At 39.0% G+C, this 69,650-nt stretch overlaps 7 protein-coding genes across 9 annotated transcripts; 2 read left to right on the forward strand and 5 right to left on the reverse strand.

Annotated features, from left to right (window-relative positions):
* Nucleotides 1-8,626: 8,626 nt before the first annotated feature.
* LOC145462305 (putative skeletal organic matrix protein 5) lies at nucleotides 8,627-10,522 on the reverse strand. The gene is made up of 3 exons (XM_081445804.1): nucleotides 10,515-10,522; nucleotides 10,050-10,179; nucleotides 8,627-9,139 (listed from the first exon to the last, which is right to left on the reverse strand). Exons 1-3 carry the CDS (start codon nucleotides 10,520-10,522, stop codon nucleotides 8,627-8,629), a joined length of 651 nt encoding a protein of 216 aa, XP_081301930.1.
* A 350-nt stretch (nucleotides 10,523-10,872) lies between these two features.
* LOC145463994 (uncharacterized) lies at nucleotides 10,873-13,521 on the reverse strand. The gene is made up of 3 exons (XM_081447790.1): nucleotides 12,908-13,521; nucleotides 11,406-11,490; nucleotides 10,873-11,113 (listed from the first exon to the last, which is right to left on the reverse strand). The coding sequence occupies exons 1-3, from the start codon at nucleotides 13,220-13,222 to the stop codon at nucleotides 11,037-11,039; spliced, it is 477 nt and encodes a 158-aa protein (XP_081303916.1). The 5' UTR covers nucleotides 13,223-13,521; the 3' UTR covers nucleotides 10,873-11,036.
* A 4,700-nt stretch (nucleotides 13,522-18,221) lies between these two features.
* Nucleotides 18,222-22,518, reverse strand: LOC145463473 (uncharacterized). The gene is made up of 4 exons (XM_081447226.1): nucleotides 22,183-22,518; nucleotides 20,460-20,662; nucleotides 20,070-20,199; nucleotides 18,222-19,379 (listed from the first exon to the last, which is right to left on the reverse strand). Exons 1-4 carry the CDS (start codon nucleotides 22,504-22,506, stop codon nucleotides 18,846-18,848), a joined length of 1,191 nt encoding a protein of 396 aa, XP_081303352.1. The 5' UTR covers nucleotides 22,507-22,518; the 3' UTR covers nucleotides 18,222-18,845.
* A 781-nt stretch (nucleotides 22,519-23,299) lies between these two features.
* Nucleotides 23,300-28,876, reverse strand: LOC145463472 (uncharacterized). The gene is made up of 5 exons (XM_081447225.1): nucleotides 28,230-28,876; nucleotides 26,427-26,496; nucleotides 25,871-25,940; nucleotides 25,291-25,420; nucleotides 23,300-23,837 (listed from the first exon to the last, which is right to left on the reverse strand). Exons 1-5 carry the CDS (start codon nucleotides 28,686-28,688, stop codon nucleotides 23,331-23,333), a joined length of 1,236 nt encoding a protein of 411 aa, XP_081303351.1. The 5' UTR covers nucleotides 28,689-28,876; the 3' UTR covers nucleotides 23,300-23,330.
* A 10,743-nt stretch (nucleotides 28,877-39,619) lies between these two features.
* On the reverse strand, nucleotides 39,620-42,940 carry LOC145463341 (protein spire homolog 1-like). Its single transcript, XM_081447094.1, has one exon. The coding sequence runs from the start codon at nucleotides 42,776-42,778 to the stop codon at nucleotides 40,901-40,903; it is 1,878 nt and encodes a 625-aa protein (XP_081303220.1). The 5' UTR covers nucleotides 42,779-42,940; the 3' UTR covers nucleotides 39,620-40,900.
* A 3,165-nt stretch (nucleotides 42,941-46,105) lies between these two features.
* Nucleotides 46,106-54,234, forward strand: LOC145462929 (ras-related protein Rab-23-like). Of its 3 annotated transcripts, none has more exons than XM_081446603.1 (8): nucleotides 46,106-46,440; nucleotides 46,548-46,711; nucleotides 46,947-47,032; nucleotides 48,480-48,556; nucleotides 49,228-49,307; nucleotides 50,175-50,257; nucleotides 50,792-50,875; nucleotides 51,533-54,234. In XM_081446603.1, exons 2-8 carry the CDS (start codon nucleotides 46,557-46,559, stop codon nucleotides 51,694-51,696), a joined length of 729 nt encoding a protein of 242 aa, XP_081302729.1. In that variant the 5' UTR covers nucleotides 46,106-46,440; nucleotides 46,548-46,556; the 3' UTR covers nucleotides 51,697-54,234. The 3 variants fall into 3 exon arrangements, with proteins under 3 accessions (XP_081302729.1, XP_081302730.1, XP_081302728.1); XM_081446604.1 differs by having other exon boundaries at nucleotides 46,107-46,316; XM_081446602.1 differs by having other exon boundaries at nucleotides 46,108-46,711.
* A 1,170-nt stretch (nucleotides 54,235-55,404) lies between these two features.
* Nucleotides 55,405-61,458, forward strand: LOC145463012 (small ribosomal subunit protein eS7-like). Its single transcript, XM_081446705.1, has 9 exons — nucleotides 55,405-55,450; nucleotides 55,643-55,718; nucleotides 55,871-55,945; nucleotides 56,071-56,148; nucleotides 57,235-57,297; nucleotides 57,879-57,940; nucleotides 58,200-58,310; nucleotides 60,309-60,348; nucleotides 61,339-61,458. The coding sequence occupies exons 2-9, from the start codon at nucleotides 55,650-55,652 to the stop codon at nucleotides 61,411-61,413; spliced, it is 573 nt and encodes a 190-aa protein (XP_081302831.1). The 5' UTR covers nucleotides 55,405-55,450; nucleotides 55,643-55,649; the 3' UTR covers nucleotides 61,414-61,458.
* The last annotated feature ends 8,192 nt before the right edge of the window (nucleotides 61,459-69,650 follow it).

The raw sequence follows: 69,650 nt of genomic DNA on the forward strand, positions 1-69,650 counted from the left end.
ATGATCAGCTGCAAACCTTGACCACAAATGTAAACAGAACCTTAATTTTCAGTATTCTTTTGTAAATTAGAATACGATGAATTAGGTTCAAACTGACAACTGAGTCAAAATGGCTTTGATAAATGAAGGTACCATGGTAGGTGGATTTTTACAAAAAATCGAAAAATCGTTTTATGGCTGTTAAAATTGAGAAGACGGAGACAACTATTTTGCAAAAAGAATGGGGTAAAAAGCTTTTTTATTTTTTAAGATGAATAAAAAACTAGACGCTTGCTGCGTGTACCCAGGCAGTCGTTATACTGAGAAGCACTAGCTATATTGCAATTGAGCTAAATGTTCTGCATTTGAAGTCGTACAAAATTCAATCGAATCGATGTGCTCCAGCTATTCTGCCTTTGATTGCATTTCTTGGAATCGATTAATAGCTTATTACTAGTTTGCAGGTCTTTAGGCAGTGAAATGAGTCAAGGTCTTTATATCAGCCTATGAACGTTTCAGTCTCTTTTCCTTAGCCTTTGTCGCTGTCGTTGTTGTTTTTGCGTTTCTCAAGGAAGCGAGACATTTTGAATTTCAGAGTTATGGCGGTGCGTGACATTGAGCTACGAACGCATTTGTCGAAAATCATATACTTATCTCGTGATTTTCACCCCATTCAGAAGTTAAAGTATTAGGAAAAGTGCTTATGTAAATGCTTGTTTGCTCAATACAGATAATCAGTCGCCTAGATAGCCAAAGTAAGTTCCAGATGTCTACACTATTTTCCGGCCGCAATGTTGGTTTACCGCGGAGGTACATGGCGGCTCCATACTGGGCTCTCTAAATTTGTGCAAAATATTTAGACGAATATCTGAGGTTTGGGAAAACGCACAGACTTGAAAATTAGATAAGTGTCATCTTTATTAATCTCCTATAACATCACAATTTCTTGACTTTATTCACTAAATGGTTTTCGAGTAATTTTTTTTATTCCATCAAGATGTTTTGCTGGGGTCAACATACATTAGTTTCTTTCAGCTTAAGAGCTTCTGCCTGAGAGACCGGGGCAGACTTGGAAATGAAGGTCGGCCGATTTCGCTTAAAATTGGTACACAAAGTCGTTATGTGGACTTATGTAATATGCCAAAGTTTCAGGTTCAACGACCTTCTTTTAGCCGAGTTCTGGATATCAACCCCTCAGGGGTCCGCAGAGGCAGATTTTTAGGGTAATTTTGGCTACTTTTCAATCTCTCTTTTAGCAACGTACAATTAATTTCAGACAAAACCAAAACCATAATTGTAATGCCCTATCCTTAGGCTTCTATGAGTAAAAATATTAGCTCACGGGAATCTTTTGTTAGCCTGTGGCTGTGATCACAACTTTGTCCTATTTGAGGTATATGGGAAGCAACCGGAAATGGCCTGTTTTTCAAACCGCATATTTTCCATGCCCATGTTTTATATCGTGAAGTCTTAGTATCCCTGCAAAGTTCAGCCCTTAGTTTAGTAATACCAAGAAAAAAATACTGAGGTTGAGGCTTTTTTACGAAGAAAAAACTTACGAGATGATGACTAACCAGGCCATTTCCGGTTGAAGTTTCAACAAAGCGTGTCTGTAAAAATGATTTCGATTTGATTTTGATTAATACCTTTCTTTTCTTCTAATTCGTGAATTAGAGACTCTGATCATGAAGTTAATTTTAACCGAAAAGACTTACCGTTAATCAGATATTTTCATGTGATTTTTTTTGGGCCGATCAGATTTTGGTCTGGCAGCGGTTATAAATTTTGTGGAAGAAGTCTTGAAAATTACGGATAATGGAGTCACTGGACTTCTTTTCTGAAGAAAAACAACTTATCAGTCATTCTAAATGCAATCACAACGTCTCTCATGACACTTCTTGAAAATCGCTTTGAACCTTAAGGAAATTTCGAATATATTGATAGCTAATTGTAAAATTAAATGCAGTCTCACTATTCCAGTCTATATGCAAGGTGTCTGGCTAAATTCACTAACTATGAATGCTTCCCTGGCTACAGATTTAGAGGCATGCCCCTTTCTTATAATCCCTTAAAAGTGAAGCAACATTAAAAACCTTAGCCCCGGCGATAAATTGACCGTGAGTGCGTCGTTACGAGTAATGAAAATTCAGGTTGATTCATACCGTACGTGACGAGTTCATGACGCACCAACTTATCTGAACTTTGTTTGCTGGCTATGATTGTCTTGAAGTTCAGTTTTTTTTTCGTCTAGATTTGTCTCTGATACTACAGAGAATGATTAAGTATAGAACTTGCATGAGAACCTGAAGAACGAATGGATATGTTACATAATATTTATTCATACCCAGTCCCCCGGTGCAAACGGCCTAGGTGTAATAAATTGAGGAAGTCCAAGATGATCCGTTTTCCCCGCCAAGTCACTGAATGTCTGACTAAATTACCGGAAAATTACTCATTGGCACACTTTCCCTTTCTTTATCGGGATTTTCCTTTTGTTGCTTTCTCAGTGCGCACAGATCCAGACTAAGTCGGTGTACTGCATATATCCAAAGATAAGGCAGGGGAGAAGTGGATTTTCCCTCAAAGACTACAGCTTATAGCACCCTAGTTGTACGATTGCTGGCCCTTAACTTCGATTTCCATAATAAGAAGCGATAATCCCAAGGACGACCAGTACGCTTGGTGTAGGTGGTATGGTAAGTCGTCACAAAGTCCAGTGCATCATGCCTGTTGGAGCTTAAATTGGTTATTGCTCTTCTTCCCTGGACAGGATGATAATCACCGGCTTTCATTTATACATCTGGGTGGAGAAAGACACTGAAAGAAAATTGCCTTTTCCAAGACGACATGACAACGCCCTAGTAACCAGGAGCGCTCGATCCGGAGTCCAGCCCGCTAACCATTAGGCCGCTACCGTGCTATGTGCTAGGCAGTTGCCAGTTTTGTATAGATTCTGAACGCGTTACTACGTTACACGTTTACTTCAGTCTGTCGTAAATTGATAAAATGCAACCGTGAAATGAATATATGGCCAGTACGTGGACATCTTGCCGGCTGGATTGTCTATTTACAAGAAAAGAAACTATCTGCAATCAATTAATTAAACTTATTAAATCAATTCAGTCTTTAAGTGAATTTGTTTCATTTGAGTGTGCTTGAAAGGCAGAGGAGCGAAAAAGTCTGGCTATTACAATTTAGTCTCCTGAAAAACTGAAAACATGATTATACAGTGTCCCGTTTGGAAAGATGACATATGCGGGGCATGAGATAACAAGCCGCCAGAGCCTGCTGTGACTCTCCCATTAGAGACGTTAGATCGTGATGTTACCCACCTGCTGGTCAAATTAAAGTGGGCACTGGTACTAATAAACTGGCCACGTCCTATAGAGTTGACAATTTCCCTGAATGGAAGTTAAAGTGTGAATTAAAGAAGATTGCCCACGTCACCGCCGAAAATTCACCCGTTTGCGTGACCAAAGTGGGCCATGTCAGCACCCTTTCCATCAAGGAGAATAAAGAAATTGAAGAAATCAAAGAAGGTTACTGCTGACGTTTCAGATAGCATATTTCAGGCGTTCGGCAGTGTAATACCTATTTCATCCATAAGTATCCAAGGGTAGAGTGACTGCATGCATGTTCATTAGACATAAATTTATTTTGCACGCTCAAAGATTTTTTTACACGCTTTTAAAGCGTGTAAAAAAATCTTAATGTCTTTAATTCGTTTCATTGGTTCAAGGATCGTTGTTCCATCATCATCTGCATACACATTTGAACAAAATATCTCTAACTTAAATTGTCTACCCACCCACAAATCAATTTCTAACATTTTCGACGCCATATTGGATGTTGTTTCACCTGAAAAGTCGAAAGGGCTTGGAGATGAATTAAGTAGTTTCACATGCCCAATATTAAATCACAGAGGAGACGCTTCGTGTATCATGCTCAAACAATGTAATCTCCTGGCAAAAATAGGAAGTAATTTGGCCCTCTATTGTATCACGAGGCTTACTTCCTTGCAATCTCTATCGTAACGCTGGTATTCTTATTTAGAATCGATACCTAAGAGGAGCTAGGACGGAAGCTTGAAGGAAAGCATCCCTGGGTGCGTCACAATTAAGTCGGAAATTTGGGTACCACTAGTCACACAGGGTATTTGTGATCTTCTGGCAGGGGGAAGGAGAAAAAGACTCACGGCTTAAAATTCTAACCATGGTGAATAGTCAGCTATGAAGGCATGTGACGTTAGAATGTCATAAATTTCAAAACATCCGTAATATTGAATCCACCGGTGTGGATTTCATGACTATTCCATGAAATCAAAATATCGTTTTTGCCAGGTATAACAAAAATTAAAAGAGAAGAGAAAGGGTATTAAGGGAATTAAAAGGTGCAAAAAAACTATGTTTTTCCCAAGAAACCTTGAAAATGTCAATAAAAAACAGAGAATTAGATGAGAAAAGTCAAACTTAGGGTAAATAAGCCTGACAAAACAAGGTTGCCATGGAAACAAGGCAGAGACCCATCAATAAGGCTTTTTTTTCTGAGCTTTTCCCACCTAACTTATGCACTCAGTAAACAACTTGTTTCATTGTATTTTGATTACTTTTCTTTTTATCAACGTATAAAGATTCCCCTCACCTTCCAGTCCCCTGGGTACAGGGTACAAATGGTACCTAAAATTTAGTTTCAAATCCGTCAGTAAGAAAATTAATTTCTAGTCTATGGTTTGAAAATATATATTTCCTTTAAATAATTTACTTTGAGATCATTGATTGTTTGTTAATTGTGCAGCTTGTGTCTAAAAATCTCTCCTAAAAAGTAATTAAGAGTTTGACAGGAAGTGCGTAGTAGGTATTTTCTTCAAAAGTGTTTCGTAGTAAAAAAGTCTCAACCTTAGTATTTTTTTCTTGGCATTACTAAACTAAGGGCTGAACTTTGCAGGGATACTAAGACTTCACGATATAAAACATGGGCATGGAAAATATGCGGTCTGAAAAACAGGCCATTTCCGGTTGCTTCCCATATGCCTCAAATAGGACAAAGTTGTAATCACAGCCACAGGCTAACAAAAGATTCCCGTGAGCTAATGTTTTTACCCATAGAAGCCTAAGGATAGGGCATCATAATTATGGTTTTGGTTTTGTCTGAAATTAATTGTACGTTGCTAAAAGAGAGATTGAAAAGTAGCCAAAATTACACTAAAAACCTGCCTCTGCGGACCCCTGAGGGGTTGATATCCAGAACTCGGCTAAAAGAAGGTCGTTGAACCTGAAACTTTGGCATATTACATAAGTCCACATAACGACTTTGTGTACCAATTTTAAGCGAAATCGGCCGACCTTCATTTCCAAGTCTGCCCCGGTCTCTCAGGCAGAAGCTCTTAAATGATAATTCGCTACATGGGTTTCATTCTTGTAAAGACACATAACTCTGTTACAAGAATATAACGAGAGAATATCGTTTAGTTCGAGATTTTAACTTTATTATACTTTACGAAGTTTCTCAGAACGTTTTACCTAGGTGTAATCGAACAGATACATTCGTAAACAAATTCTCTAACCTTTCTGCTCTTGTTGCTCAGACGTTCAGGGGCACCCAACGGAATATTTCGGTAAAATGTCTGTTCGGATGGAAGGTTGCCTAAAAATTTCGAAATTTTTTTTCCCAGCGACGCTCTAGACTTTTCAATCTTTTTCGGAAAACCATAAAGTTTCCCTAGAATTTTCGGAATTGATGTGCTCACTTTTATCATGTCCCATAATTTTCGGACGGTTTTCTTTGTTCTCTAAAATTTTCGTGTGGCGTAATTATTCCGCTGGACGTTGTTGAGTTCGTGCTGGGATTCTACTTGGTTCACGACCACGTCTAAAAATACGATGACGCTTCTAAGATGCTTTAGATCAAGTGGAAGAGTTGATAGCCCCGGTTTATAGCTCCTTTGGTATAACATGATTCTTGATAAATTCACTCAAAATGTTCGCTCGTAAATTGATCTCTCATAAGGCTTGCAGACCGACCCGTTCCGAACACGCTTAACGTCCTTTAGTGTTGGTCTACCTCGAACGGTATGTTCGTTTGTATGTGATTTCATCGCCCTAGAAATCATGAAATCCGTGCTAACTTTTCACGTCGTCAACAATTCCATGTGCTGTACGCATGCACAGGTGACGCATGCGCCTTAGAGACCAGACGGCGATTTGTGACTGAACGTGGAAAAAAAAGAAAACGGAGTCGAAATTTAAACCCAGGCCTCACTGCCTGGGTAAAAACTATTTTTGAACCTCATTAACCCCTTACGGGGCGTTGACACCTCTGGTTAAAATTCACCGCCAGTTGTCACATGGATTATGCGAATTGCGGTGTGATATTTTATTTGTGCACGCGAACTGTTCTTGTTCAGATGGGATCTGGTTTTTTCATCGCAAGTTAGCCTTAGTTCTTGTCAAATTTTCTTCAAGTCAGGACGAAAACGCAAGAAAACGTCTTGCCCATTTTCGTCCTTGAAGAAGCCGAAGAGGCAAAAGTCTGGTGGAACCCATAGGTTCAGCGTCGAACAAGATCTTTGGTTCTGAGCGACCGTGGGTCGCACTGTAACCAAGAAGAATGGTTGAAGGAACTCGAGGACGCTAGTCCCGCCAATGAAGTTGAAGGACAAACTACAACAAGTGCTAGTCGCACGTAATTGCTGGAGAACGGACGCGATTCCAAAACTTCCACAACTAGAGAGTCAAGCGCAGATGTAGGTGTAGACGATGTAGACGTCGAGATTTCCTGTTTTTGGCTTCACGGGGCATGGTTTCAAAAAATGTCTGGAAAACGAAGAAGCCTAAACTTAAGCAACATAATACCAATGCCGCCGACGAAATCTTCTAAGTAAAAGAAATCACGGCAGTTTAACTTAGCAGTTTGTCGCCTCTCGGACGATTTCCCTGCGACGGGTTTCCGTGCCAGAATTGTAGACGTCTGTTTATTTCAAGTTATCATAACCCATTGTTGTGCTATACTGTATCATGCCGACATCTGTCAGGGCGGAGGGGATTTTTAACACCTAATCATACCAATCTTATAAAATGTTTTTCGTCTTTTTCTCGATAAAATAAAACTGCATATAAGGATGAACATTTTTAGTTCGTTTACGCGCGTCTTCCGACGGAATTGGCTGAGATCAAAATCGGCAGGTATGTTCCAAGATACCCCCTTCGAAAAAGGGTGTCGGGCTTTGTTTAATTTCGCTTCCGTCTCAAATTTATGGCCTCCTTAGTAGAAGGAAACGTCCGCATTGAAAATATCAAACTTCAGGAGGCTGTAAAAAAAAAACCAAACAACATCTGGAAAATCGCCGATACCCTTTTTGAGGGTGATGTGTGAGAAAACATTTCCGATGTTAACCGTGCTGCTCCGATAATTCACGCGCGGAAGCCAACCAGTGTAAGCGAAGCAGCGTTTCTGGGTATCTCTTTTAATATCACTGCGACAATGACTTTTTAGACAATTTCAAAGGTATGATTGTATGCAATAACTATTAAGCTTGCAGAAAATGGATAGGTTGATGGGGTTTTCTTTCAAAGCGCCAGCGTAAGAGCGCGATTTCCAAACACTGTCAATCCACCTACCATGATACCTGAATTGTAGAGTTCACAGGTGTTTGTAGGCGGCGATGAAGGCTCAGTGCGCATGCGCTCTAGATTTCTAAGAAATAATACTGAAAGAGCAAGAAGAAGTGTATATTGCGAGTTAATTCCTGTTGCATCTTCATTCAGATCTTGATCACAGTACGGAAGCCGCGTTTCAACGTATAAATATTGTTAAATTTCTAAATTTGGGTTTAATAAATACGTAAGGACCGTCAGCCATTCTCGGAAACATGAACGGCAACGTTTAACAACATCTGAGTTCATACCTTTTTCAAGCCAGTTTCGTAAAAGATTGTTCCCTTGTCAAAACGAAAAGGAGACACACTCGGCAGAAAACATTTTTCTTATAATATCAAATTTTAGACGGAACCAATTATTGGAATAATTCTCTTCCTCGTAGCCAAGTTTGACATATATAACACATAAGTAAACTGTATTGCAGCAAGCGACTTTTTCTTCATAGATTCAGAGGCATTTACTAAAAGAAAGAGCTAGAATAAAACTTTAAAAAAAGTGTTTTCGCAGGTTTAAAATGGGACAAGCAGAGGCTGATCTGATCAATGATAATATATAGGAATCACAATCAAAGTCTCTTTAAGCCAACGCGTGATACAATTCCGAACGGACATGCTCATAATAGACAAAGCTTTTAAGGTAAATAACTACAATCAACTCAATTTGTATCAAATGAGGCAAAATCCACATTACAGTTTTTTTCGTCTTCTCACCTTTATTTAAAACATAGCACAAAAAATAGGCCTAAAGAGAAGAATTTATAAACTAACAACAAATAATCGCCAGATTAGATGACATAAGGTTTCGAATATGTAACGTCTGGCGCGCAGTAGCTCAATCAAAGAAAGTAAATTGTTCCTTTGGACTTATTTTTTTCTTTATTACTCAGGTTCTACCGAATCGGTGAGTGTTGATTGAAAAAGAGTAAAGCGACATGGTTAGAGTAAACTGAATAATAAGAATATCTGTGGATGATAGCTCTCCAATTGGGACTGTTACTGAATGTAGACTCTACAGAAAGCTGGATAGGTTTCCACTGTAACGTTTGACGGCCCAATTATCAACTCTCCACAAAGTATTTTCTGATATCCATGCCAATACCAACCAATACCAACACCGCGCACCAAATATGGTAAGGTACTCAAGTTTCCACGCTGGGTTTCCACTCCAATCCGGGACTTTATAAACCATGGGTCTGATCCAAGCATGTTGAAGCCCTGCACCAAACAACTTCTGTCGATGTTGGGTGGAGTCTTGATGATGGACAGGTCTGCTGGCCATGTCTTAACTCCACTGTGTATAGCTGAGTAAAGCGACGGTGATGCATAATTCATCACTATAGATGTTGCGTTCCTTGACGTGTTTGATGCGAACTTCATGGTGACACATATCTTGGTAAAATTTCTCAGCCAGTATCCAGGAAGTTTGATTTCGTTGTCTCGCCCAAAGGCAGTTTCTCGGTAAGGAACTTTGCTGGTCCATTGAGGAGATTCATAAAAGAACGTGTTCTAAGAGGTGAGACATATTTGCTATTAGCGATCTGACAAAATTATCAACTGGAGGGGTGTGTGGGTAAAGCTAAACTGTAATGGACTAGGGTAGTTGCCGCGAAATTTCTGACAATGTTATATTACCCTCCTAATTTAACTTATCCAAATTTTAAAATTAAGTTGCAGGTAACAGTGAAGCACATGATTGTTACTTGTGCGAACGTTAATTATTTCGCCAAAATGGAGGAGGCAAATCAAATGAGACTTAAGAGGCTGTCTCTGTAAGAACCGACCACTGATTTTACTTCGAAAATTCGATTTTTCTCATAAGCTAGGATTTCAAAGCCGTTACCAAGTCAATCACTAAAATGAGTTTTATTTCATTGAAAATTCCAATTGAAGTTTTCTACGATTGATTGAAGTTTGGTCCGCTCGACACAAGTTTCATGCCCGCCGAAGCTGGAAAAATAGCACATATTGCCGGCGCTTTAAAAAAAATAATATTCGCTCCAAAGTCCCAATTCTTTTTTTCAACTATAGATATATCATAGCAGTTTGTTTAGCCATGTTGCAATTATAATTCAATGTTGTTCCTTCAACGGTTAAAAGAAGATTTCCTACCTGTTAAATCGAGTTTTGAACCAAACGCGAAAATAGCTCTACTTTGCAGGCACGTTTTAAAAATGTGGCAGGGAATCGGGGCTACATATTTTAAAGCCACTTTTACAAGATATTGGACAGGACCATAAAACAAAACATAGCTCAATAAAGTGTTCTGCAGCAGGTATTAAACTGTTTTACGTCATTTTTTCGCTATTGCTGTGTTTGCGAGTCTTTGAATAACGGATTTATTTTTTGTGGGAGGAGGGGGGAGGAGTAATCGGGAAAAATAATTCCCAGAAAAAAAAATATTACTGATGCTTCATACCATTGAACCATTAATTCTCATAATTAGTTCCCACACTCCACGTCCACATCCGGAAACTTTATTCATTCTACATCTTGTTTTCCAAGTGACGTTTCCAATTGTTATGTGGTACTGACCATTTGGACTTGAGCTGCAATAAAACAAAAATATCTTTTATTATGTTTGCTTGGTTGACCATTGAGGTTGAACTGATTGAGAAAACACAGGGCTTTATTGCTGGTTTTCGTGTCACGCCATTCAAAATAGATCGAAATAAAAATCAAAACCGTTCAATAGATAAAGTCCAGAATCTGAGAAAAGAAAGAAGGTAAATATGCAAAGATTCTCGCCAAGATTCAGGTTACAGCAATCTCTCTTATGCAAGATATGCGGAGAAACTTTTTACCAAAATTTATAGAGATTTGTATGGAGACGCCATGCTGGTGCCCATCCGGATGGGCACCAACATGGCGGCCGGAAACGAACAGAAACATCTTTCCGTGAGTTTTGCTACAAAAGCGTAAATTTATCTCTCGAGGAACTCAAAAACATTACAATAATACTTTTTCTAATACAAGAACTGTTCAGATAGCCAAATTCCTCGAAATAAGTCCCGAAATAAGTCACCTTTTAACCAACTCGGCCGTCACGTAAATGCCGTGTCACGCAAAAGCTTAGAAATTCAAGCGTTGTCTATCACAAAACCAAGAACCCATTCGGAGCAAACATTTGTATGAATATTAGTTTTCAGCTGTTCTTATACATCATGAAAGTAAAATATAAGGAGAATCAATAGTTTTGTAGTTTGAATTTTGGTGACGTCATGTGAAAACCGGCAATAGGATAAATTAATGGAATCATTAGGTGGCTTCAGGAATAAGTTTTTATCATTTTCCTGTAAATATTCAAATTTTGTAAGTACCGTATGTCAATTAGTGCTGCTATTTACTAGTGTCCCCAGTAAGTCTATCTAGGCTAAACACATAGACACTTAAATAAAGGTTTTACTTACTTCAAAGGGATGGATACAAACCTGTCTTTTTGTAGGATGTCGCTGCAAGATGTTCCCGTGATTTTGTCTTTCCCTTTGAAAATAAATAAAACGGTGAGAAGTTACTGGAAAAGCATCAAACAATATTTTTACACACTAAGTTACAGTCTCGGGGTAGCAAACACAAGTTGATGACGACATCTCAGTCGTCCAACGAGCCTGAGCCTGCAATTCCATCTTCCAGGTTGCTAAGCAACATAACGGATTCTCGTTGCGTCATGTGACAAATTGCGAATGCTCTTTACGTTCCTATGGGATGATAAGAATCGAAACCTTATCGGGTGTTCAACATAGATCGATTTTTCCAATACAGTTTACTGCCTTACCTCGGTCAACGTCAGTATTTCCTTTGTTTTTACCATTTGAAGAAGAACAGTCCTTGTTATTCTTGTTGATTGGCCGGATGGTTACCTAGAAGTAGCATCGCACAGCTTTGTTTATCGGCAGTTTAATATTTTCACTTCACCTTTACTTTTTTTCAATGCAAAAATTCTTCCCTGATTTGAAAGAATTTAGTCACGTGCTCTGCGTTTTCACACGTGTTATAACTGTACAGAACATTATAGATAAATAAATAAATTTACAATATTTAGAGAGGAAGCCACATCAGCCTTATCTGGTTTTTATGCAGGTCCTCTATCCTAGTCGAATTGAAATTTGGAGATTCTCGTTTTTGTGGAGGGAGGAAAACCGGAGAACCCAGAGAAAAACCCTCGAAGCAAGGCGAAAACCAACGGCAGACTCAAGCCACATATAGCAGCGCGGGCCGGGATCAAACTTGAGAGACGATGCTTGCTCAAAAATTATACCTCAGCAATGAACAGAAAAATAGTGAGGGTTAAAACCACGATCAAACTGTAATGAAGTTTGTCTTCTCTTGCGTTTAATTTCCGCTTTGTGATAGTTAGATCCGGAAAGTGTTTGGTTTTATTTCCTTTAACGCCTTCACTTTAAAATGTATATTCAAATTCATTAATATTTCATCAAGTTTAGAGAAAGGTAACGGTGTTTGGATATCTGATCTTAATTAGCATAGGGTCAGTTTATGGTTTTACTTCTCCGTTTTCTCCTCAGTTTTAATTTCGTTTGGAAAGATTATATCAAACATTCAAAACCGTGCTTGGAAATGCGCGTCAAACACGGTCTCTCGTGTTTGATATTTTACTTGAAATTGATTTTCAAGCGACAGCGTTAAATCACTGTTTAATTAAATTTTTGAAGGTGGCGCTTTTGTTATTTAAATAATCATCATTTCATTATCAGTGGTCGTTTTAAAGAAAATTTGTAAGAGTTTTCTTTTCCTCCGTATTTTTCATTAATTACTGCTATAACCTTACAGAAATGTGTCAAATAACGTAAACAAGGAAACTAAAATTGTTCTGAAGTAATGTGTTATCAGATTTTCATTGATATTGTTGTAAGTGAAAACAGTTAACAATAAATTTTGTCAAAGAGATCTTCAGTTAGCTTCATGTTAGGGAAACTATTTCTTTTACACAACACTGTCTAGAAAGGTAACACATTTTCTGAACTTGAAATGAAGGAGATATATATGCTCAAAACAGTCTATCGAAGCGGGCAAGTTACACGAACTCGTCGTAATTCCAAAAGCTTGTCGCAGGGTAATTGTCTTTATTTGTCAAGTTGTGGCTGGAAATTTATTTAAGTTTTGCAGTCTATTATTCTACGTTCATTTCATTGCATTTGCGAGGAGAAACCTTTACACGCATACTGTAAATTACATCAGTACATTACATACAGCTTGACACTTTACACCTACATTGTATACTACACAACTAGAAAATACTGCTAGAAATTTAGTGCTTACCTTCCTCATCTTCAAAATTCTCGATGGCATATTGTCGCCGTCTGCGTAAGGCTCAGTTGAATCTTTCTCCTTTTGATACAATGAGCATTTCTTAGAGTCTCTGTTGAAAGTCGCTTCATCGCAATTGCCTTTTGTGCTGCATCGTAAGGCGCAAGTTAGCTCAGTTTCAGCTTTGGACTCAGAAATAGGCTCGGAGTCTGCATGCAATCGTTTTGGGAAGGAAAATGTGAAGTATGAAGAGCAGAGCTCGCGTAGATGACAACAACAAGTGAAACTGAGTAAAACGATACCGGTGTGGATTGTCAAGGCCGTCATACTTTTCTCCTGCGAAATGAAGCGTTTATTTACTTGCGTAAGCTTTTGCGATGTATGTTTTTCATTTGCATACAGATACTTTTACAGATGTTTTTGGCTAGGCAGCGTGTGTTGTGTTGGAACCAATAACAAGAGAACAATCAACCTTGGCTTTGCCCGCTGATTGGCTAAAGAACACTGCAGCTGTTTTGCTTTTCAGAGTCATTGACAGATGACTTAAGAGACTTGATTTCTAGAAACACACAGCAAGTTTTTTTATTAGCTCACGTTGATCTTAGCTTATTCATCAGATTGATAGTCGTGTGTGCTGTGATAGTCAAAACTATTACTTTGTCAAGAAAGGATTAAGGATAAGATAGATTATTATACATTGAACTTGCTATCTCTTTTCTGATTGGCCGAAAGCGTTCAGTGAATTTTCGAAATCAGCGCCTGTGACGTCATCTAGCTACAGATTATACAATAATCATGGCAAGGACACTCAAGGTCACGGGTAATCATGTCATGTATGACCGCGGTGCATGATTTCTGAGGGTAATCATGTCAAGTTCGCGCGCTTTGTTTTGCTTGCCGTTAGTGAGGAAGCAAAAACATGACTTCCATTTTGTTTTTCGTTCAATGTATAATAAAACAATTATTAGATTCGTTTTTTGTGATATCCAGAATAATCAAGGTAAGATAAGATAAGATAAGAACTTTATTAACGTGTCGAAGTCGCTAGCATACAGTGTATATTAATTGGGGACACCTAATTACGATTACTTATCTAATAATTAATAAAATATGAAACACATGTACGTATGTAAGTGTTTTAAAATATATATATAAAACAAACAATGAGTCATGCAATAAGATCAATTGTTAGTTGTTACATAAAGAACAGTCTCTACAAGTACTGTCCAGCAGGTCTCGGTAAGGGTTATCAGCCGAAGCCTTCGTCTTCGGCTGATAACCCCTACCTCAACCTTGATTATTCTGGATATCACAAAAACCTCATCCAATAATTGTTTATAATCCCCCGTGTACATACATACGTTTATTGCAACTCCGAAGCTGCGCTTTTCAGTCACAATATTATGTAAATACAGTATTATATAAAAATACAGAAAAGCTAATATACACTAGTGCTACAATACACTGGATCTAATATACACCAGAGCTTCATTAAGATATAAAAATGAAAATCAAAAATTTTCCCATGCGTAGTTTTCCATCCAGTAGACGACGACTGAAAGCTAGTTCACATACTCAGCTTCTTTCAAGTCATTGGAAAGATTATTCCACAATTTGCATCCGCCACAAGAAAATGAACGCTTTACTGAGTCCTTATTTACAATATAATCCCTCTCAAGTTATTTTTGCATATCACGGTTATCCGGTTGTCCCACGGTAATGTTACCCCACGAGTTGCTCAGATGTGTTCGTGCAGAATGAAAATGCGTGTAAAGATGCTTGGGTGCGGCTGTCCAAGTGAGCAAAATTCGCGTAAATCTGGTGTAAGTTACTATTGTAAATAGCTGAAAGTTGGAAACAAAGTGAATAACGAGTAGAAATGTAATGACAAAATGTAGAGTAACTTATTTACAAGTGGTGTGTTGTACGAAATAAGTAGATTAATGCAATAAGTACAGTAATGTAATAAGTAGAGTAATGTAATGTAAGCTAGTTTAGTCCTGTACGAGTGTGGTGACTTTAAATAAACGTTTATTTATTTTTTTTTAAAACGAAATTCGCGTCACAGCATTACCTACTTCTACACTCTGAAACCCAGAGTGATCTAAAAATAACTTGAGACGGATTACATTAGGAACAAGGCCTGTATAGAGGATCGACTCGCTTACTCTTCATCCTCTCTTGACTTTATTAAGTAAGATTTCACTAAGCTTCACATGAACCACCTGCTCACTTCTATCACATATTTGGGGCTTTGACATCGCTGCTCTTAGCAGTATAACTAGGCAGCACGTGAATGCAGAACCAAGTAAAATAACCTCGCTCTCTAAGAGTTGGGTTTTCCTTTTTTGGAACCTTTGTGTTAATTCAAAACTTTACACAATAGCTCTAAAACCACTACAGAGTCTCATCTAATCAATAGTTATAAACAATATAGGGAATTGCTCAAAATAAGCATTATCAATAGCAATGGCTGAAAGGTGGATTGTGAAAGGGTTACTCAGCCAATTACGTTGTAAACATTGATTCAGTTTTATTAACCAGTTGGTGGTTGTTGTTCTCAGTATTATTTGTTCCTCGTGCAAGCTGGCGTTAACAACTAATTTTGCAATAATACAATCTCACGTAAAGGTTTTACGCTTGGCCATGCGGTCCCCTTTGATCGTCGGCATTGTTTCAACATTGATTATTTCGTAACAGCTGTATCCTAAGTCATAAAAGACTTACTAAACAAATCCAATAGGTCAAAACACGTTGACGTGAACATCCAATCTAAGAACGTCCAATTCCAGTTTTCCCTTTTGAAGGACGTTTCAGCTCAGTGCAATAGTTCGCGAATTCTCCTCTAGAGGATTGAAAGCTATACAAAAGAGGCTGAAGACGAGTTATTCTCACTTCTACGAAGTCGTCAATACGTGCTTTTAATTTTTTCAGCCTAGCAGTATTTGTTATTTAACCATTCTGTGTTACTTGTTGTACCTGCAATGCTTGAACTTGATTTCTGTGGCGCCATACGGCAAAATAAATTTTGAAATAAAGCATCGCTGAGAATGCGAGGCAAACTATTCCTAAAATGTCGAACAAGAAATGCAAGAAATATTCAGAGAGACCAACATTGAGTAAAATAAAAGAACACAGAACACTGACAGCAAGACTTAGAAGCAATGTTTTAAGAGGTTGTGGCAACGATAAAGTTTTTCTTAGCGCCTGGATTGTGACGCTGTTAAAGATGATGGCGCTAATAGTTATAGGAAAGCGTTCAAGACACAATTAACAATGCAAGACCAATCTAAAACTTCGGGTGCTTTCCATTATGCCAAACCGACCATTCAGAGATCAGTGGAAATACCCGAGGAAAATGGAACGTCATTTTCCGATCAAACCGGGCCAACCGATAGGAATGGCTCTTTCCATTTTTTTATTCCTTTTCCGAATTCCCTAATTAGGACAAAGAACCGGTCTGTCAAAAATGGAACAGGGAATTTCGTCGAAATATTCCGACCGAAATAAGTGGACCACCTCCAGAGGTGATCCCGAATATTCCGGTCGGAAGAAACTGAAACGGACCCAATCATTTGAATTCCGACCGAAATTTCCGGAATCTTTGACATAATGGGAAGCACCCTCCATCTTCCGTACTCGTGGGCTGGTGTAGCATTAATTCCTCAAAATATGGGTTTTCATCTCCTTGAATGATTTCAATCCTTACGGTGCTTTTCCCATACTGTATATTTCTCGTGAGCTCCTGGATTACCTGACGCACGCTTAGAATAAAATTGTGTTCTCGAACACTTCTGTGACTTGACCATAACTCTATTGAATAAGAATTGAAAGAAAACTTTCAAAAAGTTCTGTCCAATTTTGAACTCAGAAGGCGTTTACTTATAAATAACTCAGTGAAGTTCGTCGAAATTTTCATGATAAACCGGTCATTGTAAGTAAGAAAAAAAATATCTCAAATCAAGTTTCAAATTCCCTGGTTTTGTTTAAAGTCATTATAGAACAAATAATCTGACGTTGTGTCGGCATAATACAAAATCTAAGGATATTCACAAGAATATTTTCCGCTTAACATTTTGAGAAAAATAAGAATATTCAGGCTGGACCAGAAAAACAATATTCTTATAAAAGAAGAGTGTATTTGGCCATTTTGTGGCAAGCGTTGCACTTGCAGGGTATGAATTTGATTTCTGTGGCCTTTACATACCGCTGGCACATGCATGAACTTTTGATCATGTTATTGACTTTGACAACTCCACGACAACTCTACTACAAAGGAAAAATCGCACCAAAAAGACACTTGAATCATGGAACACGGCCAAAACTCTTGAGCCTGACAACAATCCATGCGCATTCCTAAGACATTGTAACGTTCTTTTAAAAAAACACTAATTTTAGCACTTTTAGCTAATTTTTTCCTGCTAATCTCTAATACAGCAGGGCCGGGTTGTTCAAAGCCAGATTAAGCTAACCCAGGATTAGCGAGAATTTTGATTTCAGTTTTGTAACTTTTCGATGAGGTTTTCTGTATATATTGTTTGTCCTTCAGTTTTGAGCTTGCGTAATCTCAAACTACACAAAATATAAGCAGTGAAAAACATTTTTACACAACAAAAATGAATTCTTCGGTTAACTTTTAATCCTGGGTTAGCGTTAACGGGCTTTCGAACAACCCGGCCCAGAAGTATAGCTTAATGTTATCAGATTCTCATTACTTTTTTTCTCAGCGTCAGTTGTGGGAAAAATTGATTTTGCTTTGTTTTTCATTGAGATACTGAATCTGCGTGTGAATATGTTAAAACAACATTTTCAAGGAAAGGTGTTTAAATTTTAAAGAAACCGTAGTCAGCTTCCGCCATTTTCGGTGTCATCGAAATTATTGATATTTCTTGGTGAGGCGAGATCTTATTGCTTTGCTGTAAGTTGTGTTCCTGAAAGTATTTTTAATAATTATCTTTAGTACTTTCAAAGTGATTTATTCGTTTCGCAATGCTCTGAATAAAATATAATAGGCAAACTCTCCTATGTAAACAAAAGCAAAGGTTTTACTGACAAGGGCCTTTTAATATATCATTTGGAACATCTCATTGAGGAAAAAAAGATCGCAGTGTTCAAAGCTTTCGAGATATAACCTGATTTTTGTCTATCATGCCGAGACTAAAAATATGTCGCTCACCTTAATGATCGTCGCAATCCTTGATTTCGCGTTATTATCGCTCGCGAAAAAATCAATGGAACCTTCAACCATCTTTTGATACAAAAAGCATTTCTAAGAATATCTGTTAAACGTGACTTTACCACAATTGCCTTTTGTGCTACAATGCAGTAAGAAAGGCTATTTACTGATCGCAACGCGCACCTTAGCTCAGTTTCAGCTTCCGCTTTGAACTTAGTAATAGGTTTGAAGTCTTCATGTGATTGTTTGAGGAGCGAAAATTTGAAGTGTGAGGAGCAAAGTTTAAGAAGATGACAGCAACAATCGAAACTGAGTAAAATGATGCCAAAGTAAATTGCTGCTTTCATCATTTTTCTTGGATATGGGCATGCATTCAGTGCGTGTGTTTGCCATATGTGTTCATAAAATATTTTATCAGTTTTACACGAACGTTCTTGTTGAAGGCTTATAATTTGTGAATTGATAAACGAGGGAACATTCATTCTGCAGCTGTTAACCTTTGTAGAGTTATTTACAGAACGGCAAGTGTCTTTAGTTTGTGTTCCTACATTTAAAATAAAAGTGAGTGCAAATATTTTCCTTCTTCAAAGAGAAAATTGTGAATGTTATTAAAGACTAGCCTCTTTTGCTGTTTAGTTGATATTTAATCGTTCCTATAGACAAACAGTTCTTCGGCTGGTTAGTAACTATGGTAGATAGATTGTACTGAACGATAGTCAGATTTTGAGTACAGTGCTTCATTATTTTTCAGTGACAGCTAATAATTTGTGATCGTTACTGAATGTAGATTCTACAGAATGCTTGATGAGTTTTTATTTTAGGCATTTGACGGCTTATAATTTCTCCACAACTAATTTCACGGATTGGTGGATGGTGCTGCTGATAGCCAATACCAACACCGCGAACCAAATATGGTTGGGCGCACCTTAGAGGCTGGGATTGCACGCCTATTCGCGACTTGATCGTCATCCTTGGGTGCCACAGCGTGCCGGTGATAAGGTTGAAACCCTGTACGAAACAACTTGTGTTGATCTTGGATGGGGTCCATGGGAATTGTTCCATGGTGGAAAAATCTGCTGTCCAGGTATTATTTATTCCTCTTTGGAACGCCGAGTGAAGTGATCTTGCGGTGTAGTTCAGTAGAATAGCGGTCCTTCTGTTGCTAGGTAGAAACTTCATCTTCACGCAAATTCTGCGGAACGAACTCAGCCAGTATCCTGGAAGTTTGTTTTCGGCTTTTCCGTGGGCTGCTGTTTGATAATAAGACGATTTGTTGGTCCAGCGATGAGAATCGTAAGAGAACGTTTTCTAGGAGAAGAGTTTATTTTGTTGTTAGCTCATAGTTAATAGAGGGAAATGGTTATGAAGCCCGCAAACATCAAAGCAGCAAACAAAAATGCCAAAATTATGTTGGAAGGTCGTGACCGTGCACAATCATTTGTTTCGCATTAATACAATATGCATGAATTACGTAACCAAAACGTTTCTATTGGTTAGTTCCTAGGTCAGTAGTAAACAACTATTGTGTTTTGTGCACGGTCGAGGCCAAAAAAGGAGAACAAAAACATACAACAAAGAACTTTGTCGAGTTTCATAACCATTCCCCTCTATTAACTATGGTTAGCTAGAGTTTTTAAACGCTGGCCTAATAGTCAATGTTCTATATTCTGTATTGAGTAGTTTTTGGTTCGAACCCAACTATGCTTGTGTTTTTAAGGCATTCGAGGCCCTGGGATAACCCTGCAATTAACTTGCAGCCTATCCGGAGTAGACTAGAAATATGCCTCTGAGTTGCTTCTTGTTAACGAAGACCCAAATTGCTACAGCGGCATTACCCTGAATACCCGTAATTGGGAGAAAAACAGTAATTGCAGTAACCCTGTCAGGAAAGCAAACAGCAGAATTTATGGGCTTTCTTTTGCCATGCTGACTACATGAACAGACACTTATTTGGATATTTCGCAGAATTCGATTATAGCTGATAATGAAATGTTGTACCCTTGAACCATTTATACTCATCACTAGTGTCCAGGCTCCATCTCCACATCCGGGAATGGCATTCATTTTACACCATGTCTTCCATGTGATGTTACCGACTGTTATGTTGTAGAGACCATTTTGGCTTGAGCTGAGATGAAAGGAAAAGGTTTATGAGTTGTTTTCGAAGTCCCTAACTTTTTTCTTTCTTTTTTTTTTTGGTCTTTGAATTGTAGGGCACAGTAAGGTCGCCTTGATTGTTATGGGTTATTGAATGAATGGGAGTGCAATCAAGGATTGATATTTTAAAATTCTTTCATATAAATGCTCGCGTAAAGGGCTCGTACAATGTTTCTGGTCATCACCTCGCTGTTGTAAAAGATGACTTACTGTGGCTATGAATAAACTCACCTATTTTGTCGTAGAATGCTGCTACAGGAAGATTTCTTAATTATGTTTCTTGTTGCTTTTGGAGGAAAGGAATATCCCTCATTGTTATCGACGTCATCGTCATCGACGTCAGCGTCTTCGTCTTCGTCATCTTCATCTTCGTCTTTACTATTGTCTTCGCCAGAGGTGCAGCCTCCATTAATCAGCCTCGGATTAATGCATACCTTAAGGGAGAACAACTTTATGGCTCAGTAATTGTTGGCCGCTTAAGGTTCATAGCTCACTGATGACTGAAAATACGAAATTCACAGAACTTCACGAAGGTTTTTTTAGAGTAAGTGATCCTAAATCTAGAAAACTGTTTTCCTCCGTTTCTTTAAGAAACAGATGTGCTTTTCAAAATAATCTTAGTAGGGCGTCAAGCATGAGATAAAGTAATTCATTACATCTCCAAACGCCGAGAAAAGGGTTGAAAATACGACGCCCAGAGGATCCTTGATGTACTCCAGAGCTGTTTGGGAAAGTGATGAAACGTGTTTTATGTATCTTCTCGATCGAAACTAAAACGGAGAAAACAGAGAAATTCAAACAAAATTTAAGACTTGGTTTTGATTTTGTTTAACTTGATGAATTACTAACGAGTTTGAGATGGTGCTCGTGTGCATACGTATATCTTCCCAGTGTTAAAGATTATACTAATGTGGTGCTCACCTTTTCAGTCACTGAATGAAAACTCAGTGTGCGACCATTCTTATTAAAGCTATTCGGCAGTATTTTAGAGCGTTGTTTTCAGTTTTCAAGCTTGCAAGATGAATGTGGCAATTTTTCTTCAATTTTGGACTTAGAATCGGTAAACCTTGATTTGGACCTCTGTCGCTCTAGTGGCAATGCCAAGTTTAGTCCCGACCTGGAAGTTGTGAAACAGCCACATATGCTGCTTGAACAACAATTTTTGCTATCTTTTTTGCGCAAGTAATGATATTATATCACTTCTTTTGGACTGGGTGACAAAGGCAGAAATACGGTCATATACAGTATTTGATGCCAAATATCGGCCTCCATATGTAATTTCCGTTTCGCGATGGAAGATTGTGATAGCAATTTTTATATGTATATTCAAGTGACAGCACCAGTGAACTGTGCAAACCTGTGCAGTGAACTGTGCAAACTGTGCAGATTAATGACTATTTATTTAAACAAAGATCATTTTATAGCCTATGATCGTTAAAGGAAATTAGTGGGAATTTGTCTTTGTTTCCTTTTTAAACGGCAATTGAGAAGAAAGATGGCAGACAAGGAAATCGCTCACGGAAATACGTAAAAAGAAACTTAACAGCGACAACCGTTTTTAAAAAATAACATGATTATGAGAATAATAGATGAATATTTCTCGATAAACGTCCATTTGCAACGCTATGTGCTTGAATGGGATTTAAATACAACAAAGAATGTCAGAGGATTTCAGCGCATCTGGTTTTTCTCCATCACTCCATATTTGATTGTTGATTGTCAGTGAGATAGGAGACACGAAAACTGATTGTTGCAGTTGTCAGCCATCATTGTTTTCCTCAAAGAACGATTTGGCTGTGTTTAACATTGATAAAAACGTAAAAAAAAGAATAACATTTTAAACAGGAACTCTACTTTTACCCTTTCCCTGACCCTTTTCTATGTATGAAAAAGATCATCTAAGTTAATAAAACTCATGGGGATAAAGAAAGACTACCTTAACTTTATTTCCTACCTTCTTCATTGTCACAATTTTTGATCTTGTGTTATCGTTGTCATTCGAATAAAGCTCAGTGGAACCTTTCCCCTTGTTTTGATACAAAAAGCATTTCTTAGCATTTCTGTAAAACGTCGCTTCGTCGCAATTTCCTTTTGTGCTGCATCGTAAGGCGCAAGTTAGCTCAGTTTCGGCTTTGAACTCAGCAATTTTGTTAGATTCTTCGTTTTCTTGTTTCTGGTGCGAAAATTTGAAGTACGAAGAATAGAGTTTATGCAGTTGAACGCAAGAAACAAAAGTAAGAAAAGTCACCGTGATGGCAATGCGGACAGTCACGGCCATGTTTCAAGGCGAATGAAGTGTTTATTTACATGACTTGGGCCCAATCTCATCAGCATATAGTTGACATTTCTTCCATCTAATGCGCGCTCTCATTGGTTGATTTTTGGTCACGTGGTAATCACAAGTCTCGTTAAGGCCATAAGTCTCATTATTACATCGCTGATATTTCTTCCATCTAATGCACGCTCTCATTGGTTATTTCTTGGTCACGTGATAGACACCAAATTAGACTGACGTGCAGAAATCAGGATTAAGCGGCTATGTTATAATTTTGATTTGTTCGTAAGTCGAAGGACTAGAAGTAGCCGGAGGTTATTCGGAGACCTTTTCTTTACGTTTTAATTGTGGTTCACACTACTTAGCACTACTCACAACACTGGTACGGCTACTTACGCTATTTACAATTTATTCGGGAAAACCTGGTAAATTATCAGAAATCTTCGAATTACATTGATTCGGAAAAGTTCATTTTGTTGTTAGTAAAGGCGCAAGTGTAAGTGTCTAATTGGAATTTCCTATTTATTCACTCTTACAGGCCAAGTTATTACAACAAACATTTTAAATAACGTCGTCGCAAAACAAAAAAATCGTTATGCGAAGGGTAGAATGTTACAGAGCCATTCTTCGAAAAGGTCTGTTAGAACAAAAGTGTTGTGAATTGTTGTGCATACCTTAGGGAGGAAAAATTCGCAGCATAGATACCAAATTGTATTTCACAAAAATTTTATGACCCCCGAGCAGACTTGCTGGGAAGAAAAAAGATTCCATTGTTCGCCTAAAAAGCGTACTCGTATTAGGCTAAATTAAATCAATGCACTGCGCCATTACTGAATGTATATTTCACAAAAAGCTGGAGTTACCCTTGGCCCATCATTATCATCACCTAAATATATATCGCCACACGTTATGTTATCTGGAAAACCCATCGACAAACCAAATCCCACGCCACGAGCAAAAAACGGAGATGGATAAGGGCATCTTGATTCGTTAGAAGACACACCGATTCGTGCTTTGACTATGGTCATGTTATGTGACGCTATCACGTTGAGGCCTTTCTCCAGACAGGAATCATCGAGAGTGGTTGGAATCCATGGAAACCCTGTTTCTAGGGAGAAATCTTGCGTGATGGCTTGGTTGTTTCCCTGTTGCAAGACTGAATGAAGTGAAGGAGCCGTGTGGTTGAGTACCAGGGTCGTATTTGCTGCATTAAACCTCAAATGGATGCAGATTTTGTTGAATGGGCTCAGCCAGTAGCCCGGGAGAATCGTTCCTCGTCGTTTAGTTACCGTTGCTGTCTTGCTCCATGCAGTGGAATTATACCTGAATGTGCCCTGAAACGAAATTAAAATCAAAATGGATTGCACCACGGGTCAACTTAAGCTTAAACGATAAGTGTAAGGGGAAGTGTTAAGTCTGTTTCTAATGACTCGAACTGAAGGTGATTTCTCCGAATTGCATTGCGCATCCCTATTGCGCACGATCTTCGCGTCATAAGCGTGCAGACAAACGTGTGCTCAAACTCAAATCTTTACTCCGGGGTGCAAATTTATGGCCTCGAAAATAACGACTCCAGGAACGTTTTGAGTCGATACCGCTTAAAATTGTGTGACTGTTCCATAAATTTTATATTGTTTCCTATGCTTACGACTTTCTACCTAATAAGTTTTTTTTTCCAGTATTTCTTTAAAAAAAAAATTGCTTCCAGCTACCTCAAAATGTAATGTGAACTGATGAAATAACGCACGTGATTAAGCATAAATGTGGTAAGATGGGACCATAATATCTTTTTTTCGAACATGGTGACCTACCTTTTTTATTATATTTTTCCAGAAAGTGCTTGGTAGGGAACATTTACGGAAAGTTTCAAAAAAATCGTTGAACAACATTTACTTCTGACCGAGGAATCCCCGTAATAAAGCCGATGTCGAACTCCACTTTCTTTAGCGTATCAAAAGCATCTAGGAGTCAGTTCTACTTTCCTGGGATGGGATGCTAGTCCATTACACCCAGACAGCATTAAGTCAGGGTTCCGTGACAATTACATGTTGAGCAAACCAATCTATCATAATTAGGGTTCGCACGCACCTTAAAGTCCTTGAAAGTCCTTGAATTTCGAAATCAAAATTCAAGGACATTGCAATTGGGTCCTTAAAAATCTTGAAAGAACTCGACGAAACAATTGCCCACTTACTGGAAGAACTAAAAAGGACTTAAACATAAACAAATCTAACAGGTTTCCCTTAACCAAGGCATCTATTGTCACATTAGATTTAATGGTATTTTTTTAGTGGATGGAGTCCTTGAAAAATTGGAATTGTGCTACTGGAATTTCCTTGCATTTTTTGTCCAAAAAAAGGGTCCGAACCCGTTTAAAAAATGAGTAATTGTAGTCAGAAGAGGACATTGTAAGCTAGTGGTTTGTCGCTGACTGTTTTTAAATTAGCTACGTCACGGTCTGAGCGTCTTGAAAAGTTTAGCCTAGATATTTCAAGTTCGTCGTTTGTAATCCGTGTTAATCTTCTCCATCTTTAACCATCCTTGTTCCTTTATGGTTTATTTTTATCCCTTTCATGTTTTTCTCTCTTAGTAAATAACTAGTTTCAAGTTTCCTTCAGTTTCAAGGTAATTTTGAACGTTGCCAAAGTAACTCGAAGTACCATGACTGAGCTCCCTTAGACGTTCTTCAAGACGTTTCGGCTAGTGCCATCTTGAAGTAACATCGACAAACTAGTAACAGACAGAGTTAAAACCCTGTCTGTTAACTTGACGTTAGTATTCTAGTACCTGTGAGCCATTCACTCTCATAACTAGTGTCCAGCCTCCCCCGCCACATCTGTTAATACCTTTCATTTGACAGTTCGTTGTCCACGTTATACTGCCATCTGTCAGGTTATACAAGCCGCTCGGCTTTGAGCTATATAATAAGGAAAAAAATACGTTACTAAATATAAATTTACAATTTAATCAGTATCAAATACGAGATACCGTGTTTGACCACATTTCTAAACACCGAGAAGAGAGTTGAAAATACGACGCGTAGCGGAGTATTTTTGACGAACTTCGACATGTTTGGCAATGTGGTCAAATATTGTCTTGAGTGTTTGATAAGTCTTGTCAATCGAAACTAAAATTAAGGACAAAACGGAGAAATAATAACCGTAAAAACATACTGCTAAGGTCAGATATCCAAACAGCGTCACGTTTACGATTTCCTTTGTTTAAACTTATTGAATTATTAATGAGTTCGAGAAGTACAAAATAAAATTCACTAACGTAAAGTTGGATACCGGAAACTAATAGTTTATTAAGAAAGCTCGTGTGATATATTCAAATGAGTTTAACCAAAAACCCATAATTAACTAACCTGTTTTGCTTAAGAATTTCACTGCAAGATGACCAGCCGTCAGTTTTATTATCTGCCAGGGGAGTGAAATCTACAAAAAAAAAAAAAAACAGTTAAAAACAGGTTGCAGGGAATATTATAACTTTTAAAAAACATATTCAGCCTTCCAAGGTCATTTCCAAAACAGAACTCTTCTCCACTGTAAATTACTCTATTTCTGAGATTACAATTCATGACAAACAAACCGATTAGATGGTAGCTTGCATCCTTAGAATAACTCTTTCCTTCTCCCTCAAAGTAAATCTTACGCCGAAACTCATTGGAACTTTCCCTATTTACTAACTGACATATTGTGCCCTTAAGTCCTCTTCAGCTCTCGGGGAAAACGGAGATTTTAGTCCTGAATTTCCCAAATTGTTACAATGCTGTTTATGTATTCAGAAAAACTTTTATGTTGTCATCTAGTGACATCGTGTCGATTTGATGCAAAATTTACAACCTAGCCTTTTGATTGTTATATATTATGTTTATTTTTGAGGTCTCGTTGGTACAGTTATCCACATTATCACATATATACCTGTATACATCTTTCTTCCAGCTTCAATGGTATACTTTCCTTGGGTTCGTAGAGTTTCTGGTATAATCACCTGGGTAAGGAGCATGGAATACTCTCTGACTTGACGTCTTAACCGTAATATCACTCTACAAAGTTTCTTTTTCATTGATTTTTGATATCTTTATGGCAACGTTTTGATGGATTTCTATCGCTTTGATTAAGGAAAATCTTCGACGTTTAGGATGGAGTTGTCGTTGAATTATTAGACTTCAAGCTGAATCGAGCAGAATCTTCAGAACGTTGTCCTGAAAGATCAACCCTGTTCCCAGGCTCTCTCTCCTTTGCCTCCCTCGACAAGGGAGGCAAATGAGAGAGCCTGGGAATGAGGTTACTGAAAGATGTCAAAATCTAATCAAATCACTTCAGTACAACTCACTGTTTATCAAGAGTAGATCATGGATAAATTTCCAATCCAGTGGATAGTGTGGGGGTTTTTTTCTGGGAATTTGAAACGAGAGCGAAGCGCGAGCAGTGGCCGGATGGGAAGGGGCACTCGTGCAAACCTTATTTATGCGAGCGGGCGGCTGGGAACGAGGCAGGTGAATATTGGTCATGCGCACTTGTGTAATACCAGTCAAGGAAACAGATGGCATTTTCGCCAGCTGAGCCTAAGACTAGTCTCATGCTGTGTTGTTCCAGAAAATAACCATACCTCTCCCAAGGAAGATTTTTTTAGCTTGAACCCCACCCCCCCCCCCACCCCTCCGGAAATTCCATTTTAGTGTCATACTTTCCTTTAAAAAATTGGGCTTTTGAAACCCCCCTCCTCCTTGGAATTTCCGTTAACCTTCCTTGGGTTGGGTATGGATATTTTCTGGAATTACACAATTTATATGGTTATAGGATTAACTTAACTGCGGGAATTGTGAATGCTTCACTTATGAGCTCCATTATGCTATTCTGTGATTGTCAAAGAACTAGATCTTACACTTCAGTCCAGTTCAATCAAAACGTACCCTTGCTATCAAATCGAAATGTATACGGCTTTCCATCAACTTTAAGAAATAGACGTTTTTGCTTAAGTGTAATAAAGATCAGCGCGTGCCACGATTTACATTATGGTTATGGCAATTTTTCAATCTAACGAGGGATTTGGTGAATTAAATTTCCCTGCGATATTCCGCTTCCGAGGTAACTGAAAAAAACTGATTAGAAATCAACACTGCCTTTGCAAAACTAATCTGAACAGCAAACTTTCTGAAGAAAAAGATTAGTGGTTGCAATTTCCTTGCAATAAAGAACAATTGACTTCCCGTGCTAAAGTAGACAAATATTGGGTTCAAAGTATAAGCAGCAACCGTATATGAACTTCGGTGATGTTCATTCAATTAACTTCCCTCTGTTATAAGCTTGGTTTATTATTTAAATAAAATCCTCAAGCTGCCAAATGCTTTGTTTGAGGAATAATTCTCACTCGGTAGAAATTATCGAGTTAAGCTTTAATTTTTTTCCCTTACCTTTCGTATTAAATTTTTCATCAAAATGAAGGTGACTTTTAAGGGAGACCATAAGAGTTTTCCTCTGACAATATTTAAGAGAGTAGAAACCCTTTTCACTGTGTTCGATAACAATTAATTTCCAGATTTGCGAAAGCAATATTTTGCAAAGATAGTTCCAATTGTTCGAAATCAGGAGCTTGTGTTAGTTTGAATATTTGTGAGACAAAAAGCCGTTAGCTGCCGTTGCTGTACCCTTACTGTTCAGGAAAACGTGCATGGCAAATTAAGATAAAAACCTAACGTTTTTTATCGTGGTTTAACTTACCTTTTTTATCCTAATGTATCCGGTTCTAGCCTCTTGAGATTCCGTCTGGAATTCCGTTAAAATCGTTTCCTTTGCGTTATATAAGGAACAACTCCTAGCAGCTTTGAAAAGCACAGCATCTGTACACGCTCTATAATGACAACATCGTGAAGCGCAGGCGAGTTCGCTATCAGCTTTAAACGTGCCAATACCTTCAACAGTGGGAGGGGTTTTTAGGAACGATAATATAAAATACGAAGAGCAGTTATGTCCAAAATAATCGAAAGACGTGATCGCAGGAGTAACCGCAACGAGGAGGATAAGTGAGAGCATATCGAGATCGTTCTGTTTTGCTTTAGATGAACTGTTTGTTAGTTTTTCCTCGGCGGGCTTCAAAGTATGAATGACACGGTGAGTCAAATTAAATTTTCTGCTTGTTGCTATTATGGACCTCTGACAGATTTTGTCAAACTCTGTCATTTATTTCCGCAAATCAAGTCAAGTTACCTCTATTTCACGCTTTTCTCCTATTTTTGTCTCAATCATGATCTCGAAAATCAAAACCAACAAGTCTTCATTGAAGAAAATCTGACTTTTTTAAAATGCACTGCTTACGTTTTTAAGTTTGGCAGATTTTGAACAAGCTGTCTTTCAATACGAAACTCCTTTCCGACAACAACTTTTTTTATTCAATTTAAGTTCAATTTTAATTCTATGCATTTGGGGTCCATTTGCAATTTTGACCAAATACACTTCAGAGAAATAATACTTATCTTTATACAATGCTTACAAACGAGCTGTATCTGCGACAAGTCTGTGTGCTTTCAACCTCGGCTGAACAAGCTTTTGTTGACAAGGTTGATTTAAGCGTATGAACGGCAAACTATCAGCAGCTGGTGTGCTAGATTTTGAATAAGGAAAGTTGTCACACCAGTCACGAAAGCTTCCAAGCAGCGAAAACTGTTCGTGCGTAATCATTGGGCTTTTCCGGCAACAAGGACAGAGCTTGTTATGGAAAACGTACAACCTTTGCCTTGCATACAAATTCGGAATTATAAAACCACATGAAAGAGGGAAATTTGCATGTGGTGTGGACCCACATAGACACCTGGACACATACTGAAAATCAGAAAATCAGAAAATCTGTCGTTCCTAAATTGTGGTCAGGTTGCAAAATTCGCCGAAGGCGTATATTGTTTTTTTTTCTGCATATCTTCAGCTTAGTGAGATGATAGAGGTTTCAACACTGACAAAGCTTATCAGGAAACACAAGTTTTCAAAATAGCCGTGTAGTGTTTCGGTAATACTATATAAATAGATCAGCATCATGCATTAGGCTAGAATCCAGGGGGGGGGGGTGACTCCCATATGAAAATGATGGGGTGTTCGTCGTACCTTTTAGGGGTCACGGTTTAGCCTCAAAAAGTCCACAGTGGGAGCTTTTGCGGTGCCTTTTGTGGTACTGAGCCGAAAACATATTACAGGAGATAATGTGTTATGTAAGAATTGGTACCTCTTAGGGGAGAAAAAAATTTCAGGCCACTCCCACAAAACAGGATCTTGGTATCACTAAGGGTTTCTTTTCAAAATTTCTGGGGAGCAGCCCTGTCTTTTTTATATGGGAGTCCCCCCTCCGGGGCTAGAATGCAATCCCAGGGGAGCTGTAATACTGCTAGCCGCTTCAGGCTGCAATAATCGTTGGTTGGAGCTCATTAGGAAAACAAAGTTAAAACTTTAGAAAGATGGTACTCGTTACGAAAGAGAGAAGCAGTCCCTGGTAGATTGGACTCTTTAACCGAGAAGCAAACGCAAATAAGCATCGTTTTGGATTTTATACTTTTTATTCCTGATTGAACAGTAATTGCATTTGTTTTAAAGAAAAACGTTACTGATGAATAAACTTTCACGAAAGAATAAGAAATTCGAACCAAATTATCCAGCATACAAATTCATCGTGTTAAGGGAAATTATATGAATAAATCTGTTCAAGCAATTCAAAATTCAAACAATGATCCATCAGTTATAATTACCTGAATTGCCTACTACAGGAATCTCGGTTATTTTCCGTATGTTGCTGACAGTTTTCAAAACTAGTTTGCTGGTGGCCTTTATACTGCGTAGCCAACAGAAGATTCTCTATAAGTGCGACTCTATGATTTGGTTAGTACTTCTCAAAGTCGGTAATAAGTTAAAACAAAGAAAATCAACTCTAGGTCTTGGGTAAAGTGTTGAAACACTGTCTCTCATGTTTGACAGGTTAGCACTGAGGCTTCGGAAGTTTCTCACCGATAGGTGGAGCAATTCCTTCCACGATGGCAATGACAGCTTGGTCACCTGGACAGAACTCAAACATATCGTAATAGTAGCTGCCGATAGAACGATCTTGAGAAAAGAGATCATCTGCCAAGCTTGGCTGGGGAACTGGTTTGAATGTAATTTGCTTTCCGGTGCTGTCTTGAACGATGATCTGCACGTTATCGTCGAAGGTTCCACCTCCTAGGAAGATGAACTCGATGCGGTGGTCTCTTGGGCGACGAGACTTCCGTTCAATCTTGTATCCCTGACCGTTACTGCTTCGTCCGATGATGGCATCGTTTAAGGTTGATCCTTGCGGAAGCAGCACTGCCAAAATGTTCTCACCTCCTTTGTCAAAAATGAAATCCTCTCCGGGATCAAGAATCACAGAGTAGCTATCTTTTCCCGCTCCGGACAAGACTCGATTGTCACCAGTACTCATTTGCGCCAACAAGGGCGTTGCGCCATCAAGGTTTATCACAAAGTCATGTTTGGGTCCTCCTGTAACCTCATAATAATCACTTCTTCCTCTCTTGACAAGCAGCATGTTGATGGCGTTTTCGCTCATTTCAAAACGTTCGATGTCCTCGACTTGAATTCGCTGTGCTTTGGTCCTCATGTCGCCGCCATTGTTAGATACCTCAAACTGATGTCCCTTAAAGAAGGTACTCTGTATGTTGCTGATGCCCTGCATGAATTCATCGATGGTCTTTCTAGATTCAATCAGTAAAATCCGTTCCTCGCCTTGGGGCTGCGTGTTGGGGTTATACTTCCTCATGGTCAGAAGGTCGAACTGTGTTGGGCCTCCCCAGATAAGGTCGTTCGTGTTTGCATCCTTGATCCTTCCCTCACCTTTAAACACGATTCTTTTCGGCTTATTCTGTACCGCATTCTCGTTGCTGCCTCTAACACGACGGAGAGCAACACTTCCTCCGGATTTCTCGACAAGTACTAAATCTGCTCCCGTTCCATAGCGGATCTCGTCATTCCCCTTTCCTTCCACGATTAATGTATTGTCACCATTGGTTATTTCGACGTCATCGTTGTCGACCACGATGGTGTCATCCCCTGGGCCCGTCTTGATGACATCCCTTTCTGGACCACCTCCAGTGACAGACGAACGGCTTCCAAAGAAGGTGTTGGTTATATCGATGATGTCACTACCGTTCCCGCCGTTGATTTTGACGCCTTTTCTGACAACAGCTGCCTTTAAAACAAAATGGTCGTCTCCTCCCATACCGTAAGCTTCACAGTTGTCATCCAACAGAACTTTCTCATTGACACTCATGCTTCCCATGAAAATCAACTTGTCGTCACCGTGAGGTGCTGCTTCAGGACAAAAAGTGAATCCTTGCTGAACTTTGTCAGGGCAGACTTCAAATGGCTTCGCAAATTCGTTTTTGTATGTCGCCATGAATAAGCGAACATTAGAAAGCTCAGACGAGATCTTAAACTCCTTTTTTATATCGTCAGCGGACTTCCAGCCCTCAGACAGATAATGATCACGTTTTATTGGGTGTGGGAAGGCGTATAACAGTTCCTTGGGTTTAAGCTCTTGAATAGTATTAGCCACGTTCTTTACCATTTCTTCCCTGAATTCCAACCAGCGTTTTTGATATATGATCAGCTCTAAAAATTTGATACCTTTCACGTATTCTGCAAGGTTGGAAGACCCAGTGAGGCGATCGATTACTGCCATGCCACCAATAGCGAGCGCTGCGGGAAGGCTTTGTGACAGATACAAATGATAGAATTCCAGAACGTTTCCCTTTGCGATTTGATCGATCATTTCCACTGTTGTCCCAAACGTCGGATGAGGTATCAGGGGGCCCAGGAACGCTTTGACATAGTCCTTGGCTTCTAGATTCTCTTGACCTGTCAATCCTGAAGCAACTCCTGTGGCGTATGAAGCAATGTACAGCGTTGCAGCTACTGCATAGCCAATAGGGCCAGCCGCGGCGGATATTTTAGCACTAGTAGACAGCACTTGAGCAACACCCATGGTCACATCGCCAGCCATGGCTGTTACTGAACTGGTTACTGCCAGGATATTAGCGGTGCTGACTTCTTGGTGAAGGGCCAATGAATTCACTACCGTGTTGTAGCCGTTGATTAGAAAATCAAGCCCATTGCCTGCGGCAGCCGAGAAACTCTGAAACTTCACCGAGTTAGGCCCCCATTTGGCTTCTAATGCTTTGAATACCCCCGATTTTTCCAACGCAAATGACATTCCTTGACCAAGATGTCCTCCTGTTTGCGTAGAAAGCCAAGTCTGCGCTTCTCTAAGTTTGTCCATCAGTGACGCATCTGTTGACACGACGCCACTCTTTAGTTTCTCTTTCAAGAGCCACAGGATGTTCCGGGCAGCGTTCAGGCGCTGAACGCCAGTGTGTACTTTGTCATTGGTCGGATTTGGCTTTGCTGAAAACCCCGCGGCGCTGTCAGAACGAATGACGTTGACGTTCTCGATTCCTTCCGCAAACGTGATAGATGCATCGAGGGTGGCCAGAGAGCCGACTACTGTGAAGCTCTGATCGGAGAAATCAGGTTTAAGGTTTGGGTTGGTCTGCCGTATCTCCTCAAGATATTGGGGCAGATTTACTTGATATGTTACTTCTGCTTGTCTTTGTAGTAATTTAAGGGCCTCTTCATTGGTAAGAACGCGTCCTGGCAAAGAAATAGCACTGCGAACCTTAATCGCGTCCAGTGTATTAAACTGGGAACGCGAAGGAATGATCGACACGAATAAAACGAACAATAGGAAGAACATCATCGTCCCAGAGTCCTTGTTCAAAGGAAATGAAACTAAATCAGTTCGTTTGGTGTTTAAGGTTGCACAATAAATTATGCAGTCTCTCAGAAAATGATTAGTTTGTTCATCGTTCCGTTCAGTTCCCGGACCGCCTTTTATACATGTTACTGAGAACGTACAGGTCAAGTGCACAAGGAAAATCTCTCAGCAAAGTCATCTTTAACTAACACACCCCGGCTTAGATTTTTCACGCGTATTAGTCAGTATATATGATATGGAAAAGCATGATTTGGGGACAAATATTCAACCACCAAAGTGAAATTACCTTGATATGTAAACAACATCTCTCAACTGGTATTTCATGGTTGCACTCTTACAGACATGGAAGTATATTTCAGGTTATTACTGTACATGTGGTGTTATGGGTCAACAGCTCTCTTTATTAGCTTTTATTGGCTTGTCCACTTTCAATTGTCAAAATAATATTTTTCACATGAGCTTTCTTCAGTGTTCCTGTATTTGCACTGGAAGTAGTAGTGATTAACGAATTGTTGCAATATTGCAGTTCCATCCCCTTCATTTGTGACTTACAATAAATTATGTAGTCTTTAAGAAAATAATTAGTTTGGTCATCGTTCCGTTCAGTTCGCGGACCAAGTGCAGAAGAAAAAATCTGTCAAAAAGTTTCCTGTGACAAACTTTACCTGGGTTTGATGTTCAGACATTGTACTCATTACTTGCTCAGTAGTAAAAGAAGAACACCAACCACCAAAAGGACACTACCTTGATATGTAAACGAAATCTTTCAACTGGTACTACATGGTTGCCCAAGTTATAATTACTGAATGAATGAACGCTCTTACAGACATTGAAGTATATCTCAGGTTATTACTGTAGTGTTATGGGTCAACAGCTTTCTTTATTGGCTTGTCCACTTTGTCAAAGGTAATATTTTTCATTTATGTTGTCTTCAGAGTTCCTGTATTTGCACTGGTATATTAATAGTGGTTGACGAATTGTTGTTGTTGTTGTTGTTGTTGTGATATATTGCAGTTTCATCCTTAATTTACGGCCTAAACCTGATGGTGTTCACGTAACACGCAAGCTTAAAGTCGAAAGCAAATTTCAATAAGGGAGCGAAAATCAATTTTACAGACTTTCGCGTTTTAGCTGCAGTGACCCTGGTGGTATCATAAGGATTCAAACAAGCGTTGAAGAAATCTTATGTTAAGGTATTAATTTTTATGACGCTTTGTTTCTGGTTTATTTTTGTGTGTTTGTTTTTGCCCCGGCTGTTAAATCCTTCGATATTTCTACAACAATAACTTGTGCACCTACTTGGGCAATTTTGGTTTTCATAGCGACATGGATCCCTGCCTCCATCGTGCCATGAGCGGTATTTTTGCGAGACGAAGTCAATCTAACTACACACGGCCAGGGCAAGCGTTCATGACATTTTTCGACGCGTGACAAAACATACCCAAAGGGGTGTTAACCTGAACCAGTTTCACATATCTCATTTACCCGAGCAGGCTTTTCCTGTTTTTAAAACGTCAGTTTTAGAAGTTTGTTCCTGGTGTCCAATTCAGACATATGTTCACACTCGCTGCTTATTTCCATTGCTCAATGTTATTGGTTTTGGAAAGTCTGTCCACAATCACACTGTTTTTCCATACTATTGTGTTGTACGAATTATGGGACTGTTCGTCGGAGTAGTTTACTTTTGTAGTAAATGATTATTACCTTGAGGTTGTTCAACATGCTCCTCAAGACAAAGAAGACAAGATGTACAATTTAAAAAAAAAACTTGAAGTGTGCGACTCGGAATCTGTCAAATCTCGATAAATCTGTCAATTTTCGGTTCAGCCATCTTTTTATTCCTCGCGTAACGGGGACGGATTTAGGGGCGGGGGTGTGGATTGGGTGGCTAGTTATCCCTTTTTGAAAAAGCAAATAGATAAAAAAAAGCAGATATGCTCCATTGCTTCTGCAACCCCAAGATACCGGTCCCTCCCCCCTCCGCCACCCCCCGCCCCCCATCCTTTGAACAATCCTGTATCTGCCTTAACGTAATTTCTGTCATAGTTCTGTTTTGAGAGCTGATTGGATAGCCGTGAGTTCTGATAATGACAGGGGTGTTATTTTATTGTTGCTGTACTGAGGCTTTTACAGCTGAAAAGCGCTCTCGATAACAACTGTCTTGTTATAATAAATGAAAATTGTATTTTAATAACTCACGTTTAAGTGAACGTTTATTGGCTACTTTTCATCTGGACCGGTTTGTTCGGAAGTCGGTTAAGGCTAACCCAGGATTAAAAGTTAACCGAAGTATAAATGTTTCTTGAAGAAAAATGTTTTTTACTGCTTATGTTTTGTGGAGTTTGAGATTATTAATACTCAAAACAGTAGGCCAAACAATATAGAAATAAAAACCTCGCCGCAAAGTTACAACACTGAAATCAAAATTCTCGCTAATCCTTGGTTAGCCCAATCGGGCTTTGAGTAACCCGGCCCCGATCAATTTTAATCATGGTTATTAAGAATGGTTCTTTGGTCAAAGAAAAGTCAAGAACAGAAAAAGTAACGCTATAATAACTTCAAGAAATGTATGGCATGGACACAAGAAAGAAAACATTTCTGGAGTTTCAAGGGTTCTTTGGACGCTTTCAACGATTCAACGCTCTTTGGAACATTGAATTTATAGCTGTGTTACTATACTGTCCTGTTGAAGGCGAAGGCTTTATTTTTTATTGGCTTCTTTACTTTGTCAACTGAGCAATCTATTTTACATGCGCTTCGTTAGTTTTCCGGAATTTGCACTGATATGATGAAGAATGGACAAGTCGTTGTTGTAGGCGGTGTAAAGACCACATGCCAGTTTAAAACGTTTAAAAAGTTCAGTTTAAAAAAACTGTAAGTTTCAGCTGCAGTAACCCTGGTGGAATCTGGTGGGAAGTGGTAACCTTACTAACGCTCAGACAAGCGTTCAAAAACAATCTGCACTGCGAACCTTACCGCACTTTTTTTGCACAATAATTCGATACGGATTATGTGAAAGCGAAAGTTCTTACGTTCTGCGCATCACGCAAGGCATGGTTTAAGTGGCACGCGCGCGCTGGGGTTGACATTGACGCAATCAACTACGCTGCCAGGTACACGACTAAAATGAAAGCAAAGCTTTTCTACTGTGACCAAATCAAGTTTTTTAATTAATGAACCTGCACTCAAACCAGGAACACCAGAATAGCAGCATATCGCTAACTACTAACTGTTAACGTCATCCAGCTGAAAGACTAGCTGTTATCTGTCGCAATTGTACTGAAATCCAACTGTAAACATGTACCTGCAGATGGCGTAGTACGCGCGCAAAACAAGTGCGAGATACGCAAATGTTTTACTTACTAGGGAGGTGACAGGAAAAAATGTAACGGACAACGTAAAAGTTTTCAAAAAAAGATCACTAACTCGAAAAAACGCGCGGTTACCCCTACATTTCATGTTATAAAATGGCAAGTGGCAAGCCTATTCAACACGTGATTAGTTTCTGGTTGTGAGCAAAAGGTATTTAGACTGTATTTTAGTTGAACCAGAGGAAGGTTTTCGAAGACGCAAAAAGCGCTGTTGCATCGATTTTGTTAATAAAAATAAACCAAAAATGGTTTTTATATTACCAGTTACCATTTAGTTTTAAGATCTTTATAAATGTGTTTGCTTTTCTGTATGAAAAGGCGAATTCTAAGAAAATCTGTGAAGAAATATCCTTTCCTTCTTTTTTCAGAAAAATGCTGATATCAGCATTTTTGTTGAGATTCAAGGCTAATTATCTCGAAAAAATGCGTGGCTACCATAATTTTTCTTTGTGGATTCCAATAGCCCTTGTAAAGATCTACTTTTTCCGCGTGGTGCTACCCTGGTGCAAAAACCTTTGTATTTAGTACGCACCGTCCTTGCGCACTTTAGTTTCCAAGAAATACGTTAAGTGTGAACACTTTAAGCCTGCTTTCGATCCACTCTACGCCCTACCACTATTACGCTCAGTATACACTACGCCAGAGGAACTTGAAAACGCAGCTTTATTTCCACGGTTTAGGCCAACCGTCTGCACTGATCCGTCACGAAAACGGAGCTTTTCGAAAGAGCTCTCAGTTCAAACCGGAGGAATTTGAAAACGTGAGCTTTACGTTTTCGTGTGAACGGAAACATTTTGAAAACGGAGCTTTTCGAAAACGATGGCGTTACGATAATAATGTGATTTTCCTGACCGAGTTTTCCTCAAACACAAATCCAAAATGACCGAAAATCGTTACGTTTTCAAATTTAGCCGGCGTAGTGTTGGCGAGACCTAAATCCCGATGCATCTGTCAAATTGTAATCCAGGCAACGCTCTTCTCTTTCTTCTGTCCAAAATTATATAGCTGTGCAAAACGGTACATATATTCAGAAAAAAATATGGTTTCCATGTTCTCTAAAAAAATAATGCGCGCTTGAGGTTTAGAAAAACTGATATTGGACGCGCAACCGGAACTCGAGAGCGTTCCGTAGTTTTCTAGGCCTCAAAAGAGCATCATTTTCTTAGAAAACATAAGAATATTATTTTCTATTTAGTTTAGAACATGATGGCATGAAAAAATAGAAAATATTTAAATCTGAGCAGGGGGCCGTGATTGCAATGGACACACAACATCCGAACATGGTAAAAGATAAAGTCTGTATACGAGCCAAGTTGCCCATCAGGCCTGAGCTTATCCTGGTTTCTGTAGCATGAAGTGACTAGGAGTATTTCTACACCCCCACCCCCGGAGGGGATGCTAGTCCATCGCACGGTTACCCCCAGCCAAAGTACTCATTTATACACCTGAGTGGAGAGAGACACTGTGAGAGTAACGTGTTCTTCCCAAGAACACAACACAATGTCCCCGGCCAGGGCTCGAACCTGGATCGCTCGATCCGTACATAAATGCCCAGTAACTTCCAGCCGTGCACACTCAGCTCCAGTGGCGGGTGTACAGCAGCTAAAGCTATTGAGCTAGCTAATTAAGCTAGCTAGTTAAATGGGTACCAGCTGATTTAATGCAGGGGGTAATCCTGCGATGGACTAGCATCCCATCCAGGGGGAAAATAATTACTCCTAGTCACTTCGTGCCGGAGAAACCCGGCCGGGGGCCACCGGGTTCGAACGCAGACTTTACCTTGATCATACATTTCACTTGCCTAGTTCCTAGGGACCGGTCATTATTTATCGCCTGTGGGGGAAGGGGGGCGGAGAATTTTTGGGGGGGGATCATTGGATTTTTAGGACGACAGAAGGGGAGATCAGGCATAACTGAGAGCCCAAAAGCGGAAAGGATCACTAAATGTCACATGCCCATACAAACTTGGTGGACGGCTATTTGGCACTCTAAAAAGTAACTTTGCAGTTTCCGAGCACTTGGGCTGGTTAGTTACTGGTACGTCAACTGACATCAATCACAGTGTTTTCAGTAGAGCGATGGAATTCCAGTGGCTGTAAAATCGAATGTAGCCACCTGTTCCGGTCATTAAAATTTGTACACATGTAACAATAAATTAAGACTTACAGACTGAGACGCTTCAAGAAGAAAATAGTATTTAAAAAGTGAAACAGCGCTACTTGCTACGTCCCATTTTATGATCATAAACAACTCATTTTCCGTAACACTTCGCCTCCCAAAATGCATGAAATCGCATCTTTAGCAACCTACAAGTTCAACATTTTCCGGGGAGCATACCCCCGGACCCCCCTAAGTTGGTTTGCTCCTTCGGGAGTATCGGGCCTCGCTTCAATTTATGCCGCCTGTTACGCTTTATTGGACGCCTGTGAAAACTTCTGCTAAGAACCCTGATCAGACATCGAGAAGACACGGATCAAGAGCCTGCACCATGGCGGCTTTATTAATCTGCAAGTCAACATCGTAGTTAGAAATATTATTTTCATATGACCGTTAAAAGCACTAAATATACACGTTGAAAGGTGAATATGTGTGCGAAGACATTGAGGAGGATCACGAAATTTATCAATAGCTATGAGGGGGGATCACTTCAATAAAATAACATTTAAAGGGGGGATCAACTTAATGTTGCTGTCTTCAGCCGAAAATCCTCCGACACTCCCCTGGCGATAAATGACGACCAGTCCCCGAGAAGGTTTTCCTCGAGGCCTTCACGTTCAATTGATTTCGGTGACGTATCCGAGAAGAACGGCCTGGAAAAGAACTCACTTTTTTTCTTATACTACGCGACTCGAACAGATTGACCGCGGAGAATATGATCGAGGATTAGGAACTAGGCACGTTTCTCACTTATAAGGGAAGTACTAGTAAACTGAAACATTGAAGCTCACACCATCTAGAAACTGTTCAGTTTTATTTCACACATGGCCCCGAAGACCTAACACCTAACTGTCAAGCCACCACTCATACATTTTATGGGTCACAACTATAGTTGTAGAAGCCGAATCATAGATTTAACTGTTTTCAAAAAATAAAGGCTCTATGCAGAGTTATAGGACATGTTAAATCAAACAATAAATAAATAAATAAATAAATAAACTGAGATATGTACAGAATACATTTTCTTAGTTTGTCATCCACAATATGTTTACAATATTGATTAACCATGAATAGTTATCTTAATGTTGAGGTCACCCGGCCACATGTTAAATTTGATACTTTTGAAAAATTGTAATTGACTTTTTTTTAATTTTTACCACTCCTAAATTGACTAACATTCGAATTGAAACAAACTGGAATAATTACGTCTTACGAAATCTCAGAATGTTATGCGCATTTAGAACAATGCCATTAATACTTTGAATTTCATTGACATTCACTAATTCAATAATTTCCACGTAAATGAATACCATAATTTAGCCAAACCCTTGGGCGACTTGAGGCGTAATTTGCATTAATATCTAGATATATGGCGGAGAAAAATTTCCTATAATTACAACTGAAACGTTTATCTGTTACAGCATTTCTATACATTGTAAAGAAATTAATTAAACTTTGCAATTGGAATCGTACAATCTCACCATGGTAAATACATCACTGATTGGAAAAGCATTTATACACTCAATATTATGAACAAACCTCTTTGGAAGAGGGACACAATGACAAATTATAAATTTATCGCGTATCTGAAACTCACACTGGTGTTAACATATGTTAATATATGTTCCACTAATTTACAGAATATTGAATTAATTCTGCTCAGAACCATTTTGGAAAATACTTTGTTTTTCTCTAGAGACTAATTTGCCACCAATACCAGACTTCCGTGAAACTTTAACTCAGCATTTACTGCGTCGTCGCATCTAAATGAATCGATCGTTTACTTTCATTCTACTCCTTTCCAAACGTAATGCTTGAATAATCTGAATTAAGAGGGAAAATGAAGCAATTGCCTATATGTCTCAATGCCTTATAAACTCCAGCTAGCACGTTCTAAATTTAAGGTGCAACGCCTCACATATAAGCTATTGGTGTTTACATCTGTGGCAAAAGTTTTATTGTTTTGTTTTGTTTTTTTGTTTGTTTGTTTGTTTTCTTGTTTTCTTGTTTTCTGTTTACTTTTTTGTTTTTGTTTACTACAGCTGCTCGACATGAGATTACCTAAATTGTTTCAATATTTAGCAATGCATAATTATGAATCGTTTACAAGCCAAGCAAATCTTGTGCATTTTACCCTCCTCCGATTCTCCGCCAAAATTAAGGTAGCCCACGAATGGCCAGGACATGTCCGCAATGCCAGAATCTCTTTGATTCAAGCTGACGTCTTCCTGGAAAATGTAACTCGATGAACTTCCCACGACATGGATGCATGAATAACACACTTTACACTCGCAGATTTCACACACCCGCGACCATTTTCCAAATATGGAGAATTTCCTGGACTGGCAGCAGAAACACAGCCTGCCATTGGCCAGATCTTTGTAGAGCCTTTGTTCAGGATCTAAGGCGCCCAAGTCTAGTAAAGTCAATGTTCTGCGCATGTGCTTTACCTCCGTCAGGGTCATGAGGATTTTGGACGTGATGGTGACAGTGCGCAGATTGTTGAGAGACGGAGGGAAGACTGGGTCGCATTCGACGTCGCTCATTTCAAAGCTGTTGAAATTTCTGTTCTTGATGCAGTCCTCGTCATCGAACGACAGAAAACTCGAGTCGCTAGAGTTGCTGGCCCGCCTCACGTTTCCAAAGATTTCCGCCGGTTTACTAAGCACGTTGCCGTCGATACATTCATCTTCGTCGGCCACCGTTATCAGTGGTGTCGACGATCGGCTGATGTTCGGCGATGGTTCGTCGATCTCGACGGTAGATGTCGAGTCCCAGCGGTTTATCAACTCCGTTAATCTGATCGCTGGCTTGAGACATTTACGTTTAGGTGGTGTGAAATCCATCTCGGTGAAAGAGACGCCAGTCTGTTCTTCGAAGTAGATCTCCCTCACGCTCTTTAAGACTGGTCTCGGCGAAGGTTTCAGCTTCGGAGATGATCGGATCTCATTCAATAACTTATCGTGCAAGCTCGGGCTCTTCTTTGGGTGTTGCTTCATCTTGCGAAGACTTGCCTTCGACAGCGGAGGTCTCGAGCGAATAAACTCCAAGATCATATCGTGAGCGTCCTTCTTTACTTGAGCGGTGATGGCGACGTGATTCAATGTGTGGCGCTTGGAGCGTATATCCTTAAGGAGGATTTCATAAGGCGAGAGCTCGTATGTGCTGGGCGGTAATTTCGCGCGATCGACATGTCGTAAGCTCACTCCCTGTCGCAGCTCCCTCATAACTTGCAGCCACAACTGCGCCCATTCTGCTGCTTGCAAGCTTTGCAAGAACGCCCAGTTTGTCGGCCCTACACCTCGGCCCCACGTTTGAGCGACAAGTGCGCGTCCATTGCAAAGTTGGTGAAGAAACGCGGACAATTCGGCGGCTTCGTTGACCAGCGCTCGACAGACAGCGCGAAAATGCTCACCGGGGTCGATAATGTCCCCAGGCAGGTGGCTAGCACACCGGTTCAAAACAGCCTCCAGCGTGATGTCCCCACTTTTGATCCCTTGATCTTTTATGGAGCAATTTCTTTGTTGTTTCGATGGAAGCCTTTCGCTTGGGCTCGGCAAATCGAAATGATAGTTTTCTGGAAGCGAGACGCCCTCGTCACCTTGGTCGCAATTCGTCATGTCCAAAATGAGTTTCTCGAGTTTTTCGTCGAGTTGTCGCTCCACAAACGCCTCCATGCCGTAATCAAGGCACTCGTATACAACGCTTCCCAAATCGAAAAGCACAGCGGACTCTTCTTGAACCACGGAAGATTCTTCTATTTTGCCGAAGAAAACGCTGCCATCTTTGCGAATTTCTATAGCTGAGAGTTCAATGCCGATTTTCTGCCGTATTAAAGCCCCGAAGCTTTCTTTCCGAATGGCGATCAATTCCTTTGCACTTTGATAACACACAGCCAAAGCTTGGTCTTCACTCAGCGGGGCTCGAAAGCATTTGAGAATCTCTGAGAGAAGCATCACTCCTGTGTGCGAAGCCAGATCGCTGTAAAGACACCTTCCGCGACGGTCGCGAAGGCAAATTTTTAACGTAATGGCGAGAGTGCGAAATTCTTTTCACATTTCGTGGGTGGTTTCATTAGAAATTCACACGGCTTTCTGAGGCATTTGTCCAACTTCTTCCTCATTGGCTCACGGAAAGTAGTGACATCGATAAATATTTTATTGCTGGCGGGAATTAAATTTACTCCATCGATAGAAACAGCAAATGTTGTGTTTTCAATGGTGCAAAAACAAAGAAAACCTACATTTTTTTGATACGGATCAACTCTCGAGGGAAGGAATTCTTTCGCGGGTTAAATATTTCCTTTTACACTCTTGTCCATGATTAGGCGGATAACCTTAAGGTTTTGCATCCGTAATGCTGCCTCTATTTTGTTTGTCAAGCATTTATCATCTTAAACGTGAACAAATGTTTTTGACATTTCCCCTCAAAATACGATGTTGACGCTGATTCTTAACGAACTGCCCCATAGAGCATTTTGCTCTTCATTTTCAAGGATAATTTGTAAACACTCAACGAAATTTTCTGTTCAATTCGCTGCTTTCTCCTGCTCAGTGTGTGTTGCCTTTGTTTTGGACCCCCAAGTCGAGGAAGATAAGACAAGATTTGTCGTTTGTATCTTGAAAAAATGCCTATTTTTCAGAAGAATGCTCTGTTATTTTTTTTCCAGTTTGCATAATTACTATGCAAATAGGGCGCCCACTTTTATTTAAGTCTCCGTCTTTCAATCATTCTATCCGGTCAATTAAAGTTGCTTTTCTTTTTAAGCTGATTTCATCGCATTCAAATTCAAATCCATATTGGGAACAGCCACATGAATAAATCAGCCATGTCTAGGTTGAAATGTTCAAAATTAAAGTGTCCCTTCGGTATGTTCGCGTTTTTGATCTATTGCCGACATCTTTGTCTCCGCTTTCTTTCCTTTTTGTGACTTTCGACCGATGAAGTTATTGAACAATATATGAAAGTGAACGCGCGAATATCTACGAGGATTTATGACAATTTTATTCGCTCAAAAAGTAAAATTAGCCGTGATCTCATAGTATCTTAATTCCTGATCCAGCCGTTTCGATATCCTGTAGGCCTGGTCATGAATTTTAACAGCCCAATCGTGCGCGCAGTCAGGTCTTCCTGTGAAAGACGATTCTCTATATATAAAATGGCAAAAAGAAAATCAACGACAGCTAGATTCGACTCGTCTTAAGTATTTTAATAGCCACAAAACCGCACGCCTGAGGTCATGATTTAGAATATGGTATTGAAGTGGACAAATTAAAAATAGCATTGGCATGTTACAGTTCTTGTTAGTTTACAACTTCATTATTAAAAAGCTGTTTTTAAGGAAGTTTTGTTATGTAATTCCAGGCAAAGTGAGTCTAAAACCGCTTTTGGAATTAATTCCTCGCCTATCTATTTCATCTTGTGATGAAAGAATCTAACTCGTTCAGAGTATAATTTGATAATTGATAATGTTAGCAAGAGGACATTTAAATGATAAAAGACAAGAGAATATGATCTTGTAAAAGACAAATAGCAACAGCTTGTGCTGTTTCGCCAAGGTTATCAGTTTTTGCGGGTTTTACTGCAAATAGCAACTTCGTTCAAATATTCTGAACAAACTGCTGCTTCAAGTTTGGGAACATGCATGAATTTTCACACGTGTCCTCGCACGGGTACGATGACAGTTTACTTTTCATATTATGACTTCCCACTTTAAACTGACTCTCTACCGTGTAAGTACTAATTTGATCAGATGACATTTCCTATTCTCCCCTCCCGTTTTATGTGTCAGCCTCTAGTTTGTCTCAGATATCTTAAGTCAGTGTCATAATTACTTGCTATCTCACCGACTGTTTTGGCGCAAAAAAATATCAACAACCTGATCGGAACTAAGCTCGAGCCATGTGCCGATTTTCACAGACCGTCCGGCTAAGGAAATTAAATGTTTGAAGAGACAGGCAGACTAGTCTCAGCTTATTTGAAAGCGGTGACATCAAAGCAAAGTCAGACAACAAAAGCGTCTGGCTCGAGGATGTACAATAACATTTATAAGCTAACTTAACTGAAAATGATTTTGAAGAAAAATCCAAATATATGAACAGCGTAATCCTCGAATTCAGCAAATAGAGCTTTAAATATTGTGAAACCAGCTAAACAAACCTATTTACTGAAGCATATATAACCAGGTATACTACGATTTCAGATCAATTTGCTAAATGTTCGGGGCCCAACCGAAGATTAATTCGAATCCACTGCATGACAAATTACTCGTAAAAAAACGGCGAAGTTATCACATCCGGGGTATCACAATTAAGTGCAATGAACCAGTGAGAAGTCGACGCATAGCTAGTGTCAGGTGCGGCTAACCTCATTCTCGTCCCCAGTGCTACTCGCTGATCACGTGACCAAAAAATGGAGGCTCTGGGGACGAGAATAGGCTTATTTCGAACCCAGGTCTCCCAAAACAGAGTGACATCTGGGTATGAAATTAAGGCGCGGGGAAACACTGATGTTGGTACGCTGTGATTGGTCAAAGCAAGTTGTATTGTAGAGAATCGCTTTATAATGAATGAAAACATTTAACCTCTGTTCAATCTACCAACGTATTTAGACAATTAACGAGGCAAAGGATTGTAGTTCAGTGATAATTAGGGGTGGTTGGTGGAGGGGGGCTGGGCTGACGTCAAAGCCAGAATCGGCGAGGCAAAAGCCGCTTTCCTGCAGTTGAGGAACATCTGGACTTCCAAAGAACTGCTACTACAGACCAAGAGCAGGACTTCCAACAGCAACGTCAAACCTGTCCTCCTACTCTATGGATCAGAGACGTGGATGGAGGACAAGCGCTTTCGTCGATGTGGCTTTGTTGATGCATTCTCGCTTATCGTCTATCATTGGACTCACTGACGATCACCGTTTACAACAAGCTTTGATGTTCATCCATCGTTTCCTCTGGGAGATTCTCATGATGGCTGGCTTTACCCATTGCTGAGAATTAGCCCAAATTTAACTAAGAATATTTCCGTCTGCGACGCAGCCTAGAAATCGCCGAATGAAATTTAACTTTTTATTGAGATTACAACACCCCCATCCAGGTCCTTTCAGACGCTTTACTACAAACTGACAGCATTTTTTACGCATGAGTGTTTTGGATTCGGCAATGGAACCAAAAACTCGACGTAGTCCCAACGCAATATTCAAGTTTTAATTCCGACCAGACTTTTGAAATAAAGAACAGATAAAGTTACCTGTAATTATGTTATAATAATTAGTCAGGAAGACAAAACATGATCTTGTAGTGTTTATAATGTCATAGCAACAGAGCCGCCAGGTAAAATTACCCACAATGCTTTTTGTCTTGAAAGCTCGAGCTTGGAAAAATCCACCTCTTCGTCGCGATATTGCCACCACAGCCCCATTGCTCGTTCGTTATTGGAACTCTTCCTTGCAAAGAAGTACAAGGAATAGTTTTGCATACAAGGCCAACTCATAACTGAGGTACGCGATCTGCATCTGCTTCCGTGAGTCGTTCTTTTCTGCATCAAAGTTCTCCTGCGCGCGCTCGAACCTGGGACTTGTTTCGTTCGTGCTGCAATGCTTTGTTGTCGGAAATAATCATAAGGTTTGTCGAGAACTCGAAGGAATTTGTTCATAGTATTAGATACCTCTGGTTAGTGTTCACCCACGAACTACATCTTGGTGATTTAAAGACACATTTACACCTCCTAGTTAGCTATCATGCGGGAAGAAGACGTAGAAGTTGCGATCAAAGTGGTCGTGGTTGGCAATGGAGCCGTTGGCAAAAGTAGCATGATTCAGAGATACTGCAAAGGCATTTTCACCAAAGACTACAAGAAGACGATAGGGGTGGATTTCTTAGAACGGCAAGTCAGGTAAGGGGAAACAATGGGTAAGGTTTTTATTAACTGTTGAACCAGCCTCCAGGAATAATGATACAGTCTATCAAAAGACCGCTTGGTGATTTTCTGATAAATGTTATACGATTTCCGAGTCGTCTCTGCATATTAAAGCAGTGTTTATAACCGTGAGTAATCGTTTCTGTTGTTTTTAGGTAAATTTTTATTCAAAAAAAAAGGTGTTTTTAAACAATTTTTTTATTCGTTTCAGTATACGGAGCGAAGACGTCCGGCTTATGTTGTGGGATACAGCAGGACAAGAAGAATTTGACGCCATAACGAAAGCTTATTATCGAGGTAAGTTTTTCGTACACTAATGCTGCTTGTCTGTATTAACGGTGTGGAAGTAAAACTGTGCTTTGCGATCTCTGATTATTACAGTTTTCGAAAATCTTCAGGTTTAAATGTAGTACAAGCGTGAAAAGAACCTGATTTGTTTCTGTTTTATCGGAATCGATTTCAAAAGAAAACTCTCGAATTCCATCGGGATTGTACTTTGGAGCGGCAGATTTGCTAAAGCTTTGCACAAGTTTTTGTAATTAAATTGCACGTTGCCTCAGTTTTTATTCGGATGATTTGCTATCCTCAATATGTGCAGGCTATGGATTATTAACAATATTCGATCGGGTTTTTATATACTCTGGCTAGCTACCTTTGTCATGGGGGAAACTTTTTAATTTCCTCTTAATTTTCGAATTCATGAATTAACACCGTACTGTTTTGGGTGGTTAATTTTTTATTGAAAAATGAAGGGAAAGTAATTGAGTCACGTTCACCCTCTGATGGGTTTGTTTTTGTTATTATTTTTAAGCTTACTTTACATCATTCTCTGAAGTTTAGCGCACCCTTCGGCCTTCATAAGCAAGTGACAATATCATAAACAAGTTTGCATTGGTTTCTTATCATAAGCTTGACCTTCGCATAAAAGTGACAGACGAACAAGGAAAATAGGTCTACCCTTGTTTCAAGAGTTTTCATTTTGAATGCCTGCGTTTTTACGGAGATGATAGTCTTTGTGTTCTTTGTATTGTCGAGTTCTTTGTAGAGAGCGTGAGTTATGAGCACAATAGGGGTCCTTGCATACTGTAAAATCCTTTCCGCCTGGCTGCGTCCGGTGAATATCAAAGATCAGAGGCATTCGAAACATCATCGGTATAAAATCTTCCTTCAGATCGCTGATAATTTCTATTTTATCCATGTATGAATGTGAAGAACTGTCTGGATCTTTTAAGATACCCTTGCATGAGCCCCCTGAATAAAGAGTCCATTGTTCATTTCCTGACATCCTTTGACATTAATATGAAGATAATGATGTCACACATTTGGTATGTTGATATCAGAGCGGTGACACATGCTGACTTCTGAAGCGACTGATTGGCCAGGAGTTGAGCGTATTGGACAAACAAGTGTTAACAATCAATTTACTTGTACTTAAAAAGAGAAGTATGGTGTTATTAGGTAGTAAACAGACTCAGTGTTTTAATTTATTTCTTTTTGCATTTTATAGCACAAGTTTGTGCTGGACAGCAAAGTTGTTACTTTAATTCTTAGTAGGAGATCCTTGCAAATTACTGATTGAATAAAAGCGGTCTTAGAAAAAAATTCCTTTCATGGGGGAGGTATGGGTATCGTCTGGAACTAGGCATATATTGCTGACTGATGGAAATCAACAAGGATCAAGTAGCATTAAGTAATGTTTCGCACATTGATCAAGTGTTCTTTTGCCTTGTGTTCTTGACTGTAGGTGCACAAGCTTGTGCCATAGTATTTTCAACTGTTGATAGAGACTCATTTGAGGCTGTAGAAAAATGGAAGTTCAAGGTATAGCTTTTTCATTATTCATATTTATTTTTTTGATACCTTGCAAGAATTTGCCAAGGTGATCAAGCATTACTTCCTATGGCCTGATATCATACATTTATGGGTAAGGAGAATCAAAGTTAGATAGTTTAGCATGCACTGCCAAGGATTGAAGAGATAACAATTATCAATGCAGTACATGTATAGGATTCAGCATTTATTTGGTATTTGGATTTTTAATGTATCTATTTGGAGACAATTTTGAGTATCATGATGGTATCAATCGCATTCAAGATCTAGAGTTTATGACTGGCCAGTGAACTCTGGTCTTTGACAAGACACTCAAAACCCTCTGTCAGCTTTGTTTTTTGTAAGGGTGGGTAACACCATTGAGCAGGTGAATCATGGTAAGATGATAAGATGACAAGGTGATGATAAGATGATAAGGCTGGACAAAACCAACTACACTATGCTCCGAATAGTGATTAAACTGGTGAAAAAACTACGATCCAACCTTTAAACAACCAAGGTTAGGATTATTTGAAATGGGAACCAGCAATTTGCTGCGGCAACGTGTCAAAATTGTAGTCTGTGTATAACTTTGAAGGGATTAGTATTTGGCCATCAAAAGGGCAGAAGCACTACATAAAGCTCTTTCTTGATCATACACATTTTGCGTCATCCTTTTACAGGTGGAAGAAGAATGTGGTGGTATACCAATGGTATTAGTTCAGAACAAAATAGACTTGATTGATCAAGCAGTAGTTAAAGTGTAAGTGAGATTGTATTGGTGGATTATTTCTTGTCATGTTTTCAAGTTAACGTATGTTTCTTTGCAATTGAAATATTGATCTTCGTAGTTGTTAGACCTGTAACGTCCAGTTGTGTTCAGGGCTGTCATTAAGTTTTGGGTCACCTGTTACCTTGATCTTCACTCCTTGATCTTCACACCCATTATTTATTTGTTTGGGGGTTAAATGTATCAACAACCAGCAAGTTCACTGGTGACATCACAGGCCCATCAAGCACAGTCAGCCATAACTGGTGTTATGGGTTACAGTCCTTAATGACAACTCTGGTGTTAGTACACATTACATGTAGTAGAAGTCAAAGGAATGCATCTACGATAAGGACAGTGCAAGAGTTATTTGAAAATTCTCTCAACAATGCACAAGTCTTTAGGCCTTTTGAGAGAATGTCCAAATATCATGAGTAGTGTAAATTCTTTATTGTTCAAGTTTTCATATTGTTACATTCATGTTTATGCTCCCTTCCTGTAGCAACTTCATTCCAAGTGTCCTGTAAGGCCTCATGTGTGTATGATAGTATCTTGAGAAAATTTTGGATGCATGCGTGTGTATTAACTTTCCCTCCAGTGCAAACTAATTAAGTTGATGTTAAGTTTGTCTTCTATCAGTCAATCACAAATTAATTAATAAGAAACAATTTTCTCAGTAATGTAACAATATGGCATATTAATTGTGCCATTAGTAAATTGGTCAGTTTTATTAAAATTCTTGATACCAAAGTGATCATGGGAAGATCTAAATTGTACTCCACTGCCCTAAGTATGCGATTTGATTAATGACCCAATCTGTTGCCTTCAGTCTAATTTCAGCTCTATTTTACTTCGTTTCAGTGAGGAGGCAGACGAACTGGCCAAGAAATTAAGGTTAAAATTTTATCGAACCTCGGTGAAAGAGGATCTAAATGTAAATGATGGTGAGTGAAAATGAGTTTCATTTGCATGGCATGAGTTGAATGTGCAGATGAAATGCATTTTCGTGTAAGAATGGTTTCACACAGAGCAAATGGCAACTCAGAATGTTAGATGTCAAGGTAACATCGTATGAATTGAACTGATTTTTATCGTAGCAATAATCGACCTTTTCTTCAACTAAAAGCCATTATATCTAGCAAAAAAAATTTACACTCAAATAATGATTAAGAGGTGCAGTGTCATGATGGTTAGGGTGTTAAAGCAGAAGTTTCATTAAGGCATCGGGCAAATTGATAGGCTGTGAGGATGATTTTGCTTGGCTAGTTTGACCATCTAGTGAAAACGTTTTCTAATAAAAAAGTTCAGTTCAAAAAGTTTTTCCTGCCTGTGAAAACCAGTTACCCTCCTGCTGAGAATGGTAATGAAACCCCTGGTTAAACCCCTGATCATGACGATCATGTGGTCTGGCTTCAAGTGAAACATTCTTCTTGTGTAGTTCTTTTCATAAATTGCTTTGTGGATTTATTTCCTTGCAGTATTCATGTATCTCTCTGAGAAGTATTTAGAAATGTTGCAGAATGCAGATGTAGAAGAACCTAAATCATCTCAACACAAAAATGGTAAAGTTTAACAAGTTTTGTTAAGTGTAGTGGAAACACTGTTTCTGGGTGGCGAGGTAACTTGAAGTTTTGAGTGCTTCTCTCCCCTCTCCCATAAGTATAAATGGGTCTTTGCAAACTGTTGACTGAAGATAAAGTAATTACAAAATGGCGCTTACATGTACACAAACAAATTCCCTGAGTTAAGCATACAAAATGTGTCAGAAAGTTCAAATGAAATCCAGACATTTTCCAACAAACAGTTTTAGCTTTTTATGACTGCAGAAACTTGGGTTTTGACATTTCATGATTGCTTAAAGAAGGGCTGAAAGATAGCTATTTGGGTAACTTGACTTGATTCTGAGGAGGAGTAGTAATACTTGTTTTGCCCCTAAAAACTGTGAATTCTGTCAGTGTCGATAATGTACTGGACTAGAGCAAAGAAAAGTATGTTTTTACACATAATAATAGAGTGGTTTTCAATTGAGTGCTGTAAAACCAAAACCAAATTGACTACTTACCAAGTAGACTACTCAGTCAATCTTAAACTGTAGTAGACCAAAACCAAAGTAGTTGCCTGATTACTTTTGACACCCAATTAAATAGCACTCTATGAAGATGAAGATCACTTTTTGATAGATATACATGTATTATTCATTGTTTCCCTTTATTTCACAGTTGCTGGAATGTTTAACACGGCCTCGCCAGTAAATAGTTCACAAAGTGCCAACAACAATGCACGTACAACACAACAAGTAGAGACTGGAGATATTATCACATTAAAACCAAACAAGCAAAGGACAAAGGGCAAAAAGAGCAAGTTATCATGCTCATTGTTGTGATATTTGAATTTCTGGGCACTCTACAATGCTTGTACAACTTCACTAAATGAAGCATTACTGTATGGAGACTGAAAAACTGTTTGAAAAGCATTCTCACCAGGAACATCAATTCTTGGACATCGTCCATGCACAAGCAACCAGAATGGAAAACGTGTCCATTATCATCACTTATGGGTGAAAATAATTAATATTGGAACAGTTCTGTAAATCATGGTTCAGTTATTAGACAAGCTTGACCTTGTTGTTTTGCTGTCTTTAAATATATTACTACAGTGTAAAGACATCTATGGTTCTCTTGAATTAATATTGTTTCAAATTTGGGGTAATTTGGGTGGAGAAAAATTGCATCAACTGATCATTACGTGATCTTAACAGACAAAATAATATTGCTCAGTCAAACAAGGTGAATCAAGGAAATTGGTATCATTTTGGCTTTATAATGATAATTAGTTTTTGTTTATGGCAAATGGCTTGCACATTACACGGCAACATGGGCGTGATTGTTTATGAGAAATGTCCATTAAAAAAAGAGCTAGTTAACTCACGTGTACTAGGTACGATATCTATGACAGTTTACAAGCACAGTGGTATTGTTCAGCCACAGTTATGTTATAAAAGGTCATTCAGGGACGTCTATGGCGTACCTTCGATTCAGGAAGTTTACAGGATTTGGTCATTTTAGCTCACTTTGCTTTGGCAAGGATAAATATTAGCTCTCTCCCTCTTGCTTATCTTCTTAAATAGAGGGCATTCCTTGCACAATCTTCCTCCCCTCAGTGGGAAGGAAAGATTACTTGTTAACAAACTATGAGAATGTCTGCATAGGAGGCTACCTCTTGCCCAGTCAAGCATCACTCTTTTTTAATGAGTATGGAGTGTACAATTTTTTTCTCCCTTTTCAGATCACTTGCTCAGACAAACTGTTGCATTTTAATACTGTCAAAATTGAGATTTCATCCTTACTTTGGTTTTGAGAGGTGCAAGTCATAGTAATAGTGTTAGATTTTTTTATGCTGAGTCATTCCCCGTTGTCTGCTGGGGAGTCTTAGCTAAGTAAATATGTTCCTTATTTTTTGTTTTGTTTTTTGTTCTGATAATAATAATAATAATAAATTAGTTTATTCACTTATGCTTTTGATTTTTCTTAATTCATTGCCAGTAATTTAAAATAGTAACAATAACTACAACAATAATAATAAAATAAACAAACTTTTATATAGCATGGAAATCTGGTTGACAGAGTTGTCGTTAGTTGTTATCTAATTACAGACTGTGAGCCAGGCCAAATCTAAATATCAGCCAAAAGATAGAATAATATTTTGCAGGTTTATGCTTGGTTTCCTTGCCCTTTCGTTCTTCAATCAGAGATTGAGTCTAGAAATGTTATATTTCAAAGGACGTCCTTGAAAAGCAGGGCTGTAGTCTAAGAAAAATTATAAGGAGCCCAAAGGTTCCTAACCATGAAATCCTGAATGCCCAGAACTTAAGCTTGCGTGAAAAAAGTAAGTTTTTCTGGTCACCAAAAGGCAAAAGCTAGCCTCAAGTGGCACCCTTGCACTTCCCAGGCACAGCCCTGAAAAGATTAAATTTTGTTCAAGTTCTTGATAGTACAAAAAGTCTATGAGAGCTTAAAGTTAAATGTTGCAGGGAGAAAAGTAATATATTTTTAAGTTACATTTCACTTATGAAATTTGAGCTCCATCAAAGTTATAACAAACAGTAAATTCAGCTTCGCAAATTAAACCAATTAAAAGTGTCCACTCTAACTTTGAGTAACTAGCTCTTCCAATAACATTCAACAATCGTAGCTATTGTAATATTTATATATTTAAACAATCTTTGTGTTACCAGTACTTTTAAAGTAACATTTTAACTGTTTTACAGGGTGGCTATGGCATTAACATTTGCTGTTAACACAAGACTACATAATATTTTCAAATTTAACTGAGGTTATGAAGAACTCGTTTTCTACCCAGAACGGTATTGTACTGGTGATAACAAACAATTTTGTGTTCCTGACAGCAAGTTTTTTTCCTGCTGAAAAATTTGGTGAAGGGGCTAACACAAACTATCTATTCACATTTATTGACCAGTATCATCTAGCTTGATAGGGTTCATTCCCCAGCTGGGGAAGACAGCCCTTTAACACAGGGGCAGATCTAGGGGGAGGGTGTAGAGGGTGTGCATCCCCTCCCCTGAGATGATACCTTCATGTTAGCTTTAATGCGCTTTTAAAATTTGTTAACCTCACCAGTCAGTTAAACCATTTCTTAGTGGTGTACCCCTCCTAAGAAAAATCCTGGATCCGCCCCTGTAACATGTGAACTTTGTCTCACTAGATTTCAGTCCCTTAGCAAAATGACCTTTGTGAGAATCTAAAATGAATGGTTGTACTAGACTGTCAAATTACAAATTGTCCTTGTTGCCATATGGAATTAAGTTAACATTAAAATTTTAAGCCTAGCTAGAACTTTGAAAATAAGATAATTGTTGTGTTTATTTGGATAACTCTCTAATAAATTATAATTGTTTTGGTCATGGATTTGGTTTGAGTTCAAGTAAGAAAGTAACATTTATTTATTAATATTTCGATGGTTCGGTCTTGCTTTGTTCTACATGTGTTCTTAAGACATAAACATAGACACATTTATTTCACTTGGACAACACACTTAGCTATGGTAACAGTGCATCCCAGTAGACTTAATAAGCAGAGTCTACAGGAAGCACAGCTAGTTTACAGGTCTGCCAAGAAAACAAACTAAATTAGGCAAATTAGGCAAATTTATCCCATCTCCTTAGGAAGGTGCTTTTTCCAGCTTTCTGTTTCGAATATCACACCTAAACGGTACTTGAGGCCCGGGGGGTGGTCGTTGTACCTTTTAGGGGTTAAGAAAGTGGTTTTGGTCCATCTTGGGGTGTTAAGCCTCAAAAGGTCCAGAGCCCGGGGAGGGGAGTACATTATTCATATATGGATGCTGTTGAGGCTGAGTGTCAAAAATTGAAACTTGCCGATTTCATTTTTTGTGTGGCAATTCCTGGTTTCCTTAGTTTAGATAAAATCTTCAACCAAAAAATGATACCCTATTCTATATACCCTATGCTAGAGTAAACTACTTGAAAACCATACCCTTCACAGTGGCACATACCTATATAGCCCATACATGGCAGTAACCCCCCCCCCCCCCCCACCCCGGGGTCCAGAGCAAGAGTTTTGATAAGAGATGTTTTGTTTTAAAACTGGTACCTCTTAGGGGCGAAAAAATTCAAGCCAGGCCAACAAATCAGAATCTTGGCACCTCTTAGGGGTTCTGTTCAAAATTTCCAACAAGCACCCCCATCCTTTTTATGAGGGAATCCCCCCAGCCCCCCTCACCCGGCCCATCCCCGAGCTCAGGCCAAGCTCTCCTAAATATGCTGCCAGTGTTGCCTGTCGTTCCATCAGTAAAGGAGATCTTCTTTTGTATCAGAGAATGCCATTTGAGAATAACTATAAAATGTAAATATAAATCTTTTGTATTCTTCATTTGAGAATGCTTGCTAGAATCTTACTGAATAACTGCGGCCGCGTAATCTCGTTCCCAGTTCTCTTGTGGACGAACAGATCTGGGAACGAGATTAGCGGCTGCGCTGACAACTTTTGAACACGCGATAACCTGATCAGCAGATTTCTTTTCGCAGTCGTGCGCGGCCAACTCCTGAACAGCAGCTTTTTCGCGCATGTCTGTCTCTTTTCGGCTGCCTCCATTACGAAGCGGTGAGTGGCATATATTTTGGAAAAGATCACTCACCTTTATCCATAGTTTGTGAATAAATGGTCACTTTACCCGTCTCACATAATTATTCAACTTCTTGGCTTTAAGATTGATCCAAGATTGTATTAAGATGGTCTCCTTAACCTTCTTAATTTCTTCGTCTTCCTAACCGACTTTTTGTCATTTCCATCTAGATCAGCCATGCTTAAGTCAAAAATAATAAAGCCACAAGGCCAAGCGCCCGATGAATTCGAGCAGACGATCGCTCAGGTATTTTGTTAGCGTTTCTTTATCAAGTTTCTCGCTCAGAACTTGCCGAATGAGGTGTTATTTGGTTGTTTGTGTGTAATGTCTTCCACTTCTCTTCACGTGTGAGAATGTTCATAAGCTTCACTAAAATTCGAATCTTACATGTATTATAGGCCCTTCTGGAGCTGGAAATGAACTCTACCGATCTCAAGTCACAGCTACGAGAACTTTACATCTCTGGAGCCAAGGTATTAAATATTATCTTTTGGTTAATGTATATCATACAAAGCTGTTATACTTAAACCTTCGAACTACGTTTCTGTCATTTAAGACAACTTACCTATGTCATAGTATCAAAATTGTCCCCTTCTAGGAGATAGATGTATCGGGTAGGAAGGCCATTGTTATCTCTGTCCCTGTACCGCAAATCAGAGCCTTTCAAAAGATCCAGGTACGTAAAGCATAAAGTCAGAATATACTCAAAATGAGAAAGTGGGTATTAAGAATTCTAGTGCCAAACATTTCTGTTTTGGTCTTTGAAGATGTACTTGCTTTCCTTGCAGTGGTGATTACCATGCTGGTAGTAGGGGACTTAAGATTTCAGTATGAGTACGAGATTGAATACGAGAACAACTTTTCAATTCTAGTTTGCAGGCTTCACATTATCACATCACATACCCATCTCATCCTGTGAGCTACCCTCTCTACCTAAAACCAACGTGAAGAGCGAGGGTTCTGGAAACATCACTGGTGTGAAATTCGAAAATGGTACCCATACTCAATCTCATACTTGTAGTCAAATCTAAAGGTCCCTATTATGTCATTGTGATAGAACTGAATGGAGTTCAATTCAGGGAACAATTAGGAAAGGCGAACTGAAACTACATGCATTTATGAGCAAGACTTATCTAAACTGTACAACTTATAGTCCAGTCAATTGTTTTCAAAATTCAAGATTTTTACATTGCATTTTAAAAAAAGGTGGTAACCTAGGAATCCTAAAATATGTTCTCTATTCACTATCCACAAGGACACTCGATGATGAAAGTAGTTGTCGCCCCAGTCTGACTTAATGTTATGATTGAGTGACAAATGTTATCTTTCTGAGATGAACCATCCAAACCAAGTGTTTGCAAAGTGCAAGTACTATGAAAATTTGATATTCCTGGCTCCCCAGTTACTGTGACCTTTAGCTTTCATTCTACATGTACATGTAGATAGACAAACTCAATTTACCATAGTAGATTTGGAAGAAAATATATATGTACAGTGTCCTCACAAGGAAAAGTTAAAGGTGTTCTGTTATATCTTGTTGTGCATGAGAAATTTTCTGTTTTCAAAATATTTTAGTGATACTTCATCCCACCTCTTGCCATTCAAGGAGCAAATTTGATTAAATTTAAATCTAAGCAGTGCTCAGTGTTACTTGAGATTCTCCCTATGATCTTGTGTAACCCACAAAATAACTGTAGCAATAATATTGTTCTCTTTGACCTGTATCTCAATTTGTTACTCTGTGCTCTTTTGTTTCTGTCAGACCCGTCTAGTACGTGAACTTGAGAAGAAGTTTAGTGGCAAGCATGTAGTCATTGTTGCACAGGTTTGTGATTTTCTGCACAGTTGTTAATTTTTTAGTTTTGCTTTTTATTGTCCCTGATTGTGTCTGGCTTTTGAGTTAATGCATTTTAACCCTTTCTTAATCTGAGGTCGTCTACGCGAAAATCTTCTCAATTGCTTTTAGTACAGTCTGAGTAGGCTAAAAGGAGACATTTGTTGACCAATAAGAGTACATTCTAGACATATATTGCAAATACCTTAGTTATGTGTTTCCTAGAAACACTGATGCTTGAACAGATCTGAATTGAAAGATCAAATAATATATATATAAATAACTCCCACATCGAGGTCAAGAGCACATGGCAATCTGTAATACAGTAACAGTATTTTCTTCTACAAAGGTTTTGGAAATGAGTGCTATAATTTTGTTGCTTGAATCAAAAATCTGGTATTGTACAAATCATGCCCTGCATTTTCTGACCTAGAAGTGGTCAAGGCCTGAGTTCTTATGACTTGTACCTATGCAAAGTTAAACCCTGATCACTCCTGGGAGATTAAAGTCAATCAGAATCAGCACATTGCAGGAATCAGTGTAGTACTGACTTTCTGTTGTGTTCATTGTAGAGGAGGATCCTTCCCAGACAAACAAGAAAGTCACGAAACCAAAAGCAAAAGAGGCCTAGAAGGTACAGAGAATTTGTCTTGCATTTTTGTCAGAGTACATTTGTTTTTGGATAATAAGAGTCAGAACCCATCTGTGATGAGTTTATGTTGTCGCCCCAGTCTGACCTCTGATGAGGGACAACGTGTTCTGAGATGAGCGTGTTTGATTTAATTGTTCTGCTATTGTGAGATTTGCACAGGAAAGAAAAAATCAAAGGTAGCCACGTATTGACTCATTGAAGTAACCATGTTATTGATTTAAAATCCTTTGTTTCCTTGTAGTCGAACTTTGACTGCTGTCCATGATGCAATCCTTGAGGATCTGGTCTTCCCGAGTGAAATTGTTGGAAAGAGGACACGGGTGAAGATGGATGGTTCAAGGCTAATCATAGTGTGAGTATGCTGTTATGGTTGCTTGACATATCAAAGAAATTGTATTTTTCTGAGGCAAACACAGTGTAAAACTTTACTTGCCAAAAGTTTTGGAGGTCAAAATTTCAGACGTTATATTTCTGACTTTTAATTTTTGGACACTTTATCTCATTTCAGACAAATTTCGGACAAAAAGTTTGGACACTTTGCTGAAGTATAGCTAAAGTAAATTTACGCCACCAAAACACGAATTAGACTGAAACAACATCTATGAAAAAGGTAGTTTTATTACATCCTCAAGGTTTTACAGATACAGCGACAAGAAAATAACACAGATTATCTTTTTCTCAGCTTGTGAGCGGGCGCAATTCAACAAATCCTGCAATCTGATTGGTTCCGGGAGCGGGCAGAATTTTCTCATCCAGACCGCCACAGCGGGCGGAATCCGTCGAGTTGATCTATTTTTGTGAACAAATTAGCGGTGATCGTCAATTTTTCGCCCTTTTTACACTTCTATCAAAGATTAATCAACGCAAGTTTATCTCTATTCACCTTTAAATGACAAGGAAAGTCACTGTAAGTAAATTCAATTTAGTTTTTTGAAGTTGTGAGAGTTTGTTTGGCTGTTTGTAGCTCGGCGCTGTAATGGCGAGTAATCCTGTGTGTCTCTCTCTATACAATTTTAATTTAAAAAATGACTCAATCTCAGTCGAGTTTACCTCTCTGATCGTTGCTGTATTTGAGAGAATTTCTGTGGAATACACTTAACGAATTTCCTCGCTATCTGCTACTCAATTTACGGTAGAAAACTCTGATTTTGAGTGATTCGCAACGACTGACAGAAATTGTTTTTGTAGTACAACTTCAATCTTCGCACGAAATTTCACACCCGAAAAACACTTTCGGAGAACTTAATTGGTGAACTAAATGCCACTAACATAAAGTAGTTCGAAATAAATCTGTTCTTTAATACATCTTACCTGGTCTAGTATCTGAGTTACTCGCTTGTTGGCTTGTTAGATTTTTTTAGGATTGGTTTGTGCACAGTGCGTAAGCCAATTCAATGACAAAGTTGCGTAAACAAACCCACTTGTAAGCCAATTTACCGCAAGAAAAAAAGATAAACAGGTTATTGTCCGGCTTAGGGTCGGTCCATATAGTGAAAAACTGTGACCTCAGGCAGCATTTTCAAGACCTCGGTCACAGTTTTTTCTTATACGCACCTCCCAGCTGGCCAATAACATATATTTCTCTCAAGCCATAACGTATCTCAAGCTGTGTCTCAGTTAAAGCTCGCTCCTTAAACAAAACTAAGAGCTTTGGTACTATTTAAAAGTTTTATAAAACCTGGTTGGTTACCTGGCATCCAGTTAAACATTGTCAGCCTGTTTGGTTATTTTTGTTTGATATGATTTAGAGAACTACATGTACACTTGAATCCAGCTATTTCAAATTCCCAGGGGAAACGAATAATAGTTCGAGATGGTGGGAGTTTGAAATAACCAATAGTAAATAACTGAAGAGCAGATCCAAGGAAAATTTTTTTTGAGCTCAAAACAATAGGGAATTTGAAATAAGAGGGTTTAAATTAGGGAAGTCCAGCTGTATGTACAGTAGTAGTACTGTTCCACTCAGAATCACAGAGAGTATTCAAGGCGTACATAATCAAGTTAAAAAGTACATTCATCAGCAAGAAAGCATTTGTTAGAGTCTTTGTTCTGTCATATCAAATGATAACCAGAAAGTAGCCAACACTGCTTGTCTTAGAAACCAATGCCTTTGTTGGGCACCAGCACTTGTTGAAAGGGCCATATCGCAGACACTTGGGAACTCAAAAGTTATTATTATCAAATGTCTTCTGTAAACGAAAAACCATTCCAAGCTCTTTTGAAAAAAAGGTTGGTTATAATAATGTTTTTCTGTTTTGCTGATCTTGGAACAGTTTCTTTATGGAAGTAGACTCAGTGTTGTCTCAGTCCACTGATACCAGTATGTTGCATTTCCGCATATCTTTTTCAGTCACCTTGACAAAACACAGCAGACAAATGTGGATCACAAGGTGAGAATCAACTTTGTTTTAAAACTGGGAGGTGGCGCGGTGGCCTCATGGTTAGTGCGCTTGTCTTCGGATCAAGCGGTCCGGGTTCGAGCCCTGGCTGGGGGCATTGTGTTGTGTACTTGGGCAAGACACTTGACTCTCACAGTGCCTCTCTCCACCCAGGTGTATAAATGGGTACCAGCGAACTTATTGCTGGGGTAACCCCGCGATGGACTAGCATCCCATCCAGGGGGGAGTAGAAATACTCCTAGTCGCATCATGCTACAGAAACCGGGATAAGCTCCGGCCTGGTGGGCCACTGGCTTGTATGCAGACTTTACCTTTAAAACTTTATCCTCATCACTTGCCATTTACCCTGAAACAGACAATCAGAAAACTAGTTTATTGCACTGGTCACAATTGAAGCACAGTCAAGTTATTCTTTATAGATTGCTGCTTCTTTTGGGAATGACTTTTTCCAGTGAGTGCTACTTTCAGCGCTGTTAGTTGGAAAAATGTTCCCAGCTTTTAAAACTCTGCAATTAATTTCCTGGGTATTTTCACATTCCTTGTGACTTTTAAATTGCAAGAATTTGGTAGTGCAGAAGGAAAAGATATTGAGTGCAGTTTAGTGCAAGTAGTAGCATGTACTCAATTAGCGTGTACTCAACATATTGGGAAACTATAGTGATTAACTTGTCTCTGATGAATCAGTCAAATGTCTTCATCATTGACATTATTAAGCAACATATATCACTTCATTACTTTGATGACCATCAGTGTGATGTTGGTGCTCATGTGCTATTTCAAGGGGCTGAAATAAAGAAAAAGGGTACTTCTGTGTCACATTGCAGTTTCTGAAAGCAGCAAAGTTTTTTCAATATCCCCAACTGGTATGGCTAAATGGAATTACCAGACATTATGGGCTAATTATGAGGCTTGTTTTAGTCAACTTCTGTACACATAATTCAACATTCAACTAAAATAGCTTGAATTTCCGTTTTTCTTCAGCTGGACACTTTCCTCATGGTATACAAGAAGCTCACAGGCAAAGATGTGACGTTCGAGTTCCCAAGCTATGACTGAAAAATGTGGTAGAAAAATTCAATAAATGTCATCTTTGATATGCTATATAGTGTCTTCTTTCAATTCTTTCACACCCCCAACAAGTGTTTGCGTGCATGCCCAACTTTTCAAATATTAGATCTTGAAGCTACTGAGCAGATTTATGTCCACAGTCAAACCTCCACTAGTGGCCACCCCCCTACAACAGCCAGTCAGACAGTCCATACCTTCCAGCCGACGGACAGTCCATACCTTCTCTTATTTTAACCTCTATACAACGGCCACTAAAGCACGCCTCAACTGGCAAAATAAGGTATTGACAACGGCCCGTTAATCAATGACTGACGAACGTTGCATACAAAACCCCATTCTATATTGTAAAAGGTGAAGAAAATTGATCCATATTGTGTGTCGCTGGTCTCTGTTTCTGTTTGGTTTCTGCTTTATGGATATATTTTGATTGTGTTGCGTATTTACATGCTACATTAAACATGTTTTTAAGATAGAAATGCTGAATCCCAAGGAAAAAACATGACGGCCACCTCTCTACAACGACCACCCTTGGTCCCCAAGGTGGCCGTTGTGGAGAGGTTTGACTGTACATGTATATGCTTTTGATTTAGCATCCAAAAGCAGGGTTCTCAGACTTTTCGTGAAGTAATACATGCGTGTAAGTTTTAAAGAGTAATTAAGGGAAAGCACAGGTTTTTTGGTCTGTCTTTTTCTGAGGACTGTCAAGGCTTGTAGCTAGAGAGGGGCAAGGGGTCAGGGTGTGGTATATCCATTACGTCGCCGATTAGTTTACACTAGCACTGCAGGATAAAAATTGAATAAAGTCTTTATAATCCCTCAATATTCTTGGCATTTTGACCTTTTCCAAGATTGATTTCCCAGGAGAACGTGTAAAATAGCATTTCAGAGCCTCTCGATTTCAAAACCTTTCCTGGCGGACCACCATAGAGGCTTGTGTTTTTGGCATTCGAATTGGTGTCAGCCGTCTACTTCGTGAAACCAGCCTTCTACCTCCTAAATTAATGAGAACTCTGCAAAAAGTATATATGGATTAAAAAAGAAAAAACAGCAGCATCCCCCCCCCGCCCTAAACGAGGTATACCCCTGTATAGTTGACTGTCCTAATGACACTAAACAATACTTAGCACACAGTAAGTTCAAAGCAGGTGTTCGAGGGTGAATTTGTTTCCTTTCCATTAATCCCTTCTTGCCATGTATGTCTTGGAGGTGGGGCATGGATGGGAATTGACGGCCTGCGGCGGGGAGTCTTGATATGCAAATAAAATTAATCTCTTTTTCATGATATTTCCCTGCATGAGCCATCATTGCAAGCTAGTTCCAGTCCAATACCGAGTATACGAATATGGCGTGCTAGGAGCGTTATTTCGTCACGTCTGAAACCCCACCCGCTCCCCCTTCCGGCCTCCCCCATCTTTACTTACTTCTATGTGGAATCGAACCAGACTTCTAGGATGGACCAACCCGTCAAATAAAGTAGGGTCGAGTCATGGGTATTCCTACGATTTGGGCGAGACTGCAAACGGTTTGGCAGGTAAGGTGTTACCGTGTAGATCCCAGTCCTTCGTGGGGGCATCTTTGCCGAGGAAGTTGAATTTCCGTGCAGAGAACCGCAGGGTTCATTTACGCCATAAGGGCCAAGTGACCCATCAGGCCGGAGCTTATCCCGGTTTCTGTTGCATGAAGCGTCTGGGAGTATTACTACTTCCCCCTGGATGGGATTTAGGCGGATTACTAATTCAAAAGAACAAATATCTATATTTATTCATAGAAAAATAAATGGGAGGGGGTGGGGAGACAACGGCCGGCGCCATAAAACAAAGTAAGGGTTTCAAAAACAAAGTGTTCCCAAACAAGCCAGGGCTAGCTAGGTTGGTAAAGATAACTTTGACGATGGAAAAATATGTCTCTTAAAATGTTCTTCATAATGTTCGCATCTGCAGTATTTTAAAGGAGCAATAGATTTGCAAAATATACCAGAGGTACCCGGCAATTTTGGCAGATGAATTTAGTCGCCGTTTTGTTTTACAAGACTCCTGTATGACTTTCAAAGAATGAACAAACCTTGTAAAATAATCCAGCTTCCTTGTGGCTATCTCAAAAAGTGGGGGCCTCATTAAAAAGAGGATTGTCTTCAGTCGTAAAAAAACACGTTATTTTTTGCGTGCGTCAGTGAAAGAATAAAATTGCGCAAGAAAAGTTACCTGAGGTTGGGTAATATAACCGTCTTCACCTGATTGGTCGAAAGAACCTCATTGTATCTTGATTGGTTAGAGCCGGCGGCTCGAGTTTTACGGATCCAAAGCAAGCAACTACGCAATTTGTAGCGTGACTACAACTTCTAGAATGGTTCAGGTATATCAAAACAAGGGCCTCCGTTATCTTTAAGCATTTTTGATTGTTGCTAGTTGTCCTTTTACAGTATTTAATCACAGACAAACTTGAAACCTAAGATATGGGAAAAATGCACCACATAAACTTGAGATTGAAGACAACACAAATCTTTGTCTGTCCTTACGGATCACGACCTGCAAGATTCTTGCGGTAGTTTGTCATAGTTGTTTAATTGAAAATTTCTTTCACGAAATTCCCTTCCATCCGATTCTGCAGCGATGCCGGAATTCTGAGTTGAATGGCTCGCATTTCGGAAATTTCGCATTTCGAAAAAGGTTTTTCTTGAGAAAATTTTGGGAACCATTCGTTCCATCCCTTTCCGATATTTCCAGAATTTGGGTGGAATGGAAAAGCGCCTTTCCAAACTGAAAGTTTTGTGGGTAGCATAATGACCACAACGGTTCTGCACGTGCGTTACACATGATTGTTCCGACATTAAGGCAGCGTCCACACTGCGCTGGAGGAATTTGAAAACGCAGCTTTATTTCTACGGTTGGGCCTACCGTCCACACTAATCCGTCACGAGAGCAGAGTTTTTCAAAAACGCGCTTCAAACCGGAGGAATTTGAAAACGCCGGCGTTCCGCTATCGTATCGGACGGAAAACATTTTGGAAAACGGAGCTCCTCGAAAATGATTGCGTCACGATAATCACGTGATTTCCCTGACCGAGTTTTCCTCAAACACAAAGTATGTATTTTAATCGAAATTATTCTTAACCGCAGTGTGTGTCCAGTCTCTTGTTGTTATTTTCTGTTGTTGTTTGTAGTTATTTCCAGCACAAAATCCTATTTTAACTCGTTTACGTCAATGGTTAAAGTAAAACCAAATAAGTGAAGCTTAGTGATAGAAAACAGCTATCTGTCTTAGCCGGTCATCAACGATGAACGTAGCTTCTATTCGTGGACCCGCCGTGTGGACAGGGCGGTTTCGAGACGATTTACAGCTCGGCACAGAGAAATTTTACGAACATAATCGGTGCGAGGTTGAGGAAGAGCCAGCCTCATTTCGCTATTTCTTAATCTTTAACTAGTTGTAGCATTACAAAAGATGAATTCATTTGATAAATAATCAGGTGTCTGTCCATTTAAAGCTTTGAACATCATAATGGATATGGTAAAAAGCCTCTGATTCCTTAGGGCGGTCAACAATATACCAGCCGCACGATTTTGCAGCTTCTGAAGTTTTTCGGCGAGACTTGTACTGCAGCATCCCCATAATAAGCTGCAGTAGTCAAACTGGGGCTTTACCAAACCATTGAAGATGTTCAAAAGAGTGTAGAATGGTACGAAATTTCTAATGCGCGTAATTAAGCCTAAAGCTGAAGAAATTTTCTTACAAACACTTTCAATGTGGGTATTTGAGCTTAAGTTTTCATCAATGTATATATACACCGAGAGATTTTGTTGAAGACACCTGCTCAATGGGAAAATCATTAATGGTAGGAGAAGGGTTGTATGACAAATAAACTCGCCTTTGCCTTGAGGTTAATATTAAGAATTCGGTCTTAGCCAGGTTTAATGTGAGCTTATTAGAAGACAACCAGGCATTATTAGAGGTCAACCAGGCCAACAGTGGCGGGAACCCCGTCAAGAAAGAGGGAGTGAAAGAAGGCGATGGAAAAGTGATTATCACCCTTCAAGAATCCGAGCAGTCGTAAAATCAAAATGTCATTTACTTAGTAAGCATTCGTGTCAAACCGTTGCGTTGTAGCATGATCCTCTGGCTGTCTACTTGCGAACTGTCAATAAATCAGTTTGTAATCGATATTTAGTTTTAAAAGATTAGCCATTGAGTTACGGTACGCTGAAACACTTTGACTATTTTCTCTCGGTTTTTATCGGCTTTGTTGGTACGGTGAAGTTAATGCTTACCCAAGTCATGTAGTTACTTATTACCCCTCGGACGTACAAGCTAACTCATACCCCCACCGTGGTACAAGGGAGGGGGGGTGGAAGCCCCCCTCTTGGTTTTCGTTCTGTTAAAGCAGGGCGGAATAAATTTATATTGATTAGATAGCCCTGAGCTTGCTCTACGAGATGATACCATTTTTGTTGCTAATGACGTCATATGACGTCAAATGATGTCCTTTGACCCCCATCTTGGATCCGCCATCTTGGATTTCACTATTTCTTTAAAAAAGTCAACAAATAAAGGAAATTAACACAAAATCAAGCTAGAATGCTTATGAATTGTACAAATTCGTAAATTTCTGTTATTTGATGACGAAAACTGGAAAAAAGTACAGAATTATCTCAAAAAAGCTGATTTTTGTTTAGACCTACATGGAATTTGATGGTTGCCATAACGTTCGGAGTAATTCTAAATCATCTTTTGCCGAGATTAAGCACCGAAAAATCACTTTTGAAGGGTAAAGTTGATACCATATGTCGGAGCAGGCCTGTAGCTGTCCAAACACCGTTTGCTATTGGCTCACCAAGCAATACATAAATGATCCAAACAATGCCCGTATCTCTTAAACAATGGAAGCTACAGGTTAGCATTTGAAGCACAACTTGTGAGTCTCTCTAGAGTTAAGCATCTGTCATACAACGCCTTTCCCCTACCGGAATATTAATCAGCTCGACATGTAGCACCTCATCCAGACCTGTATTTTCCTTGCCGAGGGTTGACCGCATTTTGAAATCATGACCGTGTCGGTGTTTGGATATCTAAACTTAATTAATTAGCATAGATTTTTACGATTTTTTTCTCCGTTTTTTCCTTAGTTTTAGTTTCGATTTAGAAGATATATCAAACACTCAAGGCAGTGTTTCACACATCTCCAAACGCCCAGAATTCGTCAAAAATACTCTATCTTCAACCCTCTTTTCTCGGTGTTTGGAAATGTGGTATGACACGGTCTTTCGTGTTTAATATGTTACTTCGATACCATAGAAATGACGTCATAAAATGTTCAAACCTCAACCTTGAACGAAGTGAGTGGTTTCACTAGAAAAATTTCCACATTTTATCTTACGTCACTTCTATGGTCCAAAAGAGTGTAACCCATGGAAAAAAGTGATCGGTCAAAATTTGTTATTACAATATAACGTTGAATCTTTTCCGATTGATTATAATTAGAGGAAGCGTGAAATCACTGCGAGGTCGCGCGTGTAATTTAAGGCTCCTTGAAGCAGATGATTTCGTTGGAAATTTCGCCACAAATGTCCTAGTTAACGTTTCATAAATCTTCGGTTTCCGCGTAATAGTAGAGTCGTCGCAATGATTTCTTAAGTTTTCTGGAAGTCACCTACAGTTTCACAGTAACGGGTTACGTAATTTTCATTGTGGTGTCTACACTCTCATCGATCATATCTCTCTCGTCCAATGAGCCCGTAAGAAGTCTATCGATTATTGCGCATTTTAACCGAATCACCAGCATACCCGTGCATCTATGATCTCGCCATCACCATATCTTCCTTCTTTCATGTGGCTCAGAGAATAATTCACTTCGATATTTCGGTTTGCTAAAAGAAAATAAAGCCTTCCCGTCAGGTGCGCCCACATCTCGTGAAAAATCCGCTGATTTTGTTGTTTTACGTTGTCGCAAGTTATTTGCTAATAATAGCAAGTTATTTGCGAATAATAGCAAGTAATAATATTGTTTTTATTGACCGTGAGGGATGCCGACATCTTCCTTCTCGCGAAAACACCACAACACGCGAAAAAAGGCTCAACGGTAAAAAATTAGTGCACTGCAGTTATTCGCGTCAGGCCCCTTCCTATGCCCTTTAAAGCGTGACAAATTCATCGATATTCTACGCTTTCGTTGTTTTGAAAATAATTGGAACATCTTTGATCCAGTTGTACCTAACGTAAACCATATAAAATTTGTACCGTTTTATTACAAACCTCCGTCGTCCGGCCAGAGAGAGTTTGTCCATGAGTCCATTTTAGGATAATAGATGTAAATACGACCAGTATTTGCAAGAAAAAAAATATGTTCAAAACGAAGAGATGTTGAATTAGGTACAAATGAAACTCTCGCGTGCTTGCAGAAATCGTACAGTTTAAAACTGCAAGTTCATCGCCTAAATTGGTGTCATGTCTGTCACTTTGAACAGAAACAATTTCCGTTTCCATTCACACGTACTATGAAACTCGTTGTATTTAACTGTGGGAGATGCTACCAGCTGCCTCGAATATTAACGTGAAATCGTTAAACACAAACGAGGTGACCTATTTGAAAACAAGCAGAAAACAAATCATGTTTCACCCAATTAATTATTTAGAGTGCCACAAGTTTGAAGTGGATTGTGAATTCTTTTCAACTTTCCGCAAAACTATGTTTGTCGGTGTTACGTTTTCGCAGTGGAATTCTCCGCCTTGATTGATCTCGGCCTGCCTCTTTGCAAACAGAGGTAAGTTTTCTTGTAAAGGCCTGCGACACTTATCGAACTCTGTAAGAAATTTGGCGCGAAAAAATTACATCTATACGGCGAATGATTACTCGTTAACTGCATAAGTACTGAATAATTTTATTGAATTCTCTTTTAAGAAAATTATTTAGTGTGTTAATTAATTGAGATATAGCTGTGGCGAAAACTGACTGAATCAGAATTTGTCGATAGAGATTTAACATTATAATTTCTTACTTCAAATATCATTGTTTTTACCTTTGCGTTTATTTGCGCAGCCAATTTTGGCACTGAAAAGCGACAACTATGCCAAAGTCGTAATCGAAGTGTCAAATTTTAGATCATAAACGTTTTTGGCCATAACTTATTTATTTCGTATGTTACAAATTTGCCAGGTCATACATCTGTGCGTTCTTTTAACTTAAACTCACGAAAAGGATTTTTCCGTTCTTCGTAATGGTATTATCAGCAAGACGAGTTATTTTCCTGACGGTTTCCATGGTGTGCAATACGTTGTTTTATTGAACTATGAACTGCGAGGGTGACGTTCGTATTAACTTCGCTTGAAAATATGAAGGTCTTGATTTTTATCACTATAAGCTTGGTAGTATAGCTTTTTTTAACTCATTGCCTCATTTGCTTATTTCCTGAAGGAGTTAAAACTATAACAAGGCTTTTTGTTTACTAATTTATCACTTATTCATTTGTTAATTACATCGTGGATGGCCCTCAAAAGGTAGTCAAAGGACGTTATCACGAATATTTTTACCGAACACTTGGTCAAATCGGCGTTAAAAAAAACTTAGCGGCGCGCGTCACGAAGTGCTTGTAGGACACCAACAGGAAGTTATTAAGTGAACTGCTTAAAGGAGGCGGGATGGTAAGTAGTTTCTGGACACTGGAAAAGTTGAAAATTTACAGAGTATGTAATAACATGTAATTAACATGTAAATAATCAAAAAGAGACTGTAAAGATTAATTTACATGATTTTTCCCCTTTTACATGTTTTGGAGGTTTCATGTAAAAAACATGTAAATATTTCAAGTGAAACATGTAAATGATGAAGAAAACACTGTAAATGTTTCAAAGCAAAGGGCTAAGATCATGTAAATAACATGTAAACTGTGCCTGCAAATACTGTAAATAGCCTGTAAATTTCTTGTGATTCAACCTGGAAACCCGTAAATAACATGTAAATTTAATACAGGGAGGCTGCCATAATACTGTAAATAACATGTAAATAAAAAGGGGAGGCTGTAAACAACATGTAAATAAAAAAGGGAGGCTGTAAATAACATGGAAAATGAAAACAGGAGCCTGTAAATAACATGTAAATCGAAAAAGGGAGCCTGTAAATAACGTGTAAATCGAAAAAGGGAGTCTGTAAATAACATGGAAATCAAAAAAGGAGCCCATAAAGAACATGTAAATCGAGACAGGGAGCCTGTAAATAACATGTAACTCGTAAAAGGG

Source organism: Orbicella franksi, chromosome 12 (genome assembly GCF_964199315.1).
Source record: "Orbicella franksi chromosome 12, jaOrbFran1.1, whole genome shotgun sequence".
NCBI classification, from domain to species: domain Eukaryota; kingdom Metazoa; phylum Cnidaria; class Anthozoa; order Scleractinia; family Merulinidae; genus Orbicella; species Orbicella franksi.

What these genes read in the sequence shown, in the direction of transcription:
- LOC145463341 (XM_081447094.1), bottom strand. Translation starts at nt 42,778, where the DNA reads ATGCTTCTCTCAGAGATTCTCAAATGCTTTCGAGCCCCGCTGAGTGAA.
- LOC145462929 (XM_081446603.1), top strand. Translation starts at nt 46,557, where the DNA reads ATGCGGGAAGAAGACGTAGAAGTTGCGATCAAAGTGGTCGTGGTTGGC. An exon ending in TTCTTAGAACGGCAAGTCAG is followed by an intron (nt 46,712 to 46,946) that starts GTAAGGGGAAAC and finishes TATTCGTTTCAG; the next exon opens with TATACGGAGCGAAGACGTCC. An exon ending in AACGAAAGCTTATTATCGAG is followed by an intron (nt 47,033 to 48,479) that starts GTAAGTTTTTCG and finishes TCTTGACTGTAG; the next exon opens with GTGCACAAGCTTGTGCCATA.
- LOC145463472 (XM_081447225.1), bottom strand. Translation starts at nt 28,688, where the DNA reads ATGACAGAGTTTGACAAAATCTGTCAGAGGTCCATAATAGCAACAAGC. An exon ending in GATACATTAGGATAAAAAAG is followed by an intron (nt 26,497 to 28,229) that starts GTAAGTTAAACC and finishes CTCCTTACCCAG; the next exon opens with GTGATTATACCAGAAACTCT. An exon ending in TGGAAGAAAGATGTATACAG is followed by an intron (nt 25,941 to 26,426) that starts GTATATATGTGA and finishes TTTTTTTTGTAG; the next exon opens with ATTTCACTCCCCTGGCAGAT.
- LOC145463012 (XM_081446705.1), top strand. Translation starts at nt 55,650, where the DNA reads ATGCTTAAGTCAAAAATAATAAAGCCACAAGGCCAAGCGCCCGATGAA. An exon ending in GAGCCTTTCAAAAGATCCAG is followed by an intron (nt 56,149 to 57,234) that starts GTACGTAAAGCA and finishes TGTTTCTGTCAG; the next exon opens with ACCCGTCTAGTACGTGAACT. An exon ending in AAGCAAAAGAGGCCTAGAAG is followed by an intron (nt 57,941 to 58,199) that starts GTACAGAGAATT and finishes GTTTCCTTGTAG; the next exon opens with TCGAACTTTGACTGCTGTCC.
- LOC145463473 (XM_081447226.1), bottom strand. Translation starts at nt 22,506, where the DNA reads ATGGCCGTGACTGTCCGCATTGCCATCACGGTGACTTTTCTTACTTTT. An exon ending in AAATTGTGACAATGAAGAAG is followed by an intron (nt 20,663 to 22,182) that starts GTAGGAAATAAA and finishes TTCTCCCTTAAG; the next exon opens with GTATGCATTAATCCGAGGCT. An exon ending in AGCATTCTACGACAAAATAG is followed by an intron (nt 20,200 to 20,459) that starts GTGAGTTTATTC and finishes CTTTCATCTCAG; the next exon opens with CTCAAGCCAAAATGGTCTCT.
- LOC145462305 (XM_081445804.1), bottom strand. An exon ending in TGAGAATTAATGGTTCAATG is followed by an intron (nt 9,140 to 10,049) that starts GTATGAAGCATC and finishes CTCACCTCTTAG; the next exon opens with AACACGTTCTTTTATGAATC.
- LOC145463994 (XM_081447790.1), bottom strand. Translation starts at nt 13,222, where the DNA reads ATGACGGCCTTGACAATCCACACCGGTATCGTTTTACTCAGTTTCACT. An exon ending in GAATTTTGAAGATGAGGAAG is followed by an intron (nt 11,491 to 12,907) that starts GTAAGCACTAAA and finishes TGCTACTTCTAG; the next exon opens with GTAACCATCCGGCCAATCAA. An exon ending in AAATACTGACGTTGACCGAG is followed by an intron (nt 11,114 to 11,405) that starts GTAAGGCAGTAA and finishes TTATTTTCAAAG; the next exon opens with GGAAAGACAAAATCACGGGA.